Raw genomic sequence first — 72,089 nt, 5'->3', positions numbered from 1 at the left:
AAACAATGCTACTTAGCTCATTTCTCCATTAAACTGCTTGGAGCAATAATATCTAATCACCAGTTCTTAAAAAGTTAAGAAATAAAAGAGGATTCTTCAGTAATTTCTACCTCACCCGTCATGGAAATGAGGTGCCTTTGAAATAAATAAATAAATAAATAAATAAATAACCCTCAACCCTCTGCATCAATACCAAATAAGACCAATCTGCTTGAACAACGATATGCTTTAGCCTCTTCATTATTTATTCATTCATGTTTTAATTCACTTTCTTAGGAGTCTGCCACTAATGGGCACACAGACCCTTTCAAGCAGTCCCAGTGAGTCTTTGTAGGCAGTTATAATTAAAGCTAAGCACAGGGGGGTGACTGGTTTTATTACTGCTCAAAGTACACAGCTGATGGTGTGCCACACCCAACCCAACAAGAACCTCACTTAAAAAGATATTCCGCTGATGCCTTTATGCAATGCTGAAGTACCTGCTCTGCGTCTAATTCTCTCACAGATTGTAAAGCATCATCAAGGTGATTAAGAAAGCTTTATGTTCTATCCTTGTCATCTAAAAGATCTGATTAGCCTACAGACCATTTTGATGAGGACGTGTAGCTGTGATGGCAGGTTGTTCAGTGCACAATGGTTCTAGTCATACATAAATATATACCTTTGTTACCGTTCATTACCTAATTAGTCTATTTCAATTCATTTGAGGGTTTACTTGAGAAGCACAGACGAATCATGTACAATGACAGAGTAAGTAAACTGCTTGTTTTCTAAAAATATGTAATGTTCTGTAAAAATATTGTTATACTTGGCTTGTTTTAGAATATGTGTATGTTTGCAGGGCACATAGTTTATGGAAATTCAATTTTAGATGACTGGAAAGCTGGTAGTATATGCTCTTTACTTAAAATAGACTTACTTTAACCATTCAATGCAAGAAATATTGAAAATAGCTGAAAAAACAAACATTTGAAGTAGTTTTGGACACATAATAAATAAATACATTTTTCATTGTTTTGCATCCATCCCCGTATGAGGTCTCCATGCATAAAAGGGTTGAAAGTCTAATGTAGTCCCAATATAACGTCAATTAACATTCCTTTAATTTACCTATGAATGCATGACAGTGCCCAAATTCAATTACATTTTAGCTTAATACGTTATTATTCAGAGGGAAAATCATGCAAATTGGATAAATGTGGTACAGTCATCTTGTGTCCCAACAAAACTAGAAAAATAAATATCCAGTGACAGATGGATCAAAGAACGAATGGCTGGAATATTTTCTATTGATGTTCACATTTGAAAGAGAGACAGAAATTGGCTCAGAAACTGGCATTTAAATCAAACATTATATTAGAACTAATATTACAGACAGGAGTGTTGAAAATTACCTTTAATGATAGTGATATCTTTGGCCAAGAAAAGATGGCCCTTTTGTAAGTTAAGTATTGTGGAGACGGGTGGGGGAACCATGTAGGGAGACACCAGCTTGTTAGCTTGTTAGGGAGACAATAAACTATATGCAAAATGGTGGTGTGAATCGAAAGTTCAGGCTTCTTCGATTTACCTTGGACTTTAACGTCACTGGAAAAAGTCCAGGGGATTGTTAAGGAGGGAGAGTTAACATTGAGCCTGTTTCTCAAACAGTTACACAACAAAGTCCTCTTCATTAGAAGACTCCTGTACTTAATGGTCAAGCTAATGGTCAAGCTATTTAGAAATGATTGAGTGCGAACAGCCAATCAGCTTCCAGATCTAGTGGGCTTCTATTTTGCATAGATGCCCACTGGAACATTGAAGTTCTTAACTGTGAATTATATTTTAAAATCAATCCGTGCACAAATACCGACTTTTCCCCTTAACATTCTTTCTACAACTAATCTGATAATTTAAAAAACAACTTAAACAACAAATTTTGAGTCCGACTCAATACTACATGGACTATTTAACAATTATACATGTCCAGATAAATTATAATAAGAAAGAGTAAGACCCCAATAAATAAATATGTTAGCAAATAATAATAATAATAATAATAATAATAATAATAATAATAATAATAATAATAATAATAATAATAATAACACATTCTCTACTTGTATGTCAATTTTCTATTCTAATTATGTTAGGAACTATTCCTCAGCGGAATGTTAATTGGTGAAATATCAAAAGTTCAAGGTAAATATAGGTTTTAAAGATTTTTTTTTAAAAAGAGAAAATAAAGAAATAAATTATTTTCGAATAGCGATAGAGCCCTCTCGATGTGGGCTCTATTGTGTGGTAGATGACCTTGACTTTCGTTAGGGCTCTTGCCTTCGGTTCGGGACTCCAGTAGCGGTCATCTACCACACGGTAGAGCCCACATCGACAGACTATATCACTTAAATAATACAGAGGGCGGCACCCTGCCACAAGGTCTTATTGACATTCTGAGTGCAAGATCTACACTGTCAGCTAAATTAAACTAGATGCTGCTAATCGGTTCCAATGGGGATCTGACTTACTGTATAGTGCTAACCAAAAGCAAACCCCAATTATCTAAATCAGAAATGTATTTATTTATACAATATCGTTTATTGTCTACTGTAGAAAAAAAAAATCATATATAGAAATCAACTGATCAACAAATGTTTTTTTTTTAGACCAGGAAAGGTATGATTCCTGCTCAGGGATTACCCTTGCTAAATGCAAACTAATGTGTAGTAAAGCATAGTAAAAGAAAAGTGAAAACAAAATGAAACAAAGTGTAGTAAAAAAATAATAATAAAAAAAGAAATGGTAGAGCGCAATAAATAATACAATAAGTTTTGAGGGGGCGAAATAGACTAAGTTAAAGAATTTAGAAAATAGACACCAGGGAATATTTTATATCATGGGCCACTGCAGCTTTAAGGATCAGTGGTACTGTCCTCATACTTCCCCCAAGGATTCTGAAAATTCTCAGCCTCTCAGAGGATTTAATTTTAGCAACCAATCAGAGTTGTCTACATAGCTTCCAAAACTGTGTGCAGATAGATAAGGCTCAGTGTGTCATCCTTGGTAACTCTGAATATGTAGACCTGCGATGAATGAACTGGTGGATGTGCTTCTTTTACTCATTCATGGTTTCTGAAGCATCAACACAAACTGTTTAAAGTACCTGCTCTGTGAGCATCCATGTGTCTCAATACATCTACAGTGCTCCTGCTCATACACTCATCACAACCTCCAATAACACAGCTTCCCTAGTATATCCATTTAACCAATACTATTCTAACACATTTTTCTCTAAGTTTAATGCCAACTAAATATGAACTTTTTGTTTAAAATTCATTCACCACATGCACCAACCGCAGGCTTGCAGCAACAATGAAACATCAACTTAAAGCCAGAACCCTTTCTCATGCAAAGTTTATATGTAAATGCTCCAAGAGTCATGGATGTTCCCTGAGATTTTTAAATAGAAAATGGCATCAGAGGCAAGTCTTTTTCAAGCTCTGGGCGACAGTGTTTCATGCACGTCCCTACAAAAGGGGTTTGGGCTGTATTGGGACACCTTTCAAGAAGCGTTAGGAGTTTTGCTGTAGTTGCGGTAGAGTATGCATGCAGTGTTCACTGATAAAGGGATTGGACATTTATGTTTGAAGTTATGAATGATAGTGTATATTTTGAGATTGTAGGGTTCTACTGAGATTTTCTCAGAACAGGATTTTTCTAATTCCGGGAAGGAATGATTTGGTTTTGCTATAGCTGCTGCTGGGAACTCCTTAAATCAGCTTAACCTAACAGCGGTAGTTTGATAATTAGAGAACAAACAAAAAAATAATAATAATCATGCTTCAGTATAATCTTTGTTAAGCAAATTTTCACAAATTATGGTAAAGTAAGTTCACTCAAAACCTAAAAAACTAAATGTAATAATAACAATTAGGGACCATAAAAACCACGTGTGGATGAAAGGTGCTGTGTTAATGCAAGTTCCATTTCACTCCATTTGAGGCTTCAGGTAACATGGCGAACCAAATCTAGATGTACTATGGTGCTGTGACGGGTACACCCTGGCCCTGTGTGTATATTTATTATTTTGTATTGGTGTTGTGTTATTATTATTTTAATGTAGGGTTTGGTGTGTTAAAAATGCAATGTTTTGTTATTGTTGTTTTGCATCATGGATGGAGTTAAAATTCCCCATCCATGCTAAACTTGTGTAGAATGTGACCAGCTTTGGCTGAATGGCGTTAGAGTGTTCAGAAGCACAACGAGACAAGTCTTGAGATAAAGAAACACTTGCTCCTCGTGCTGGTTTTACACCAGAATGATACTTGTTTGTTCTGTGTCTGTTCCGTTTGTTTTGGCCACTGTATCATTTTGTTTGTTGAAGTGTTGTGTGTTTGTTTAAATCTTTGTTTTATTTATAATAAACTTGCGCATTAGTGCTTCTTTACCCCAGTCCTTTGTATCTCCTTTCTGGTCTGACATCACCCACAAGCCACCTGGGTCACAGGTGCTTAAATACATCACTGGTTTCAAACTAAAGGCTATTTGTTAAATTGATACGTTCTGCATTTGCCCATCAAAAAGACAATATGAACTAGGATTCAACAAGTTAAGATTACAACATCTAGTGTAGAACAAAAATTAATTTAACTGACACGTACTTTGTGCCTTGCACAACATGCCTGTAATTGTTGTACAAGAGTGATGTACACAGTTTTCTGAAGTACAGTAAAGTATATAAAGTATATTCTAGTAAAGTATGGGCCTACCTGCTACTAGAAAAAAGATCACCAGAAAACTAAGCTTATTCTCATTATTAACCAATCGAAACATGAAGAGTAAAGTGTTAGACAGTAATAATAACAACTTTGTAGAGCTACTACTACCAAAGTAAAATACTTAGTAAAGAGCTTAATATAAGGACACATTTCTGTAAAGTTCATAGAGTGTATCATATTATATTATAATACAATGCAGTTTACAGTTACATATGTGGACACTTAGCATGTATTATATCCCTGTTTCTTTTTGCTCCTACAGATCTGAGTGAGCAGAATGCAGAGTGCTTCATTGGACTATTCGGGCCCCACTTTCCCATTTAACGATGAGCAGCCTCTGCCACCAGTGAGCAGGACAGCCACCAATGTGACCAAGTCCACCCCGGCCAAGAAAGTCACCTTCTTCAAGAGCGGAGACCCTCAGTTCAGTGGGGTCAGGATGGCCATCCACAAGCGCAGCTTCAAGTGCTTTGACGCTCTGCTTGATGACCTCTCCCACAAAGTGCCGCTTCCGTTTGGGGTGCGCACCATCACCACCCCCCACGGCACCCATTGCATCAACAGGCTGGAGCAGCTGGAGGAGGGAGGCTGCTACATCTGCTCAGACCGCCAGCAGGTCAAGCCCATTAATGTGGAGGCTGCTGGGAGGAAGCTGGCTCCCTGGCAAAGTAGCCGCCCAGCCAGCAGCAGCAGACGTCCCTCAAGGTCGGAGGAGCTCCCAGGGAAGCAGGTGTCTCACAGGCCCCTGAAGAGGATTACACTGCTGAAGAACAATGACCCAGCAGTGAAGAAGACCATCATCCTCAACAGGCTAACTCTGCGCAGCATGAAGGTCTTCCTGGAGGAGATATCTGAACTCCTGCAGTGCACCGTTAGGAGGCTCTACACTCTGGATGGAAGGAGGGTGAGAATTTAAACAAGTTACTTTTATAACGATTTTTCAAAACCTGAGTTATACAGTGTAGAAAATTACTAGCATTAGCCTCTCTGCATGGCAAAACTTGGGATTTGAGTATGTGGGGTAAGTTTGTTATGCTGCAATGAATTACTGTACTGTAGAGTCAATATCAACTCTTGATAGATTTGAAATTACATCTTCAGTGGAAATTATACATAAAAATGTGTAATTCCATAGAAAACATGTACCGTATTTGCACACCAAGCAAATTAACTAATTAAAATACTAAGAGATATTTTTTATAGCGCTATAGCACCAACTGAAGTGAACAGTGAAACACAATCAATGTTTTTGAAGAATATGGGTTCAGGGAGTTACACTTTGACACTTTGGTTTAGGGATCTATATAAGTTGTATATGAATCATATAACATTCATTGAGCTTGTTGACTCAAAAAGAAAATTCAAATGTGTTTTTGCCAGTCAGCGTTATTATTTCTATCCATAATAAATAACTGTTAATATCATACTTAAAATGTTTAGTGTGATTTATATGATCAATTATTATGTAGTCCTAAACTAGAGTGTTAATTTTGTTTGGCACAGGTGGATAGTCTGACAGACTTTCTGCTTCTTTAAAAGTTTTGCATGGATCTCTTATTACTGTTGTATGTGATAGCTTATAGGTATGCTGAGTGATGCATGAGCTCTATTGCATGAATGCAGATATCTGCTTCACCTTGTTTGGGGTTAAGCAGCTAACATGCTTCACGTGGCCCTTCATGTATGTATAATATATTTAACATATGTGTTGTGAATTTAACATACAACCATAAACCTTGTAACATACAAGGAAAAATTCAATATATGAGGCAGACATGTTGGATTTTATATGTTGACTCATATATGACTGCTTTATGTTAGTGTCTTACCTGGACATCGTATGAAGTTTGCATGGTTGTCATATATACACTGCTGTGCAAAAGTCTTAGACTTGTTGCATTTTTCTAATGTGATGCATCAACAATTTACTCAAAGCCTCCACTAGTGTTTTCTACTATTATAACAACCTTGACTCGCATCACTCGAATTTCAAGGTGTGGTATCAGAAACATAATTGACAAGTACAGAGAAACATCATCTGTAATTGACAAACTCAGGACTGGAAGACCCAAAAAGCTGTCTAACAAGGATGAGTCGGAGGGGGGGGGGGGGGGTTATAAATGGGAGCAGAGACCGGTGGAGGTATGCTTGTGTAAATATGGGGGGACTCTGGGTGGCGGTGGTTTGGGGACGAAGGGCGGTGGTCACTGTGAGAGGGGGGCTGCCGCTCCTCTGTTCTGACCCTCCCTGCTTTTACAGTGTTTAAATGGAGACCCTTCAGGCTCTGTAATAATAAAGTGTCTGAAGGGTCTGTGATTGAGCATGTCAGTCTGTCTTTTCTTTCTCTGCTGTCAATCACATCAGTGTGAGTGCTTCTGGGAAATCCTTGTAAAGGCTATCCATATATCTTTGTCTCGTCACAATGCTTCTATGGTTCACATGAGTTTGCATATTTGAGGCACATATGCAAACAGTACTGTCTTGTATAAGTGAAATTATAAGAAACTGGCCTTATTTGCACTACAGTGCGTATGTTATATGAAACATATACGTAAAGTATGTGCTTTTTAACGTTTTCTAATAAGTGGAAATATTTGTATCATAATGCATATATGGTTCATATGAGTTTGCTTGTCTGAGGGACATATGAGTACAATACTGTCTTGTATAGGACAAATGATAAGAAACTGTGCATATATGATTTTTACAAGTTTGCTTATATAAAGTGTGTGTTTTTTAAAAGCGTGGTCTCAGAAGAAAGTGGCCATCACTGTTCCGCAATACTTATATGGTTCATACAATAAAAACTTATATAGAAACTTATATAGAACCTACTATATACTACACATATATGAATTATGTAATTTTTCCATATGGGATTCCAGCCTACAATATATTGATCTACTGGGAATGGAATATCCCCTTGCCTTCAGAGTGGTTATAGATTAGTTTAAAAGTGGCAATTCATTTTACAAGACAAGTATAGAGGTCCAAAGGTAAGCTACAATTGAAGCATTTCTACTCTTAGGCACTGAGGCAAAGCCTATTACTTTAGAATGTGAAGTGTGGACAAAGTATTTGCAGCTCTGGAAAAACTCCATGGGTTTCCTGTTTATCTGAACCGGTCTCCCTGAGGTCTCTATCAGTTCACAGCAAACACACATCTCCCTTGGAAGAAGGCTTATCCCATTATCTTACAGCTGCCTCCCCTGTTCCCCCCAGAGATGAACAGACAACAAGGTTGAAGCCTAATGCAAGCCTATGGGTCTCTTTGATAAAGAGTGAAATTTATGGGTGAACATAGTATATGCTTTAATCATTTGGGAAGTATGGAGAGTAAGACAGACAAAAGGTATTTGAGATAATGCTTAAGTAGGGTTACAGGATTAGATAGTTTAAATAATTTAATGTGAGGCATTAGCTAAACATAGCAACATAAGCACATATGTGTACATACAGACCTCGATAACTATGGATATGCATGAATAATACATCTTCAACTGGGGGATTAGTATTGTTTAAATACCACCTCCTCTAAAGAATGTGCTATCCTCCCTCAGTATGCAGTCGGCAGGCATAAGGACTTGTCTATGAATGTCACAATAAACTGTTTTGCATACATTTATCTAGAGCAGGGGTTCGCAAACTTTTTCAGTCCGGGGCTCCTTTTGTTCTGAGGGTGAACAACTCGTGACCCCCAATTTCCATGTAAGTACAATTTAAATATGCACAGCTATATAAATTCATGACTTTTAAATCAGACACTTAAAAAGGTACATTTAAATCAGGCACTTTAAAAGGTACATTGGAAGTCAAAGACTAATTTAGTAATCTACACAAATTCAACTTCAAAAAACATTAAAATGCAAAAACATAATATATCCTACCTTTTCAGTGTGATGGGTGCACCTGCTTTTAATACACACCTGCTGGTAATACGCATTCGCAGATTATCATCAACATTGAGATGGGTACGGTATTTGCTTTTGATTGCAACCAGATTCGAACATGATGACTCTCTAAGGCATGTCGATGCAAAAGGCACAAGCTCTTCCATGGCTTACTAGTTTTGAATAGTCCATGCATAGAGATAATCAAGAATCACAAAGTAATTGTTTTGGAAAAGTGAGCTTCAGGGTATTATCGCATGATAAATACACAAACTTGACCTGTAATCTACTGCTGGGGGCAAGGCTGCATTTTCAACAGCATCTTCTTCAAATGGGTTTCTTATCCAGGCTACCTGTTGCTGTAACTTGAGGAAAATAATGCCACAGCTGGTATTGTAGGCCTTGCAATTGGAACAGGATGATGTCCTTTATCTTCAACTCACAAAATTAATTTTCTCTAATGAAATCTGCCATCGGAGAGGACTTTTCAAAACTACCATCCTGCACATGTGAACACCAGCTTTTGAAGCTTTTGAATGAACGCTTTGATCGTGTCATTCATAAAAAGGTTTGTATCACGTCCTTGCACACTTTTGTTGAACTCACTGAGTTGATCAAACACATCTGCGTGATTAGCAAGCATCGCAAGCCACTGTGAATCTTGGAGAAGCCCAGCATAAGGAAATCATTGTTTCTCCAGAAAAAACATTGCTTCTCATCTCTGCTAAACAAACGTGTCAAAACCTTCCCACAGGAAGCCCATCATGCTTTAATGTTAAACAGCATGCTGATGTTCAGAACCCATTTCTTCACAAAGCACAGAAAACAAACGTGCGTAGGTGCATTAGTTGGTCGACCTTTGATGAAGTTCACCACTTCTACAGTTCAAGCACCTTGTGAAGATCAGCAGGCACGTTCTTAGCTGCTAAAGCTTCATGATGTATTGAACAATAAATCCAAGCAGAATTGCGTGCAGCATGCTGAATTCGAGTCTCCAGACCGCTGTTCTGTTCTTTTCCGTCATAGCTCTGGCATCATCGATACATACACCAATAACAACAATAACAACAAAACAATACATCCTCCTGCACGGATCCATCATAAATGTATCTTAAGAGCCCCTGACACATCAGTCAATTCATCGAGTTGGATAGCAAAAAAGTCACACTTTTTCACTTTCATGGAAAGCTGTTTATGATAGTCACCAGCCATTTCATGAATGTGCCGTGAACTGAATTGTTTGAAAGGAGTATATAAGTTTTAATTAACTTGTGGAATCAGGTCCCAGCATAATGGTTGCGCAGCACATGGCACTATAGTGATTCAGCAATGGTGTGGGGCTTGCCTTTTGCAAGCCTTAATGCCACCATGTAGGACCCACGGAGAGCTTTCATATTCACACTGCTTGCTTGAAAATGACATCCTGCTGTTTTTTCAGATTTGCTAACTTCCTCTTAAAAAATCAATTGGTTTGTCCTTCAGGGAAGGATGCTTGGTTTCTAAATGACGACACATTTTTTAAGGCTTCATACTTTCATGTACATCTATTAAACCACAAAAAACACACTGTGGTGGCGGGTTAGTCACGGATCCAGTATATGTAAACCCCCTGCTCAATATATTTTTTAAAACATTATTTCAATCCTCACATTCATCACTGGCTGTTTTACAAGCAGGCTTTTTCAAAAAAACGATCCATATTATTACACAATGTAGTTTGCTATTACTGAAACTCATATAAATAAAAGCTTGTACTTGTAAAATGGTTGCTCAGTTTATTACATTTTCATATGAGATTAACTCTTTGCTTCATTGATTGACTCCTCTCTTTTATGTTTACCAGAATGATAATATCCATAATTATCATACCCAATTCTAAAGACACTCATCATTCACCCTTCACTGTTTAGCGTGTAAGAAAAACAACAGTGTATCTGTAAGTAAGTAACTTCTGGTTATTGTAAGATGTAGGCGGGACCCGCAGATATGAAGGAAGGAGGAGAAAGTACTAATTAATAGTAATATAGGGAGGATGTGCTGTTTTTGTAAGTCGATGTGCATAAAGGTAATAAAATAAAAAACAATTACAAAGTAATCTGCTAAATCCTTTGCGGCTCCCTTAGACCTCCCCGCGACCCCCAGTTTGAGAAGCTCTGATCTAGAACAAGCATTTGACCTATTATGATGAAACCTGCTAAGACACTTCAAATACAAATTATTTAGTGTATCATAAACTTAGGATACAGTATATGGAGGCTCGTTGTCTTTTCCGTCCAAATGCCTGTGTAGTACACTTTCTAAAAACTATATATATAGTATTATATATATATATATTATATATATATATATATATATATATATATATATATATAGATAGATAGATAGATAGATAGACAGACAGACAGGCAACACACAACACCAAAGTGTTTACAATAGACTGGTAGTTTTTCATTCATTTTAAATTTTATGTTTATATGCTGTAGAGATATCTTACATTGTATTGGCATTTGAAAAAAATAAAGTTTATATGAAAGTTTCCCGTACATTATTTCTTTGTGTATAATGACAGTACTGTCCCTTTCACTTACTTGTCATTTGTTAATTTCAGATCGACAGCATACAGGCTCTTATGCAGTGCCCCAATGTTGTGGTTTGTGTTGGTCTGGAAAAAATTAGACCATTTCTGGCAGAAAGCTTTAAAAAAAATTCTGAGGAGAAACTTCCAGGATTGGGGTCAAGATCCAGGACAAGCATTTGCAGAGAATCTCACGAAAGCAGGAAGAATGGTTGGTATTTCTTCTTTCTTATCTTTATAAACGGTACCATTACAATCGGGAGCTGCAGCCGAGATGTCCTAGAGTCATTCTGTTAGACTTCTATCCTACTCAAATGAGCGATCAGCCATCATTTTGTTAAGATTTTACAGCGCAGGAAAATATTTTGGATTGCTCAAGTAATCATCCTTGGTTATCCCTTATTCCTAGCAAAGGGGGAAAAGGTCGGCTAACCCCAAAATTTTATCAACATCTCTGCTCTTGGATACATGCAGACTTTATACTCATTATCTGAAAAAAGGTTCTGGGACAGAACTCGAGGTAAATGTAGCACAATGTGTATGTGCACTTGATGTAACAAGTGCGGCACTGCTATGTTTAGAATCATGTAGCAATAATCATACAGTCTGTGATGTTAAACTGGGGAATCCTATAGAGCATAGTGTTGATTTCAACATATAGTAAAAATGTCTTATTGTTTCCTGAACAGCCCCAGGATTAAGAGGCCTATATATCTGAATATATAAAATGCTCTGATCTCTGTAGACTTTAAAACCTGTTCCGTATAAACAGGTAATGCCAGACTCACATAAATGGTTTAATTATTTGCCCAGCACCAGAGTTGAGTATGTTTCTGTTCAGATCATTGCAGCTATGAATGACAAATTAATTTTGTTAATTACACTACATGAATATATGGGTTGCTGTAATTAAACAAGTTAAAATATACAGTATAGTGAGTAGCACTAAAGTTGTTTAAGCCTCCTTACACTAAATAAATAAAATAAGTTACATTTACATGTTAGCCTTTCAGCGAGATTTGGGGGGCGGGAGCTAGGGCTGCCTAATTAATGTCTATCATTACTAACTGTCTATTTAAGCCACATTCTTCCCACCCTGTCTAGTGTTTTTGCTTTTTATCAAATGCTCAGACTCTGTCAAAAAACATGCTTAAACTTTTTCTCTTTACTAATGTCTAAACTTCACCTTTCTCGTCTGATTCAGATGATTTTTAGAGAACATTTTCCTACCCGCTCTGAAGAGTCTTCTCGTCCTCTTTTCTTTCTTTCTTTCTTTCTTTCTTTCTTTCTTTCTTTCTTTCTTTCTCTTGCTGCAGCTGTTAACACTAGAAGCCCCGTGGCGGTCATTTTGGCGGTTTTTGGTTTTAAAATGTAATTTTCTCCAGTTGTGTAACACATATGGGATTGCAGGTTCATGTACCTTTCTGTCCATATGTATTAAATATTCTCACAAAGCATGATACGTGCGAGTGCAGAAATAATGGCGATATATTACATTATACCTAAAACCCCAGGGAGCAGTCACATTGCTGGCCACACAGAAAACAATTGTATTTTAATTATACAGAACTGTATTCTCCTTTATTACTTTTATTTACCAGTCCGCAATGTGTTTAGCTGTAATCATATTAGTCTATTCTGCCTGAGTGAATGACTGACAGTCTATTGTTTTCAATCAGACTTTTGAAGGCTGGCTCCCTTGCCAGCTGCATTGCTTTGGTCAGTCGATTAGCATTGGGACTACTGAAAATAAATACCAGAGACCGTGGAGTTTTACTAAAGAAAATATGGAGTTGATGTTTTGGATCAGATGGCACGGAAGTATTCCATGAAAGCTGGTTCCCGACTGTAGTCGTTTCAGGTGTTTTACAATGTATTGGACCTAGCAGCCATACTTTACAAAGAATGCAAGGAGAAGGATTTACCAAGGAGAGAATATATTTTACAGTTAGCACAGGAACTTTGCAAGAAGCATTTGGAACAGAGGGACACTGCCAAGCTTGTACCCACAGCTGAAGCTGGCAACCCTGTTGAGAGCCGCAAGAGGTGCCAATGCCAGGTTGGCAAGTGCAACAAAAATAAAACTTTGGACAGCTGTGCCCTGTGCAGAAAGGTGGTGTGGAGAAGCGCATTATCTGTGTTGACTGTGAACAGCCTTAGACTCAATAAAGGAATACACTTTTGTCGAAAAAATGAAATATAAATAAAACTTTTTTTATAACCTCCTTTAGATCAACTCTCAAATAAAACAACTCAGCAGTATGCCCCTACTTATCCATGTCAACCTTTCTTCCATTTGTATTGTTTGTCCTTTACTTTCTCATTTTTTCTGGTATGCCTTTCTTTTATGTTATGCACTGTTGCATCTCCTGTTGTTTGTCTCATGGTGGGGTTTCTGCGGGGAGCCAGGGGTCCATTTTTTGGGGGGTAGGTCTGCTTCAATCCCTTTTTCTTTTGGGTGCAGGTTTGCTTCAACCCCTTTTCTATATCTTCTTTCAAGTCCTGACTCATCAGACCGTTCCTTTGCCTTTGAGAAGCCCCTCTGCGAAGTCAGAGCCCTTTTATGTGTTTTCAGATCCTCGAGGCTTCAGCGTTCGACCAAGCCCGGTTCAACGTAAAGGCGACTCATTGGTTGGGGATCTCTTTTTATCCTAAATAACGTCCCTCCAAGCCCGCCTCTATATCCAGGCCATCAGCTCACCTTCTATCCTATTCTAAGTCTGGGCTCTCTTTGCCTGCCTCTGTTCCACTAACAAGCTTGTTTCTGCTTCCTCTGCTCTATCCTTAAAGCCTCAGCAAACGCCCCGTGAAATTGTTTTTATTTTTTTGATTTTACTGTAGACTACATAATTTCTATTAAACATTCATTTTTGCGAACTAATTGTTTTTCTTTTTCTTATACTTTGCAGTCAACTTTGGACTAGAAACAAAGAAAAGCATAATTCATCCAAGGTCTGATTCAAGCAACAGGTCTATGAGATTTTCCTTATCATCTGAGAAGTCTTTTCCCAGCATGTCTCCGAGAAACAGCAGATGTGATTCTTATGGGGACACTTGCCCACGTGGAAAGGAGCCCATCATGGATGAGGACATAGAAAAGAGAGTGCTTGTAAACAAAGATGGCAGCCTTTCAGTGGAGATGAAAGTGCGTTTTCGCTTGCTGAACAATGAGACTCTTCAGTGGTCAACCCAGATCAAGAAGTCTTTGTTCACTAACAAAGATTCCTACTTACAGAAAGAGGATGAGATGGGCCCGATACAACAAACCAATTCAGAGGCCTGCTCAGGAGTGCAAGCATTCTGTCCCTATGACACAGAGGACTCTGACATTTCAAAGCTCCACCAGTCTTATTGTCAAAACTGTTGCAATCGTTGCCAGGATTACGATATTTGGAAAAATCCCATGCATGCTGCCCACAACAGACAGGAAGACATTAGTGCAGTAAGGCACATTACATCTTCCAGTTCAAGTGCATCATCTCACAGAAGAATCATCCACAAAAAGTCATCAATGGACAGTTTCCACACCACATCTAGCGAAGAGTACACAGAACATGTGGTAGAGCAGGCCAAGTGCTATGTAGAGACTGTTGAGGAAAGGGACACTAGAGTTGAGTACTCCACTTTAAGCTGTTGCTGCAGCCACAGTGAATCCTGCTCAACTGCCTCATGCACGGCAGCAAGACCAGAAAGCAGGACTTATTCATTAAGCCCTAGTCCTGTCAAAAATTGTAAGACTACTGCTGTCACACAGGTTACAGACAATGAGGAGAAAAGATCCGGTATCATAGCATCAACTTCTTCCAATGGCTCAGGAAATGATACAACTAGTGTCCAAATCACTGAAGTTACAGAGGAGTATGAACGACCCAATTCAACATCAAGTACTTCCTCAAAAGTTTTGGAAGCACTAAAAGAAGAAGATGAGGATGGTAGGCCACCAAGAAGTATTTTCAGAGCTTCTTCACAGTCAAAAAACTGTAAGAAAGTCAAACGTGACCCAAATGACGAGGATCTATCCAGAAGTGTGGCTTCTAGTTGCTCCACTACCAGCTGTAAAAAATCACCTTCCCCTATGCAGCATTTGTCCCCCAGACCAATTAGCAAGGCATCAAGCTCTTGCACTCGCTCTAATAGGTCAATAAAGAAAAAAGAATGCGAAGAGCATTCTGATGATGACAGATGCCTTTCAGTTGTCTCTAGTTTGCTCAACTGCTCCATTAAGGAGCCAACAGAGGAGGAAAATCCATCAACAGAAAGCACATTCGTCTCTTCATCCAAACGATCCAAAGCAAAAAAGTCTTGCAAGATGCATCTCAGTGAATCTGACAGAGTAAGTACACCAGGGTCATCTATATCTGAGTCATCTGCTGGCCATGAGACAGCCCAAGCAGAAGAGGAGAATGACGAAACGCCAATAAGTACTATGTCTGGTAATACCAAAGCTTCTGGAAAATCCAAAAGGTCCAACAAGTTCCTCTGTAGTGAATCTGAAAGAGCGAAAACACCAGGGTCATCTTCTATAGAGGGGCCTGCTGGTCAGGAGATGGCACAAGAAGCAGAAGTTGCAAGCAGACCAGAGAGCAATATATCTGTTAGTACCACAGCTTCTGGTAAATCCAAAAAGTCCAGAAAGTTGCTCTGCAGTGGATCTGAAAGAACAACTACACCAGGGTCACCTGCTTCAGAGGGAGCTGCTTACAAGAAGATGAAGGAAGAGGCAGAAAATGCAAGCTGTGGAAAGCCAGTAAGTGGCATGTCTGTTAGTACAAAAGCTTCTGAAAAAAGCAAAGAATGCAAAATATGTCAGGATGATTGCAGTGAAAAAGCACCATCTGCTATCTCTAGCTCTTCCAAAGGGTCAGCCCATATGAAAAAGGGAACTTCCTCTCATTTTGGAGACGACGTGCAACCATCTAGTAAAGCATCATATTCTTCTTTAAGTTCTTGTGAACATGGAAAAGAGGGCTCAAGCAAGCTATCCAAACTTCATAAATCAGATTCTAATCACAGTGAACCATTTTTTGTTAGTGAAACCAAAGGAGGAGTTACTGTAGACCCTGAAGAAGAGGATGAAAGGCCATTAAGCAATGGTTCCAAAAGCCAATCAAAAGAGAGTAAGCACAGGAAGACAAATGCACCGTCAACATCTAGTTCAAGACCAGTCTTAAGTTTGTCAAGTCAATCAGGCATTTCCAAAGGAAAAATAAATGAGCTTAATGTGGCTGAGGATGATGAAATATCACAAAGTAAGATTTCTAGTGTTTCCTCTTATTTGCAAGTCAAATGTAATGGGATTAAATCAACGGACCCCAAAACTGATGATGAGGGAGTGAACTCTGTCATGTTTAAATCAATAAAGTCAAGTAGGAAAGGATCCAAAAAACACATGGAAGAGGAAGACTCAAGTAGAATCACAGCTCCTTTGTCTGTTTTGTCGCAAAGTTTGCATTCTCCTTGCCCACCAAAAGGGAAACCTTCTAACAAAAATGTGAGGACAAAAATATTACTGGGTTCCTCAGAAGGAAGTGTTGCCACAGAATCAATCTCAGCTGCTGAGCTATTGAAAGAAAATGCTGGAAACTCTCAACCAGCAACAACAGAATCAGTTTCAGAGAACTTAGAATGCAGCAGAAATATCAAAGGGTGTAAAAACATAAAAAGCAACAGCATTTTAAGAAAGAAGAAAGATGCTAAAGAATTAGAGCCCTCTGCATTGCCAAATGCAACTCCAACAGAGCTTGTCCATGAATGGCTGAAAAATATTCCAGGCAACACTTGCATATATGAGTTGGGTGATGAGTTCCAGGAAGAGTGTGAAGAACCGATAATAAAACAACATAAAAGTCAAATTAGTTCAGAGCCAACTTTGGAAGTAGAAACAATGGCAAAATCAGCTGCCAAAGAAGTGGTCCCTGAAAAAGAGGAACTAAAGAAAGAACTAGAAGAGAATGGAGAAGAATCAGAAGTAAAGAATGCCCAAGATGGTAATGTTGAACAATGTTCTGAAGAACACACAGAGACAGTCCAAGTAACTGTCAATGAATCACTTTCCAGTACAGTTCCAACTTGCCCCAATAAAGAAGCCTTACCAAACAGCTGGCATACTTCAGTCCAGGTAATGAAGGTCTTGTTGCATCACAGTCAAGGAACCAAGCTAGATAGATGCAACAGCTTGCCTGAAGTATCAGCAACTTATGGAAGAAAGCTTAGCAATTCAGCCAAAGAATTATTGAACTGCCTTGCTAGCCTTCAGTTGATTGACGAAGAGCCTGTAGACTCAAAAGCCAAAGCAAGCAGTGCAAGATACAGAGAGCTCATGAACATTCTTCAGTCACTCTGGGTTGGTGATACTTCTGAAGATGATCAGCAGATGAAACTAATAAAGACATTACAACACCATCAATACACAGATGATGAATTCAACCCTAGGTCCTCCTCAGGGGTGGATGTTAGTAGCGGTTCTGCAGGCTCTGGAAAGAGCATAATTAATGGTGGAGTGGATGTTATTCAATCAGAGAGAAAAGCTGAATTACCTGTAACACAAGTCAATGTGGAGGGGAGTGTAACATCAACTAGACATAACCCATTGCATAGACTGCCAGAAAAAAATGAAATTAGTGAAAGTGATCAGCAGTCAAGACACTCCACATCCAGATCAAAGTTAAATGCAAGGTGGGCAGCAGTATTTTCTAACTCTACCACTCCAGACATAGCAAGTCGTGTTCAGTGGAGCCATGGAAGTGAGGGCATAGGCTCTGAAGAAGACAAAGAGCAGAAAAATGCTGGTGAAGAGGACACTGAGAGGGATAAAACAGCTGAAATTATTAAGGAAGAAAATAAAGAACCAAGTAAGAATGAGGATGACAGCAGTAGTGTAAAGTCACCAGAGGAAACAGAAATAGATATCCAAGAAAAAGAGATGAGTATAAGTGAGAAGGGAGCCGCATTAGCAAAAAGAAATTCTCCAGATCCAGATCCAGTTTGGGTGTTAAATTTACTTAAGAAACTAGAGAAACAGTTCATGACACATTATATGAATGCAGTGTCAGACGTCAAGGTCAAGTGGAATTTAGACAGCAGTGAACAGCTTGATATAATGATAAATGACCTGAAAGAAGAGGTTCACATGAGAATCCGAACTACCATTAATAGAGAGCTCAAGAAGATAAAAGGTAGAGCAGACAAAGCACCACACCCTCCTGGAAACACAATTACCCGGGAGTCAACAACGAGAACTGAACAAAGGAGACTGCGTTTGAAGGTCATGAACAGACGATCAGTTGAAGGATCCACTGAAAGAAGTGACAATTACACTTTCAGTGGCACAGAGTTTAGTGAACAATACAGTGAAGATGAATACTGCCCTTGCGACGCCTGTATGAAGAAGAAAATTATTGCCAGGCCAGCACAGCCTGTTGTTCCAACAAGTGCTTACATTCATAAGGATTTTGATCTCAGGCAAATTCTTCATATGAAGAAGGATAAGCCTGTGGAAAAAGAAATGGGTGGAAATATGGAGAGCTGTACTGCCAAGACAGGAGATAATGGGTGTGCAGAGAAGCAAGAACAAAAGGAAAATGCTGATAATGAAGAAAACCAAGAGGTTGCTGAGGGGGAAAACCAGGAGAACAGTGAGGTTGGAAAGGAAGAAGAGGCTGAAGAGTCTGCTGATAATGATGATGAGGAGGCTCAAGTAGAGGAAGATGGTGATGAGGCAGATGTAGAAAAACAAGAGGTTACTGAAGCAGAAAGCCAAGAGGAGAGCAGTGAGGCTGGGAACAAAGGAGAGGCTGAAGAGACTGCTGATAACGATGATGATGTGGCCCAAGCAGAGGAAGAAATTGATCAGGCAGATGCAGAAAAAAAAGAGGTAGTTGATGATGAAAATCAAGAAGAAATAGATGGGGCTCTTGAAGTTGAGGAAGAGACATTTGAAGAAAGTGAGCAAAGGGATAAAGAATCATCAGCAGAGGGACAACTTGATGAAGTAGATGTAGAAAACCAAGAAGAAGAATTAGAAGAAACTGAAATAACAGATACAAAATATAATGAAGAAGCTCTGGCTGAAGAAGAGGAGGATGCAGTAGATGAAGAAAACCAAGATTTGGAAAATAATGTGGGTGGAGATGAAGAAGCAGCAGCTGAAGTAAATGATGAAAAGCATGATGAAGACACAGAAGATTGTGATGCAGAGGTAGAAAATCAAGAGACTGAGAAGGAAATCCAAGAAGGGACTGTTGAAAATGAACAGGAAACTGAAAATGAGAAGTCACAGGAAAATGATGTTCAAGCAGATAAAGATGGTGATGATACAGATGCTGAGGAGTCAGATGAGACTGATTTTCAAAATGATAAAAATGAGGAGGCTGTAGACAAGGATGAAGAAGGTGAGAAAGAAGAGCAGCAGGAAGAGGAAGATGAGGAAGAGAAAGTCGAAGCCACTGATCAAGCAGAACCTGGTAAGCAAGCAGGCAGTCAAGATGAGGAAAATGGAGCTTTAGAAGAAGACAATGTTGAAACAAAGGAATATGACCAGCAGCACAAAGAAGATGAGCCTGAAGCCACTGGAGAAGAAAATGACATTGAAGACAATCCACAAAATGATAATAAAAAATGTCTGAAGAGTGAGGAAGAGGAGGCTGTTGAAAAAAACCTCAGCAAAGTTCCTAACAGTAGTGTTGAAAATGAAGACAACAGCGAAAAAGAGGAAGCCGAGAACACAAACACAGAAGGAAATGAGACAAGTCAGGATAAAGAAACTGTTGTGGAAAATAGTCTATTTAATCAGCTGACAAAATCATCTATTGAATCGCAACAAGGATCTATGGAGAAATCCATAGACAAAGGAATAGTGAGGGATAATAAGAACAAAAATATTCAAATGTATGCTGAGTCATCCTCAGAAGAGGAGGAAATAGAATCTGGATGTGACAGCCTTGAAGGGACCCAAAATAATGCTGCTTCTGATGGTGAAAAAGATGAGAAGACAGTGACTTCCGGTAAAAACAAATCTACCAATGCAGAAAAGCCACAAGAACATGACACTGACCAAGATGAGTTTGACTTTTAAGAAGAAACAGTTAATATTACTGGAAATGGTTACATTAAGCACTTTATATTTTCAATGTTTATGTGAAGTAAATTTGTACATAGAAATGTGGAAAATGTTGTTACACTTGTTACACAGTGTGTGTAGAAAACAAGGGATAATGGCAATGTTAACAGAATACTTTGTTTTTGAATAAGTTGATTTTAAAGAAATTTTATTTTGTTATTTTAATTTCCATAGAGAAATACAATTTTTGGAGTTACTACATTTGATAAGCCTTAGCCGTTGTGAATCAGAGTTGCAGTCAGACAAAGTCCAACATTGTTGGCAACAGTTATAAAACTTTAGTCTGGTATCGCATTTATGTTCTGATGCTGTTTGAGTACTGCCCTGTGTTTGGTACCACTACTATTAAACACAGAGGCTTGTACAGAATAAACATAGCATGGTAGATTTAAAATGTGTAATGTCTGCAGTGAGAACCTTGCTGCATCATTACTGAGGATTTCTCCTCATCATATCTATTGCTCATAAAATAAATAGCAGAAATGCATTTTGGTACGAAACTGATTTAGTTTTTAACATGGCTCTCTTGTCATTTCTTATTATCACAGTCGGCGTCGCTTTATCAGGATGCCTCTGGAGAACTAAAAATAAGCATCTGCCCTAATTAAACGAGAGGCATTTGACACTGCCTTAGTCACACTTTTTTGTTTCTAAATTAAAAAATAAATAAATAAATCACATCACATTATGATCAAATGTTAAATACATACTTCAAAATACGAGTCATTGTTTTTCATGTGCTACGTTAACCTGTCTTGCTATCAAGAGCGATCTCCGTTCATCATTTGAAAATACTGTATCCCAATTAAACAACCTAAATTTCATTGGGAAGAATTGTCTCCCAAAGTTGTATTCCATGTAAGCAGGAATTCCGAGGCTACTATGATGGGCTTGTGTACAGTGAACTTGTTATGTTCAGAATGTGCAATAACGTACAGCTTAATTACACTTGCTTCCACAACATGCTTCTTGCTAGTGTTGACTTACCAGTATGTAATATGCCATGATTGTAAACACTGTATTTATATAACTGTAGGTTTGTATTTTAATAAGATCTGTCCCATACATATATTTTGCAAAATATATTTTATTCTACAATTAGTACTTTAATGACATGAAAAGTATGTGCAATACTGAAAAAAATAATTTACAAATGCTCATTAATGTATTAGTGTATTTATTTGCCAGCATTTAAAAAAAAAAAAAAAAAATTAAAAACATATTTGCTGACTGTCATGTCGTAATTATCATAACTGTCATGTCATGTGTAAATGTGTATTGCTGTAAAAAAAAAAGAAAAGCAAATCCTAAAAACAATTGGCTGTAGAGAAAAATCTAATTCAATGTATAAAACAAATAGTATACTGAAATCCATATAAAAATCCATGGGTTTGCTTCATGCGTCTTTGAAAAACAGTCTATAAAAAGTGGACAACAATATTTGATTCAAGCATTTACTTTTTTTCCCTGTTACTGCAATATTGTTTGGGAATTTGACTGCTTTGGTATAATAAACTCCATAGTGTATTCTAGGTGTAAATTTCATAATGTATCCGATTACCTTACTGTGAGGCTTTTCATAATATGTAAAAGCTATGTCTAGCTACATAGAAACTTGCACCTTTTTAAGATTTAAACAGGGTCTTCTCTATATTGATCTTCAGGACGTATGCTGCATTGTAAGAAACAGCTTCAATATGTCTTGTCAAAACTAATTATAGCATACAGATGTAACTGAGCTTTTAAGTTAGGACAACTTTTAGCGCAAATCCCTTATCATTTTGCTGCATAGACATACTGTTCGAGTGGAAATAAATATATATTTTCCAGTTTCTGTCATTTGACCACTAGCACATTTGTTGCTTGTCACCTACTTTGCACACGCCTGCTGCCTCAATATGCCATGACTCACTTGTGGTAGTTGCCACTCCAGAGACATCACGTTAGTCAATGACATGCAGCCACTGCGCTCCCTCAATCCCATCCTTTGAGAAGAGATCCTTTTGATTTACCATGAATAGTTGCACACAACTAGGATCTGCATTATATACATCTAGTGGATTGAATAAAGCAAAGTTATCCTCAAACTACAGCATTGTTGAAGGAGAAAGTGGAAATAACATCTGGAACATGAAACAGCAACAGGACAATTATAAGGGACTTGTGAGAAAGTTGTAAGCAAATGGCTTTTGGAGTTGATTATTACACCTTCACTGTACATCACAGACAGCTCTATCTTTGGCTTTACAGTATTAAATCACAAAAACAGCCAAACAGTCTTATATGTTTAAGACTGTCTACAGATTCATTTTTTCCAAAATATAATTTCACAAAAGCTATTTATTTTTAATCAAATTGTATCTAATATTGTGAGGGCCTTGTTCCAAAATACTAATGCTAATGTTCTATTTGGAGTTACACACTTATGTCATCTCATCTGCACACAGGACTTTTACTTTGTACCCTCCCCCTATTTCACTTCTGTAACAACCAACAGCCCAACATTGATCCAATAAACTAATACAATTCATATATGCTGAATATATGCTTGATTTCATCATTTTTGTAATTAAACATTAATTAGCCAAAACTTTAATCAATTTTCTTAGATCTTGCTAATATTTAGAAACTTTCATCACTGGTTGTTTTTCATATTTATGGTTCACTTATAGGATGTTATTATTATCATAAAAAACAGGAAATTCGATTTTTCCAGCCCATTTATTATTTTTCATGTTTTGTGGACAAGGTGAAATTGAAGAGTAAATAATGGTTCTGTTACGCCAATACTGAGTAATTATAATGTTCCTCTAAATTCGCCTTTACTAGCTTGTCTGAAGAAATTCCAAGACTGACAATCCCACCTACTCTACATTGATATAGACACAGAGTAACTCAGTCCATCCCACCTACTCTACATTGATATAGACACAGAGTAACTCAGTCCATCCCACCTACTCTACATTGATATAGACACAGAGTAACTCAGTCCATCCCACATACTCTACGTTGATATAGACACAGAGTAACTCAGTCCATTCCACCTACTCTACATTGATATAGACACAGAGTAACTCAATCCATCCCACCTACTCTACATTGATATAGACACAGAGTAACTCAATCCATCCCACCTACTCTACATTGATATAGACACAGAGTAACTCAATCATATAACACAGAAGCACTCAGAATGATAGCAAACACCATAAAGTAATAATGTTACATGTAAAAAAAAAACAAGTATGACATTTTAAGTTACTTACTCTTTAATAAAAAATACATTCATTTACTTAATAAATACAAATTCCAGACAGTAGAAATCAAGGGAAGGCAGCCTCTATACCTCTCAGGTCTTTCTTCTGACCATGTCCTTAGAATTATTTAAGTTTCAATAAGCTGACTGTTGCATTTACTAATAATATAGAAATAAACTCAGCAGTTTACTATGCATAAAGATTATTAGAAACCTTTACGTGTCTGTATACATTAATTTGCATATGACTACACTGGACTGAATACAAACGTAGAGACCATACATAAGTTTGAGAATTGCCTGTGAATGAAATCTGAAACATTTATATTATAGTATTTTAGTTAGTAACATATTTTACAGTAGGAGTTTGAGAATCAAGCTTACCGTGTATTAAAGAATACAATGAATGGTTTATGCAAACACGTCAATGTACTCACAATTGTTTGAATAGTAATGTGTATTTGTTTCAGTCAATGTAATTCACAATGTGTTTTTCCATATTGACTCATAATATTGCAATGATTTTCATTTCCAGGGTGAGGTTCCAGATGGAGATGCATGGTGAAGCAAATCTGCCTGGTACCTTGCAGCTGTCCCACTTATTTTTATTAGGTTTTCTTGCAACCATCCTTCAAGGTCCACCTCCACACCCGAGGGCCGACACTGCGCTTTCTTTACATATGCTGTCACTGATTGGTGCTAAATAGTTCCGATTTTGACAGTTCTTGTGCACAATATGGTTTCTGGCTTTTGTTCTGGACAATTTCCAATAACGGTCGACATTCTTGCCCTAAATTCCCCTTGCATTGACTAATTTCATTTGTGTATCTTCAATACCAAGAATCAACCCAAAAAGGACATCCACTGATGTTACCTCATTGGATATGTCAGGGAAGATTTTCAAAGCACTTGCGTTAATGTAGCAAAACTGGGCCATCTTCTTGAAATATTTTCTAAATAAATGTTAAATGATTTATAATGAATGCTGGATATAATACAGTGTTAGCAATAACATACAAGTACAGTAAATGGATTTTACTATACTGGTGCATTGAGGACAACCTAGTCCATTGAATTCGGTCCTATATTCTTGAGGCTCTTTGTGTCTAACTGGGGCATTAAGAAAAGCATGGTTATTTTTTTTCTACAATGGCTTTAAAAAACAAAATACAACCCCAATAAAACAATAGCTTCTTTTAAAATGTATAAAATATGTAACTTTTACAAAGATGCAGTTGGCGGCCTAATTTCTCTGAACATAAAAACACCTCCAGACATGCCTACTTAAATTCTCATTTTTTCCTACGGGCAGCTGTCTCAGACCTGACCAATCACAGGCGAACATCACGTCCTAATCCCTGCAGCTACATATTTACTGTGTCTCTAGCAGATTTGATTGAGAAGACCCTACTTACATCACCCAGAATCTGAAGCCCTTACTTACATCACATATAATCTGAAGCCCTTACTTACATCACACAGAATCTGAAGCCCTTACTTACATCACACAGACTCTGAAGACCTTACTCACATCACACAGAATCTGAAGACCTTACTTACATCACACAGAATCTGAAGACCTTACTTACATCACACAGAATCTGAAGCCCTTACTTACATCACCCAGAATCTGAAGCCCTTACTTACATCACACAGACTCTGAAGACCTTACTCACATCACACAGACTCTGAAGACCTTACTCACATCACACAGAATCTGAAGACCTTACTTACATCACACAGACTCTGAAGACCTTACTCACATCACACAGAATCTGAAGCCCTTACTTTACATCACACAGACTCTGAAGACCTTACTTACATCACACAGACTCTGAAGCCCTTATTTACATCACATAGAATCTGGACCTTACTCACATCATACAGAATCTGAAGCCCTTACTTACATCACACAGACTCTGAAGACCTTACTCACATCATACAGAATCTGAAGCCCTTACTTACATCACACATAATCTGAAACCCTTACTTACATCACTCAGAATCTGATGCCCTTACTTACATCACACAGAATCTGAAACCCTTACTTACATCACACAGACTCTGAAGACCTTACTCACATCATACAGAATCTGAAGCCCTTATTTACATCACATAGACTCTGATGCCCTTACTTACGTCACACAGAATCTGAAGACCTTACTCACAATTAAGTTCTACTTTATTTTAGCTTTAACAAAGTCCAGAATCCCACCACTCCCCACACCCATGTATTAATAGAGAATAAGATTGACTGAACTGCTAAATAGAAATGCAGCAGAATTTTATGTTGCTGGCACTATATGAGGTACCCTGACGTTAGAATCTAGCGCCATGGTGCCAAATCTGCACCCCTGCAAAATTGTCATGCACACCGTCAGGTTAATCAATGGGAGTGTTCCTTTGCTAAATTGCTAAATTAAGTTTCAGACTTTACTTCTGGTCCATGTCAGTGGTGAAAATACCAGAGACATCCTTGGTTATGATCTCACACAATTGGAACTATATGCTATACCAAATTCTTTCACTTACACATCTAACTGTTTAAGCATAGTTTGAATGTCCAGAAATGCCTCTTCTCAGTTGTAGAAGCACTTATCTCCCACATTCTTTACATGTTATCAGAATCTAAAACCAAAGCAGACCTGCTATAAACATCTACGAAATCTGTTATCTTTTGTTGGGCTGTTTCTGCTTCGCAAAAGTTAAATACATGAGGCTGGTACTTTGCTGCCCCAAGCTGATCTTCATTTAGATCCTGCAGATTAGGAGCAAGGAGAACCTGTCTGATTATCCGATCAGGTGATGGCTATTTCAGCCTATCTCAGCACTTTAGCAGGGTGAGCTTTCCAACCTTGGCAGTAATTAACCTGTATTAAACCGTTTATACCAGGCAACATACCTGGCTTTATTTATAGGCAGCATTAAGGAAATTACAGAAAATTTTAAATACACAACCAGAATTGTGTTGAGCTAAAAGGGATGTACGATTGGGGTATTTGAATCAAATACAATCAATGCAGAAGGGCATTCTTCCAGTATAGTTAAATAATTTAATTAAATGCTCATTCTAAAGATAGCATCAGCAACAGTACTGTAATTCCAGGACATCGGTTAAATCTTGTCCTATGAGGGCAACTGAATGTTCAATTTCTTAATCTCATGGGGCTGGTTTTTCCAAACTTTTAATCTGGGTAACAGATTTTTTTTTATTTTGATGATATAGCCTAATTTAACAAAACAAATAACATTGTAGTATTGATGAGTAATACACAACTTTATTTATGTTGTTTTATATTTTTTTTTTACAATCAAAAATCACACAAATCACATCTTCATTGTCTTCCTCGTCGGTCGAGAATCCAGCATCTCTCATAAACAGCTTAATGAACTGCAAAAAACACGTAAACTTTGGCATGGCGCATTAGGATGCAAAGAAAGTGGGATAGCATTTTATTTTGCATGCCATAACTAGGTATTTCATATTCAATTCATATTTATAGAAGTTCCATTATATGTTAATAAGTAAACAATAGAATGCTATAGGTAAACTGTATGAAAATGATAATATACTTGACAGGATAACATCACGGCCCAGGCTGGCTGCCAGCAGGAATTAGAACCAGAGACAGAAATCTGTAGTTTAAGCGCGTTATGTGCATGTTTATTAAACACAAAAACAAACAGGAGCAAACAAAATACGGCATGACAGCTAAAATAAAAGAACAGCACACAGGCTGTGCATTAGCCTTCACTACTACAATGTAAAACAATCTGGAAATCACAGCACCTCACACACACCCCCACCCCCCCACTCACTCACTCACTCACTCACACACACACACCCACACACACCCCCCCCCCCCCCCCCCCACCCACCCCCCCCCCCCCCCCCCCACACCCCCCCACTCACCCCTTGTGGGGGGTGTGTGCATCCCCACAACACATCGCCCCCCCACACCCCACACACCCACACCCCACCCACACACACACACACCCACTCACCACCCCCCCACACACACCCCACACCCCCCCCACCCACCCCACACACACCCACACCCCCCCCCCACCCCACACCCCCCCACCCCCCCACACACCCCCCCCCCACCCACACACACACCACACACCCCCACACCACACCCCCCCACCCCCCCCCCCCCCCACACCCCCCCCCCCACCCACACACACCCACCCACACACACACCACACACACACACCCCCCACCCCCCCCCCCACACCACCCACACCCCCCCACCCCCCCCCCACACACACCCACCCCCACACACACCCCCACACACACCACCACACCCCCCCCCCACCCCCCCCCACCCCCACCCCCCCCACCCCCCCCCACCCACCCCCACACACACCCACACACCCACCCCCCCCCCCCCCCCCCCCCCCACACACCCCCCCCCACCCCCCCCCCCCCACCCACCCCCACCACCCACACACACCCCCACCCCCCCCCCCCCCCCCCCCACCCACCCCCCCCCCCCCCCCCCCCCCCCACCCCCCCCCCCCCCCCCCCCACCCACCCCCCACCCCCCCACCCCCCCCCCCCCCCACCAACACACCCCCCCCCCCCCCCCCCCACCACACACCCCCACACACACACAAACAAACACCCACCCCCCCACACACCCACCACCCACACCCCCCCCCCCCCACCCCCCCACCCCCCACCCCACCCCCCCCCCCACCCCCCCACCCACACCCACCCCCCCACACCCCCCCCCCCCCCACCCCCCCACCCCCCCCCCCCCCCCCCACCCCCCCACCCCCCACACCCCCCCCCCCCACACCCACACACCCCCCCCCCACACCCCCCCCCCCCCCCCACCCACCCACACCCACCCCCCACCCCCCCACACCACACCCACCCACCCCCACCCACCCCCACCCCCACCCCCCACCCCACCACCCACCCACCCCCCCACACCCCCCCACCACCCCCCCCCCCACCCACCCCCCACACCCACCCCCCCCCACCCACCCACCACACACCCCACACCCCCACACCCACACACACACCCCCACCCCCCCCCCCCACCCCCCCACACACCACACCCCCCCACCCACACCCCCCCCCCCCCCACACACCCCCACCACACCACCCCCCCCACACACCCACCCACCCACACACCCCACACACCCCACCACCACACCCCCACACACACCCACACACACCCCACACACCCCCCCCCACACACACACCCCACCCCACACACACACACACACCCACTCCCCCTCACACCACACCCCAACCCAAACACACACACACCCCACCCCCCCCCCCCCACACACACACACCACCCCCCCACCACAATGAGTGTAGTGTAGTGTTTTACCACCCCCCCACCCCACCCCCCCCACTCAGTGTCACCACCCCCACACACACACCCACCCACACCCACACCCCACACACTCACACACCCACCCCCACACCCCCACACCACCCCCCACTCACCACCCCACCCACACCCACCCCCACACACACCCCCACCCCCACTCACTCACACCATCACAAACACCCACCCACCCGGTGGGTGGGGGGGGGTGACTGAGTGTTTGTGTGGGGGTGGGTGGTGGGGGTGTGTGGGGGGGGTGGGGTAGTGAGTGAGTGACAACACCCACTTGGGGGTGGTGGGGGGTCACAACCCCCCCCCCCCACACCACACCCCCCCCCACCACCCACACACCCCCCCCCCCACACACACCCCCCACACACACACCCACACACCCCCACACACTCACTCACACTCACAAACACCCTCACTAACACCCACACACACACTCACTGACACACACCCTCCCACACACCCTTCAAGGCCCCTGATGAAAGATTAATAGCTTATCATAGCAAATATTTTTGTTTAGAAATGTAATGTTAGCTGAGATGCAGACAGCTGCTTGTGTACAGTAGTGATAAACAATAAAACTTAAAAAAAACCCAGTTTTTAAATGATTCTAATTATTAAACATGTAGATTTATTTTAAGGCTTTAGAACTAATCCAGTCAAATAAAATCGACATATTTATGTTCACCTACTTTTTATTTTTTATCCTTTTTTTCTCTTTTTTTTTTATTCTGGGTGTCCATGTCTAGCCAAACTTTACCTTTTGTATAAAAAGTTAATTAAATTCTTTGGAGGTAAATGAGTGGAGCTCACAACAAAGATTATTGTACCTTTCATAGATCATAGCAGTCCTCTGTTGACATAATAAATAATACACCCTCAAATTTTAAAGGTAAAAATCAGCAAACCATTAATAACAGTTTTGGTATCATATATCAAGTTGAAACCTCCTAGTTAGAGCCAATTCCCAGTTATTCCAATGCCCCGAACCTGCATTTTGTGTTATTTTGTTTGCTATATATCTTAAAAAATGTTACTGGTTCATTCAGCTAAGGGTAGACAAAAGTGCCAACTGCAGAAAACCTTCCCAACAAACTGAACCAAAACTGTTAAATGTCTAAGACAGCAAAAATATGATTCACTGATATCATTAGACATATGAATATGTTTCACTTGAACTAAGCATCATGTATCGATGCATTGATATTAGAGGATAATACAGTGTGAGGGACAGTGTGTGATTTATAAAGCTGTTTGTAAGGTATTGATACAACACATCAGATCTATATAACATTCAATTAAAAAAACAAAACAAAATCAAAAAAACCGTTACATCAGAAAAAGACTTGCAAATGTAATATATTATGTTACACAGAATATCAGCAGTATTGGACTACTCAAAGATAAATGCAGGGTGAATACTGTCCTGAAGAGCGATAGTGAAACTTGCAGCAGATTAGCAATGGGGATATCTGCTTGTTGGTACTCGGAAAGCAACACAACACATTTTCTTTTTATACACATCCTACTAAAGTGTTTGAAAGTGGGACATTTTGACTAGATGCTTTTGACTAGATGACTAGACCCTATGACAATTTGCATCTGCATTAAACTACTGAGAAAGCCATGCAACAAATCCCAGTGTACTGGTAATTCAAATGCAATTACACAGGGACCTCTGTAAATGTTAAATTCATACGGGTCTGAAGTTAACATTAGCCTGTGATTGATTCTACAATTATTTATATTAAACACAGAAATTAATATTAATTTATCATGAACAGGATCCAATGCTCCTTTCCCCTGGGTCTGTTGACTCTACCTGTCGTCATGAAGTCCACAATTAGACACGTCATTTCACGTCATTTTAGTTACAAGCAATCATAGAATAACAACTTATAGAATAAAAAAATAAAAAAAAACTTTGGAGTAAAGACCTTGATAAATACTCTATGGCCCAAAGTGTGAATGTTAATTCAAGAACTTCCATTGAAAGTTGTTTCTATACAATATATCTATATTATATATATATTATATCTATATCATATATATATATATATATATATATATATAACACACGATTGCGGTGATCTTGGGGTTGGGAGCATTACAGGCTGTCCAGAGAGACACCCTGTTCACTCAATATTGTGTCAAAGCCATGGGCCCAAATTCCCATTGCAAGGGACTGATGAATGGTTTTCCAACAAGATTTCATATATCTCCCTCTTCCAGGGGGGACGTGACACAAATAATTGGTGTCACTTCTATTGATCATGTGCCAAACAGCAGCACAGCCAAACAGCTGACAAAACACTTCATAATAACGAGGCTCCAACTCCATACCCGGCTGCAGCTGGCTGCCTTTAGCAGGAGCCCGGGCATGCATTGCAGAATTTTAATCAAAATTTGGCATTTGACTGTGAAAAAATAATCTCATTGCAAAATGTATGTATTTAGGGTGGGCATTATGGTTATGTTGGAATCCGAGTATATAGTCAGTTGTTAGGAACAGATTAAGGTAATATTTGAGTAGATCAGTAATTACTTTACTGTTTCTGAACCCTTCTCACACCCTCATGTAAGTTTGCATTATTAAAATGTAGGTATAAATACAGTATATGTAGGAATTAATTCAATCATTTGGCTTGAGGAAAAAGCTGAGGAAAAGTATTAACTTATACAATAAATTGATTACATTTGGAGACTTAATCACTGTTAAAGAATTGAGATCTAATAAGTATTGCTTTAGACCCAGAGCAGAATTCTGTTAACAGAGCACTTCCTGAGGTGTAATTATTGCATCATTATTACATAATCGCATCATTTTATAAAACATCAGTTATTAACAAAATTAAATAGACAGTTAATCGTTAATGAAAGTTAGTTGTAAGCAGTTAATAGAAAATTCAAACAATGCAATACTAAAGTGCTGGTGTACAGGTAGCCTACTAGCTGTAGTAATGTATATCATTTTAATTTTCTTTAGAAAACTCTATATAGAATACCAGCATATATTATTTTCCAAAACTGAAAAGCTACCACTGCTTCCTGGTGCTTAATCACTTCCTGTGCTGTAGTTCATATTAACTGCAATGGAGTCAGACCATGTGACAGACAATAAAGGTGCCAGGATACAGCAGCAGCAGTATGTATAAAATATTTGCATATCCTAAAGTTGCATATAAAAAATAGGAATTAACTGGAACATGAACATGCAGTGGCTCCAAAACGTCTTCATACTCTACCACTACTGACCATTACATGCGTTTATTTCCTTTGGTTTTCAGAAACAACATGTAATTCAACAAAACGATTTGACTGTTAAGCATTTGTGTCATAATATTTATTAATGCACCAAAAAGTACATTTTTCTTCTGTCCCAAATATTTAGTGTCTTTGTTGCGGCTCAAAAAGTGTTCATACCCTCAGAGAATCATCACATTTAATGTTGCGGTAGTCCTTGGTTGAGCCTCTTTTAGCTTTCTGACAGCTTCTACATGATTAGGCATGGGATGGACCAGCTTGGTTGTTACTAATCTGTCACACCTCTTGTACCTTGGATCTGAGAGCTTCTTTGTTAGAAAGATGGAAGTGACACAACTGTTGTTTGAGGGAACCCCACAAATGAGACACCACACAATACCCTGAGGTAGCATTGTACCCCAGTCTCTCTCATTCATTTTATGTCATGAGAGTATTCCTCACGTCTACTACAGAACAGGTAAAAACAAAAATAGTTTCATGTGCAGGTGGATTCTCACAGGTCAAACATAAACGTAATACAACTCACCCGACACATTGCAAAGAGCAGAAGAAAATGTAGGTAAGGACACAGATTTAACAGCAACATGTATTAAAGAGTAAATAGCAGGGTTCCTAAAGATATAGCATACGATAAAAAAAAAAAAAAGCATAACAACAAGTGCTCTGGCTTTTCAGTTCTGTACCACATCATGGATCGTTATTGCTGTTTTACCTGTTTGACAATGTGGGCAATAATCCTTACACTACCTGTACACTAGAGCAGACATTTTGAAAAGAGCTTTGAAACAGACTTTAAAGTGTAAAAAGTTGTCAGGATGTTAACAAAGAACAAAAATGGCTGGTACATTATTTAAATAGCAACAAGTGGAGTCATGTAACACTATATTTTTTGGAACCCTGCTCCTTACTCTTTACGTCTTTCATCTTCACTATCAGTGAAACATCATTTATTGTTATATGTAAACGTCAGACAATGTTGTTACAATTTATTATTATGCTGCCTAATAAAAACTATATTAATACAACATTTTCTCATCTTATTCATGGTTCTACTAAATGCAATACAGTCAGTTCATTTTAATTTAGTGTGGACTGATTATTGTATTTTGATAATGGTTTTGGATGAAACTGTCAGCAACACAGAATACTTTTAATATCTCGTGAAACATTGTGTGTGGGTGAAGAAATCTTTTTTGTACACTCTAAATATGTTATAATAATTTGTAATAACATTGGAAGCTTACTTGTGCAATCAGGGCCGTGCGAAAGGGGGTTCCAACAATTCCAGTGGAACAGGCCTGGGTCTGGAAAAAAAACAAACTTGTTTCTTTTTTTCTTTTTACTTCTCACTCTTTTCTTCCACTGTGGGGCCCTAGACTCCTGCTAATTGTTTCTGTAACATTGCTTTTCCCCCCTGAATAACCAATACACACAGATCATTTTGTATCTGTATGCAGATGCCTTCTGACTAAATCTATAGAGATCTCAGAAGCAAGACAGATAGAATGCAATAAGCTCATTAATGACATTGCTTCGGAGAAGGCAAGGAAGGTCCCTTTTTTTAAACACTTAGTGTTAATAGTATCTTTTTTGGTGTGTATGGGGCGGGCGAATCACCCTTGACACAATTTTGCTATATGTATTTGTGCCCTGTGCCACGAACAAAGGCAATTGTAAAGATGGTGCATTTAAACACTGTGTTCAGTCTCAAATGCTCAACAGGGTAACAGTATGGTCTCTGTGAAGCCCATTCCATGACTTTTATCTGCTTCTTTATTAGGAATGCACTAGTTTTCCTAAACTTATAATTAGGGTTTTGGTAAATGATGCCACCAATAAAGAATAATTGATATGGGCCACTAGATGCCATGCACCTCCATATCATAATGCTGTCACCACCTTGCTTTACAGTAGGTTTCTTGGTAGTCACTCTTTTTAGGTATGATAATAAACATTAGAAAGTTTCCAAGGCAGGAAAAAACATTTGCACATTTATAAATATTAAGACAGTGTTTAAAAATGAAGTTACACATTACGGTATATTTTACTAAAAACAAAAGGATATAACCCTATGTAATGGTGTTGTTTGTCATTATTCTGTAGCCTTATCAATGGGAATTGCCTATTAGCAAGTTGTGGCACCCTGACCTGGTTATATGCTAACAATTCTATAGGATGAATCAGCATGAGTGGTGTTTGTTAGATGGGACAAACAAAGAGTGGGGCACTACTCCCCCTGCTGGACAAAAATGTGTGGTACCATACTTACAGCTGTGTCTAACTACACTCATCCAGATGCAGATCATAATGCATCTGAGGTTCAGTAATGTCTGTGCAGGTTGTGAAGGGATACAATTATATAGGCATTTACTATGTCTCTGAAAATTGTCAGTATAACCAAAGGACTAAAATTGGGCAGTGTATGTATTTACTGGCATGGCTGATCTTTATAAAATCAGGCCTAAAAACATTAACAAGCTATTTTGTCCAATAGTTTATGTAGCTGGGGCATATAGTAATACAATAAAAAATAAACATTCAGATTGGCGCCTTTGCGTTCGTGAACTCCCTCTTAGGAGGGAATATTTCAAAACAACTCCATGACAATAAGAGCTGAAGGTAGTATATCTTTTTAGTATATGTTTTTATTGTATTAACCCAAAACCCAACACCAACCCTAACCCTAGCTCCAACCTACACACTGCACCAATCGTAACCCTAACTACAAACCTAACACTAGCTCCAACCCAAATGTTAACTTCAACCCTAAACGTAGCTCCAACCCAAACCAAAAGCCCTAACCCTAAACCTAACCCTACCACCCACCCTAACCCTAACCCCAACCCTAACCTAGCTCCAACCTTAACCTTACCTCCAATCCTAATTGTAGCTCTAATATGGTGTATTTTTTTATGGTAATAGTTAGGGTTAGGGTAGGGATAGGGTTAGGGTTAGGGTTGGTGTTGGAGCTTGGGATAGGGGTAGGGTTAGGGTTAGGGTTGGTGTTGGAGCTTGGGATAGGGTTAGGGTTAGGGTTGGTGTTGGAGTTTGGGATAGGGGTAGGCTTAGGGTTGGCGTTGGAGTTTGGGATAGGGGTAGGGTTAGGGTTGGTGTTGGGGTTACGGTTAGTGTCTGTGTAACAGAGTTGCAGTGAAGCGGAGTGAAACAGGAACAGAGCCACAGCAGCAGCAAGGGGATGCGGCTCTGGTATTGTGGAATTATGTAAATAGTTTCAATTGGTTGTTCTGTGTGTCTGTGTGTATTGTTCCATGTTGTATTTGATTAACATAAATGTGTTAATTAGTTTATGATTTTGTGTCTGGTTGTCTTCAATCAGGTCTGCAAAAACTGTATAAAAACAGTGCTGTGGCCTGGTTAAGTTCGTCTGTCATTAGTTGAGGTCTTAAAGACATATATATATTATATATATATATATATATATTATATATTATATAATATATATATATATATATATATATATATATATATACAGCTCTGGAAAAAATTAAGAGACCACTGCAAAATTATCAGTTTCTCTGGTTTTACTATTTATAGGTATGTGTTTGGGTAAAATAAACATTTTTGTTTTATTCTATAAACTACTGACAACATTTCTCTCAAATTCCAAATAAAAATATTGTTATTTAGAGCATTTATTTGCAGAAAATGACAATTGGTCAAAATAACAAAAAAGATTTTATCAGACCTCGAATATTGCAAAGAAAATAAGTTCATATTCATTTTTAAACAACATAATACTAATGTTTTAACTTAGGAAGAGTTCAGAAATCAATATTTTGTGGAATAACCCTGATTTTCAAGTACAGTTTTCATGCGTCTTGGCATGCTCTCCACCAGTCTTTCACATTGATGTTGGGTAACTTTATGCCACTCCTGGCACAGAGCAGAAGGAAGCAAGTTTTCTTCCAGGACAACCTTGTACTTGGCTTGATTCATGCCAAAGCTGCCCGATTCCAGCCTTGCTGAAGCACCCCCAGATCATCACCGATCCTCCACCACATTTCACAGTGGGTGTGAGACATTGTGGCTTGTAGCCCTCTCCAGGTCTCCGTCTAACCATTAGACGACCAGGTGTTGGGCAAAGCTAAAAATTGGACTCATCTGGGGGTGCTTCAGCCAGGCTGGAATCAGGCAGATTTGTCTTTGTGAAGGGCTCATGAATCAAGCCAAGTACAAGGTTGTCCTGGAAGAAAACTTTCTTCCTTCTGCTCTGACAATGTTCCCCAACTCTGAGGATTGGTTTTTCTAGCAGGACAATGCTCCATGCCACACAGCCAGGTCAATCAAGGTGTGGATGGAGGACCACCAGATCAAGACCCTGTCATGGCCAGCCCAATCTCCAGACCTGAACCCCATTGAAAACCTCTGGAATGTGATCAAGAGGAAGATGGATGTTCACAAGCCATCAAACAAAGCCGAGCTGCTTGAATTTTTGCGCCAGGAGTGTCATAAAGTCACCCAACATCAATGTGAAAGACTGGTGGAGAGCATGCCAAGACGCATGAAAGCTGTGATTGAAAATCAGGGTTATTCCACCAAATATTGATTTCTGAATTCTTCCTAAGTTAAAACATTAGTATTGTGTTGTTTAAAAATTAATACGAACTTATTTTCTTTGCAATATTTGAGGTCTGACAAAACTGCATCTTTTTTGTTATTTTGACCAGTTGTCATTTTCTGCAAATAAATGCTCTAAATGACAATATTTTTATTTGGAATTTGGGAGAAATGTTGTCAGTAGTTTATAGAATAAAACAAAAATGTTCATTTTACCCAAACACATACCAATAAATAGTAAAACCAGAGAAACTGATAATTTTGCAGTGGTCTCTTAATTTTTTCCAGAGCTGTGTATATATATATATATATATATATATATATATATATATATATATATATATATATATATATATATATATATAGTCGTAAGTTATGCGTATATATGGTGCAACTATATACTACACATGCATTTATTATACTAATACATGCCCATACAACAAGAACATGGTAACAGCACAGTGAAAGGTGGTAAATCCCTTTTTTTCTTGGAGGACATATAGTAAGCTATTTGTCATTAACTTTTCTTGTTTGTTGTTTAAATTATATATGAAATTGCGGTGGATGACTTAATTGTACAAAATGAGCAACAAAATAATTATATACCTGTAGCAAGGGGAGATCTGTGCTGACTCTGCTGGCGTGTTCATAGTGCTGCAGGAAGAGGGCAGCAGTTGTCCAATACCCGCCTGTGAGTCATGGCAGTGACATGGGGAGGTCGGAAAGGGTGTGAGTGGACTTGCCCTCTCTCTGAGTGGCTGGGAGGCGGGTCTTAGGGAGATTGTTAGCCCTATAAGATAACACTCTACTGTTTCCTCAGGTCTGCCCTTTTAGGAATTACCGGGAAGGACGGAAGCCGAGACAGAGAGAGACCGGGACCGAAACCCAAAAGATGAATAAAAAGAAAAGAAGTGTAGTAATAGCCGGGAAACCATGGGCAGACCCCCTGTGTATTTTTAATAGAAGGCCGAGGAACGGTCAGGGTAGGACCGAGACCCGGGCCATGAGGGTAGCGACGGCTGGGGTAACACTGCTGAAGTGCAGCACCTTTTATTTATAGTTTTGAGTACTGTGTTTTATCACAAGAGTGTGAGGGGGAAGAGCACCAAGTCCAATATTTAAGTAGGAAACTACTTCCTTTTCAGCAAAATTATGCCATCATAGAAAGAGTGTTTAGCTGTGAAACGGGCAGTAGAGGCCCTATGATACTATCTATGAGGTATACAATTTACAGATCATGCACCATTACAGAGGCTGTACCAACAAAAAGATAGAAACGCAAGGATAGCAAGGTGGCTTTTGGTGTTATAACCATAGTGTTTTAATCTGACACATAGAAAGAGGAAGGAGTGTGTGAATAATGATTATTTTATCCAGGTTCCCACAAGCAGAACCTATATTGTATGCCTGTACCCACAAGGTTGTGCAGACGGGAAGGATATGTGTTGGAGTGTATGTCTCAGAGAGGACTATAAGGGCTTTAGGACCCTGCACAGGAGGGATAAGACACTCCATCTTTGGAAAGGGCAAAGTGAAGCTAGACCTGATTATTATTGTGGGTTAATCAGGTAATCGGTAAATGCCAATCAGCTCGGACTGATCAGTTTGGGGGGGGGGGGGGGGGGGGGGGGGGGGGGGGGGGGGGGATTTTTGTTTTGGGGAAGGGGTTGCTGGTGATGGATTGAGATTAGCCAACATTTTTTTTGTCACAAGTAATATATACTGAGGATCAAAAAAAACTTACCACTGTTATACACATTTATCGAAAAAATATAAGGTATATAAATGATGGACATTGACAAAATGTTTTGGTTTCTTTTTAATCACTCTATCATTCATCCTTGACTGTGACACGCTTGAGTGACTATGACTGAAGCACATGCACTTAATCATCTAATTAGTGAGACAATTGATATGGATATGGAGTGATTTCAACTGTTGACTTGCAAGCTTGAATAAAAGCAATACAGAAAATCATTAAAAAAAAAAACAACAATATACCACGTCTGTCAAGAGAGCAGCATCTTCGTGCAATTGGCATGTTAGAGGCTGGACTAGGGCAGCATACTGTGACTCGCAGTCTTGGGTTCTCAGAGCCAGCAATTTCAAACCTGGCGAGAATTGGGGGAGTCACAACACCTGCACAAGATAAGTTCATTTTCCTTGATATAATTGATTTACTTTTACTTTCTTTTCACTTTTGAAATTGTGAGGAGGCACTGCCCCCCTGCCTCCTCTGGTAGATTTACAATTTACACACTAATACAAATTGTGCCTGTTTTGTTCCCTGCCATATTGAATCCATTAATCCATCAATTTTGTTCCAGCTGACACACTTAAAAATCCATTCTATGTAATGCTTACGTGCCCCAAATGGCCACTAAGGACATATAGGTAAATCAAATGACATGACTCCTTGGTTATCTGAATAACTACATTTAACAACATTGTAATTGGTGCCAGTCTATTTAGATGAAGTTTTCTGATTGTATGTCTACAGAGCACTTATCCGATTGACACTTGGTTGACATTCTTTACCACAGGTTATTGAGAGTATCAGAATCTATATATACTATATACGGAGGAGAATGGCTCCCACATATAAACACAACTGAAGCCTTAACAGAGTGAGAAACGCCTGTGAGAGCAAAGTATGTGTGGATAAAACCAGTTATACATGTTGCATTTGTAAATTAAAATGTATGATATTCAGCATTACTTTCAAATGTACTGTATTTTTAAATGGTGTTTGACAGGTGCTTCACAGCTGAATCCTTGAAAAAGCTGATGAACATCTCAATTGTACAATTAGGATAGAAAATAAGAAAGCCGACTATCAGCTCATCAATAATTGTGCAAAAAAAGCATAAAAGTATTAAAAAATGAATGTTGATCAACAAATAGCCTAAGCCCTTTTGCATCAGAACTTGAAATATACTAGCCTAGTAGACATATTCAGTTTATTCATTACAATAGTGTTTAGCAATCCAATTTCCACTTTTCTTCATAGTATGTGTATAATTTGAATAATATTGAATAATAACATATGCTATTTAAAAAGTTGTGTATCTTTAATGTAATGCTTTTATCCCCCAAAGTCATATTAGGTGTGGTGCAATTCAGGTGTCTGACTGATAGATGTGATTCACATTACACAGTAACCACAAATTATCAGGCGCTGGTCCTCATTGACTCCAATAGTGTTCTGGCATTTTATTCTAGCTCATTAAGAATGACGACAATAACATGACATGGAGTTTGATTATTTTGCCTTTCTCGTTTAGAATAGTAAGCCAAATAGTTAAAAGGACACACAAAACATAGCCCGTTGTTATGCTAAGACTTGTAATGAGCCTTACCGCTACCCCCTTTTCTTTATTGTCATTGCTAAACTGTCATTTATTACACAAGGAGCTTTGTATTATCAAATACTCAACTGATACCGTAGTGACTGTCCTTTTAATTGAACTGAATAAAAAAAAAAAAACGCATCTTCCAGTTAATTTTATTCTGCTCAGGTATTGCTGCAGATCCAAACTGCATTTTCAAATCAAAGTCTGCACTTACTTGACTCCTCTGACGTCAATTGCAATCCAAGGGATAATGAAGAAGCAGCTACAGTCATGACAACCATAGAAGTCTTACTAAAATTATGTTGCAGAATAGAAGGTTATAGTAAACAAATGGCATGTACAATAACACATTATTTTATTTGTATTTGTTTATTAACAGTTTTGTGTATCATTTTAGTTTGAGGTGTACAATGTTTTTTAATATAGTACTTTATTCATTTATGTTAATAAAGTCTAAGATGATGCCAGTTATTGTATCTTCTTGCAGGATTGATCACTGATGCATTTCATTTGTTTGTTTTTTTTACAGCCTGCTATTTCATACGATAACAATAATGCTTTAAGGGAATAATCGATGTTTGCCAGTGCAGAACTCAAGATAGCGATTGTCTTTAATTGTCCAGCCATTGAGGTCAATAGTTAGAAAGTCACATCAACAAATCAAACTTGAAGTAGAAAACCATGAATATTTATTAGTGTTTATGTATTCTTCCAGTATAAAATATACACCATGTAACACAACATAATACAAAACAGTCCATCACTAGTTACAGTTAAATACATAAATAAAGTGCTTTTTTTTAAAGAGAATTTTAAATATTTCCACATTACACAAGACAAAAGATTTATCAAACCACTTTGGGTCATGCTAATCAGGCAAAAATATACATAAATTATTAAATAATAATTCTCATTTTCTGTATCTGTATTTACCTCTGTTTCTCTATAATAACTATCTTATGTACTGTTTTTTTTTTTTTTTTTTTTTTAGAATATTTGAGAATATAATTTGGACACACAAAAAGAATGTTACCAATGTATGCATTACAGTGTTAAGCATACTAAACACTAAAATGTGTTCTAGAACATGTTGTTTACAGTGTTATGAAGCCAGCTTTGGGGTAACAAAATGACACAATACAATGTGCTTATTATCTTTAATAATAGTTTTCAGTGGTAAACACTGCCTGATTAACAGCGTTAGTCATCTCTGTTCACACTGGGTGTATTAAGTAACTGAGTGGCTCAGAGCGAGAATTGCATGGCTCACTCAATCAGATCACAGAAGAAATCTGCTTCGTTGCGCTTTGAGCTGCTCAGTAGGCGCGGAGCTGAACATGTTCTTAAGTAAGCTGCTCACTTACTCAACGCGCCCCGTCAATTTATTTCACTCTTTAGTTCTTACAGAGCTACAAATAGATAATGGTAATACGCTACACATTTTCAAACAATCAATTCAAAAGCAGATTGTCACTTTGCAAAAGTTACAAGTCAACATCAATCACTTAAACTTCACTTGGAGATCTTGAACGATAAGAAGTGTTTGTCTGGAAACAGCCACAAAATAAGATGAAAATCGACCTTTGAATCTCCTGGTTCCTGAAAGCATAAATGACTGGATTGATCATGGAGTTATAGGTCGCTGGCAAAAGAGTGGCGTAAGTGTACACCGACGGAGAGTCGTGATCGCCAACTAAGCAGTAGATGGCAAAGGGTAGCCAACTCGCCCCAAAGGTCCCGAGGATTATGGCAAGAGTCGAGATGCCCTTCTTGGTGGCCACATAGTGCGACGTTGTGAAGAAGTGTTGCTGGAGAGCAATCTGATGGGCGTGCCTGCATACTATCTTGCAGATCTTGAAATATAGGTTTAACATGACCATAAATATCACAAAAAAAGATATAGCCAATAAGGTCATGTTGCTTCTGGTCAAGGGTTTGACAATACTGCAAGCTGACAGATCATTCAGGCAGTTCCAACCAAATATAGGCAAAAGACCCAAGCAAATGGAGACACCCCATATAATGACCAACAACATGTGGATACAGAATATGGTCCTTTCTGAGAAGTAAGTCAGGGCATTGTAAAGTGAAAGATACCGGTCAACAGTAATGGCTAGCAGGCTGCTAATTGAAGCAGTGAATGAGGCAACCAGAAACCCCACAGTGACAAGGCTGATAGTCTCAGATGGAATTAAATATTGGAATACAAAGTTCAGTATTAATCCCATGCCAGCCAGGAGATCTGCTGTTGCAAGGCTACCAATCAACACAAACATAGGTGCTCTCAAGGATGGTGTGTAAAATATGATGGCCACAACAATCACGTTCTCACAGGCAATAATAGTCCCAGATATACATAGCATGATGTCCCAGGGGTTGATGGCAAACGCCACAGGTTCAGAAAAAAGCTCCAAGGATGTATTTCCATTGCTGGCTTCAATCCAGGGGGCTGGAACTGTCGTTTCATTCACAAGGAGGGTTTCATTCATCTCTTCTAAATTAGATTACTCTGGAAAAAGAAAAAAGGGAAAATGAGTTTGAATACGAGAAGACATGCTGGGTAATTCAATGTGCATCTACATTATTCAATGGGCATAATATTATTATTATTATTATTATTATTATTATTATTTATTATTATTATTATTATTATTATTAATAATAATAATAATAATAATATAATAATAATAATAATAATAATAAATAATAACTTTTCATTACCTATCGATTGAAGCCGTCTAGAAAAATTATTGAACTGTACTAGACGCGATGGTGAAACGACAATAAGAGAGAGAGAGAGAGAGAGAGAGAGAGAGAGAGAGAGAGAGAGAGAGAGAGAGAGAGAGAGAGAGAGAGAGAGAGAGAGAGAGAGAGAGAGAGAGAGATTAGGAAGGGAAGATTTATTTCAGGGACGTTTCGATATAGATAGATGCAATATTTTAAGAAATGGTTTCTTGTCAGCGCTCCTAAAACATTTTGATATAATATTCTTACCCGGTATTGCTAGTGGAAATGAAGAATTTCATAGGCGGTCGTCTCCTTTTGATCCTTTTGGCACTGATGGTTTTTCTTAGGCTCTGCGGTGAAGTCTCTTTTTGGATGAATAAAGCTTGCAAGAGTCACAGTGTAGCCCCTTGCATGAGATAAGGCAGTGCGGAACTACAAGACGAGGAACAGTTCGACTGAACACGCGAGAGAATTAAATGCAACTGCTGATGGTGGCTCTGCTCGGCTTGCTAATAAAGCCCAGTGACGTCAGATGGAATACTTAGGAAGCACCATGCGGTCACATTACTCTCCAAAATAACAGGAAAACATACCTGTGGCATTCTAAAAATCGGTCCTCCTCTTCAAAAATGTGAAGTATTTAAACTCTAAGAGGCTTTCATAAGAAGGTTTGTGTACAATGCATTTATAACATGCAGAGACCACTTAACCACTGTTAAGAACGGCGAAACCATATAACACAAATAACAGCAAATGAACCACATTGATTAATACTATAAAGACATATGCTAAAACAAGTAATAACTCAAACATAAAATAAAAACCCTCGTAGAAATCCAACATTTATTCTATTATTATTTGAAAAATGAAAATGCTGCCGTGTCCTACATTCCTGTTCAATTGTACACTTTTGTTTTAATGTTTAATGCAAGTTCAGTATATATATATATATATATATATATATATATATATATATATATATATATATATATATATTATATCTAGTATATAAGATAATATACCATAATTCAAGGTAAGATGGCAAATTATATGGTTTTAATTCATCCTAAAATTAAGGGCAAACAAATTTTAATCACTTTTTAATACATCAACAAAATACACAATTTCTAGTAAGACAAATAATCTTTATATTAAAAAAATACTTATTTCTTTATATTGGTTCAAGATAAATGCATTGGCACCCCTGCTTTAATATTTCGTGTGGCTCTTGCTTTTATTACGGTTTTCAGACGTTTATAATCATTCGTAACCAGGATGTTACATCTTGTTGGTGAAATCTGGGTCCATTCTGTCTTGTATATTTCCTTCAGCTCAGACTGATTGGATACACAATGCTTGGCTACAACCTTTTTTTTTTTTTTTTTTTTTTTAAGATCAGTCCAAAGCATTTTTAATGTTGACTGGAGATCTGGAACCCGTTTCTGTATATAAATCGTGTGGTATCCGGAGAATGTATAATAGAAGTATAGCGTTTCTATAACGTTGCTCACACTACTTTGTCGTATTATCACCGATACCAATTTACTTGGTGAATAAATACGACAGGAGAACCACAGGCATTGCGTTGAAACAATTGCAAAACTAACAAATAAACAGGAGTCCACCATAAATACCCAACTACCAATAAGCTGGGATGACTTCATGGATTATTTTAACAATGCAATTATTAATATAAGAAATCAGATATCAAATAGCACACTCAACCTCGATGAAACATTCTGCTATACTGGTAAAACTAGTTACCCAGACCATGCTAAAGCAGATCAAACCTTTGCAGCTTTTGCTCTTATTAACCAACCTATAGCATCAAAAATCAATTAAACCATACAAATTCAGATGTTTTTGCAGTTGACAGCTTTCTATTCAAGCTGAGGTCTGAAATGAGAAATCCTGGTGTAATCTTTGACCCATATCTCTCATTTGAACCTTATATTAGAAAGATAACCAAATGATCCTTTTTTCATTTAAGAAATATTTCTAAGCTAAGGTACTTTCTCTCCATGCAAGATGCAGAGAGGTTGATGCATGCTTTTATAACATCCAGACAAGATTACTGCAATGCTCTGTTCTCTGGTATTCCCAGATCAATCTCATCTCGACTGCAGGGTTGATTTTAAGGTTATGCTTATTACATACAAAGCATTAAATGGTTTATCTCCCTCATATTTAAATGATATTTTAATCCCATACACAACTATACGACCACTGTGATCCCAGGATGCAGGACTGCTTACTGTCCCTAAGATTATTAAAAAGAACACAGGAGGTAGAGCATTTGGCTTTAGGGCTCCCGAACTATGGCATCAACTGCTAGTTTCTGTAAGGGAGGTACCAACTGTAGCGATTTTTAAAACCCGATTGAAGACATATTTTTATAATTTGTCGTTTATATTTAAAATGTTATTACCTTGTATTGTACTGCATTTTACCTGTATAGTTTTGCATTTTTATATTTATTGTTGATTGTTTTTTGTGAAGCGCGCTGTGACAATTTATTGTGAAGGGTGCTATATTAAATAAAGATTGATATATATATATATATATATATATATATATATATATATACACACACACACACATATACACACACACACACACACACACACACACACACATACACACGTTCAGTATGTTTATTTACTTGGCCGTTATAATCTATTAGTCAATTATAATTATTAAATGTTCGTGTAATATTTAAAATGTTTGTGAAAGCACTTCTTGTTTACATCCAGTCACCCAGAGTTGGCTTAACTGACGATCCTGTCTGGAACATAACATTCAAAAGACATCACCAATTATTTTACATTCCTGCTGCATAGATCCATGAAAACATCAACAAGGCATTTCTGCAACCATAGTAACCCCAGGGAAGCCCAATTCAGTTGATAGGTGTTAAATATGAAGGCTCTAGTAAATCAGTGTTCAATTTGTATTTATTCAGGCAGGACATGACCCACCAGTTATAATGATAACGTTTAAAGAGCAAAATGACTCTGATATATCAGCTATCGTAACTAATGCAATGTTCTTGTTGTTTAGATTCATATTGTTTATTAGTTTGTGTTTAAGTCATCACTTCCTGTGACATTTTAAAAGCCTGAAGGATAATAATTAACCTACACCCTCTGCAACATTCATCAGCCAGTAGATTCAATTAATACCGCTTTTGTTCAATGGTGCATTCCTAACATCCACTGGGGTGTTGGAGGTGGACAGGTTAATGGTTATTGTGTACCAACTGTACTTGGTACACAATAACCATGTTTAAGTGAAAGACTTAGTAGATGTTAGCAGTCTGACAATAGCTATGATCAGTTAAAAAGCAGATGTAATGATTTTTAATTTTCATTTGTGGAGTAACGAGAACATTTGAAGTTTGCCAGGAGCTGGTGTCCCTTGCATCTCTGCACAGCAGAACCACTGGCTGTGACATTTTTAATGCATTTAAACTAGCAGTAGAACAATTACGGTTGCTCTGGGATAAACTGGTGGGGGTGACTAGACTACCAATGGTTCATCGGCTATGACCGGTGGAAGACCTGAGCTGTGAAGCAGTATCATTGCATAATACACCAGGAGGCCTTATATGGGAAATACTTGTGTCGACAGTTAACTTAGTTTGTGAACGTTCTTCAGATCACTGTGAATTTCAGTCAATTTTGGAAAATATAAGTGCCATTTACCATGACGTTGTGCATCACACAGATGTCAGATGACTTAGACGTGGCAATATCGCAAAGCAGTTCTTTGCGCTGAGAAATGAAAGAAAAACATTTCTGCAAAAGAAAGGATGGGACACCTCCTTTATGGAACACAGTGACTGGATTGGTGATCTTGCTTTTTTAAGTAATGTTACAGGTCATCTTAATGACTTAAGCCTGAAGTTACAAGTCAGTCAGCATCTTATTAAACCAGCTTGAGAAAGGGCAGCTGACACACTTTGAAGCATGTCAAGAAGCCTTTCCACAGGACACAACATGCAAACAGTGGTTAAAGTGGGGCAGTATACCCAGTAAGCATACCGGTAAGAAAAAAACTGACGATATACCGATATACTGGCAAAAGAAAAAAAAAATCTGGTGGAAAAACATTATATCAACATTCTACTGCTGCAAACACCCTACCCAGACCTTTTTTGAACAAAAGAAAAAAAAAACTTTTGACTCTAGTGTCTCTACATATCACAGGAATGTTTCACTGCAGGTCACGGCTTTATTCTTCGGAAGCACTTCCCGTGTAGGTCACTGTAGCCGCAAACTGTATGTGTGTTGGAAATGATTTTCATGTTGAATTTTGTCTGTTTTATTTCTGTGTAATAGTCTTATGACATTAAATACAAGGCTAGGATGTGAGTTCTAAATATTGTGGTTGCATGTGTCAGACAGAATCATACAAATAACAGGGAGTGAAAAGCCTGAAATAGCAATTTAGACAACAGCTAACAACAGATATCAGGCTTAAAGAGCATTGAAAGCAAGAGAGAACAAGTGGGTCTTGAGAGCTGATCTGAAGTGAGCGAATGTGGGGGCTGCTCTCACTAAAGCTGGGAGACAGTTCCAAAGAGTCGGGGCCATGAAGCTAAAAGAGTGCTCTCCATGTGTGGTGCACTTTTGCTTGGTTATAACCAGCAAGCCAGTCAGAGGACCTCAGCTTGCATGCAGGGACATAGCATGTCAGCAGGTTGGAGAGATGCTCTAGACTTGTGTGATGAAGGGCCTTGTAGGCAAACAGGAAGATTTTGAAAGTAATCCTGAACTTTACAGGTAGCCAGTGCAGCTGGGCAAGAGAGGGGGTAATGTGATCATGTTTTTTCTCATCTGGTAAGGATCCTAGGAGCGGCATTTTAAACCAGCTGCAATCAGTTTATAGCGCGTGACGGAAGACCACCATAGAGAGAGTTGCACTAGTAGAGTTGAGAGGAGATGAATGCATGACAGAATATCTCTGCATCTGGGAGAGAAAGGTAGGGACGGACCTTTGAGATGTTTTGGAAGTAGTAGAAGCAGGATTTGATTACAGAGGAGATTTGGGCATCAAAGGAGAGGTTATTATCCAGAAGTACGCCAAGGCTTTGTACAGTGGGGGAAGGCAGCAGCATCTGAGAGCTGGACCACGGCAGAGGGACGTCCAGGGTTTAGTTTTAGGAAGAGCTGGGTGTCATCTGCATAGGAGTGAAACATGAGGCTGTGTTGGCGGATGAGGTGACCCAAGGGAAGCATGTAGATGTTGAAGAGAAGAGGCCCAAGAACAGACCCTTGAAGGACACAGCAAGTGACCGAGTTTGCGTCAGCACTGCTTCCATCATAGAAAACAGTCTGCATGCATCCAGATAGGTAAGAGGACAGCCTGGAGAGACAGGTTCCAGAGATCCCAGCATACTTCTGAAGGCAGTCAAGAAGAATGCTATTATCTAAGGCTTCAAAAAGAGCAGTTAGGTCAAGGAGGAGCAGCAGCATCAGTATTAAACTGAAGATCATTTACAAGCCGGAGTAGAGTGGTTTCGGTACTGGTTCTGGAAGCCAGTCTGCAGAGATTCAAGCAGATTTTTATCTGTGAGATGTTTTATCAGCTGGCTGGCTACAGTCCTTTCAAGAGTTTTGGAGAGAAAAGGAAGATTGGATGTGGGATGGAAGTTAGATAAAACAGCCGGGTCAAAGGAGGGTTTTTTGAGGAACCAGGCCTGCAACTGGGGACAAGTTGAGAGTGTGCATAATGGAAGGAGCAAGATTAGAGGCACAGAGACGGACAAGATTTGTTGGCCAGGGGTCTAAGGGGCATGTGACAGTAGTTGATTTAAACAATAGGCTGGAGACATCTGTAATGGAGAGAGGAGAGAAGGAAGATAGAGCAGGAGGGGCAATCGGAGGGGAGTCAATGTGGTCAAGTACTGTACTGGGTTTGTGGCAGGAGAGCGTAGAATAAATGGTGTCGATTTTTGTTCTGAAAGAAAGAGGAGAAATCATGGCAGGTAAGAGAGGAGGATGAATGGGAGATGGATTTATCAGTGGCTGGATGCAGGATTTGATCAATGGTTTTAAAGAGAATATTTGGTTTACTGTGTCCCATAGATATGATTTTTGAGAATTACTTCACCCTGGCAGCAGCGAGTGCACGCCTGTAGCTAGTGAGGTGATCGGTCCAAATATCTGTTACTGTTAGTCCAGACGACCTCTATTTGCGCTCAAACATGTGGCAGGCAGACTTAAGCAGTCAAAGTTCAAGGGTATACCATGGGCAGTTTCGATGTTTCTTCACTGTTCTTGTTGTAAGCAGGGCAACTGTGTCGATGATCTGAGTAAGAGTGGCGTTGTAGAGGGACACCGCATTATCGACTGAAGACAGAAGAGTGCCAGTGAGAGGGGAAGAAGAGACACATTCAGAGAGTATTACAGGATTTAGCAGATTTTTGGGACTGAAGGAAATAACATCAGTAGCAGCTGAAGGTGCAGGAAGATTAATATTGGCAGTGATTAAGAAATGGTCAGATATCTGAGACAGAGATTGGAGATATCAAGACCCCTGGCGATGAGCAGATCCAGGGTGTGTCCACTGGTGTGAGTGGGGACGTTGACAGATTGAAGAGTCCACGACAGTCCAGGTGCATGACAAAATCAGTCACTAGAGGGAAGAAGGCAAATGGACATGAATGTTAAAATCACCTAGGAGTAAGTTTGTCAGTGCAGTCAGTGAAGTGCAGATTAGGGAAAGGAATTGCACGAACTCAGCAATAAAAGCAGTTATTCTTTGGTGGATGATAGATACCAGCAATGATTAGGGACGTGGGAGAGGGGAGCTTGATAGCGAGATGCTCAAACGAAGCGAAGGCTGGCATAGAAGCGTTGAGGCGGAAAGCTCAGAGTTAGCAATAACAGCAATGCCCCCACCTCTACCAGTGAGGCGTGGCTTGTCAAAGAGTGAGTAGCAATTTGGGGTGGATAAATGTAGTGAGTGCTTATCATTTACAGAGTGCCAGGTTTCTGTTAGACAGAGAAGATCAAGATTAGTACAGTTATAAGTTTGTTGAGAAGCAGATATTTGTTAGTCAGAGAATAGCAATTCAGAAAGGAGAATTTACAGTTTGCAGCAGACAGTACAGAGTAGAATAACAGTCCAGCACTGCACCTATACCTTCACCTTCACCATTCTAAACTAACACCCATGATCACCCTTTTTATATACCTGTGGCTGGAGCCTAATAATCATTTATTCAATTCCCAGCTCTAGCCACATTCCCACATGTTTCTGTAGGGAGGAAATTAACCCCCTCCCTGCCACCCAATATTATCCACACACCTGTGCACTGGCAGGGTTTTCACCCTGCCACACAGATGAACAGAAGTTCAATGACAAGATAATTCCACAACCTAACATTCATTGAGTCCTTTTTACATGATATGAAACATGAGTTCAGCAAAACATGATTAACACACACATGGTTGAATTTCCTGCTATATTATCTTTTTCAATGTCATTTAGAAAGCAACAAGAATACCAACAATCAATAAAGTGGACAATCAGCTAATTGCTCAAATGTCCAAAAAAGTGGTATGGTTCCAGACTTCATCTTCAATTTCCAGAAGATGTTAAAATTATACTGTCAAACTAATCTCCTACTGCAAAGATACAGACAGTGTGTGGAGCCACTGACATGGAGCCAGGGCACTGAATGAGGACCTGCTGAATCGACTGCCATCTAAAGCATAATAACACTTTTCACATCTGTTGGGTCCCAAAATGAACAACAGCTATTGGGTGTCTGATGTACTGAAGTTCATTAGATCTGCCGACAGGCCATGGTAATTAGACTGTAAAGCTATCTTTCTAAAAACATTCAAAAAAATTGCCATTGTACTGATTAAACATTGAAGAGTGCCTCGTTTAGATATTACCTGACATAAAAAAAAAAAAAAAAGCCTGCATTCATTTTTACTCATTTATTTAGCTGATGCACCGGTTGATATTGCATATTCATTGTTTCTCTTATCTGGGCAGAGAGAAGAAAATGATTACAATCGACACATTCATTTTCAAACAGGAATGTCAACTGACAAAACAAAACTATATATAATTATTTTTTAATACACTGTGAGTCAACCTATTGTTGAAAAAATGAAAATATAGACATAAGATGTATAAAAGGTTGTATTCTAGTAATTGAAATTGTCGGTGCTGAAGGACTGAGATGAGCAGACATTGTCAAATGGAGTCAAGGTTACGGACAGTTTGTTCTTCTACATGTTCCAGATGTACTCCCTGTCCCTCAGAATGTCATCCTTGCAAAGTGACTGCACCAGGCCTCTTCCAACGTGGCTTTCAAACATGGCCACGGATTTCCTGTCCACTTTCGGCTCCCAAGTTTCGTATATACTGTCGTTTGGGAAATATGATACATGGTTCCTGTAATAGAAATAAATATATATGTTAAACCTCAAGGGGTAACCTTCTGTTTATCCCAATGAGATAGGCTTGCTAGGTCACATGTTTGTGTAAACATTTCCTTGATGGATTGTAGTGCTCCTGCTAGGGATCATGTTCCTGAAACAGATTTTTTTGGACTGATGCAAATCCCTAACCTGTCACTAGGCGTGTCTCAGAACTGTTGTTTTTTTTTTCTTTCCTTTTTGTATAAGGTCCGCCTGTATATTTGCGCCTGTGTGTGATACCATGTTTTAAAATAAGAATGTGGTTTCTACTGAAGCAATCCCACACGAGGCATACCATTGCTAGTACACAAGTGGCGAACAACCGTAACCATATGAAAAGCCTATGCAGCATTTTCAACTGCAGCCAACCTCAGCAGATCAGCACATCCCTATTACAGTTACTAACTGTTGTTGGTGCTCAATTAAGTGTGCCAAGCTAATGGTTTTTAACATTAAGAAAGAAAAATTAAGTGAGCATTGACTCTGTTTACATGGCTCGATGAACATTAATTGATTAATTACAACTGATCAGAACTGAGCAGATATTTCTAAAAGTGTGGTACCCAAAGATGGATGTCTGTTGCCAGGGATTTTCATTTTAAATAATAGCTTGATTTGAATAGATCTGTTTGAGTGAAGATAAGTTTGCTAGTAAGTTGGCTTCAGAATGATTCACACAGGCATGGTCTTGTCAGTATCAGAGCATTGGAATCACGAAAGATAAAGGCTCAATATGTTGCCAAACAAATCCTGAAACACAGCACTGCACTAAAGACTTGTTTAACAAAATTAAAACAGTTCATATTATAAAATGCACGAATGTGCAACTGTACTTATCTTTTGAGCTCCAGGTTTAATAACCAGATACAAATTAAAGATAATTAGATGTCATTAATTACAGATTCAAAATCCCTTTTCCTTAACCTTTCTGAAGTATTTATAAACCTAATTACTCTCATTTTATTTATTAGCTTCTTCTTAAAGTCATGAATATACAGTGAAGCAGCATATGAGCTATGAACATTTATTTTCATTAACATGCTGTACCAAACTCATTAAGACTATAAATAAGGATTTTAAACATGATTACGTGGAACAAGACATGATTCCTAGATGATTTAACTACTGTATTTACTTACTTTTACGTTTTTCTTTGTCCAATGATGAACGCTTGAGTGGGTAACTGTAATATTAATGCACTTCACTGATATAAGGTGCTCTGTCTACCCCACACACAAACAACAGACACAGACCCATACAAAAAAAGATCAAACTAAAATATTATCATCATGAAAATGATTCATGAAATGACGTGCAAGCACGCAGCTATTTTCAAATATTTCTCAACATTGGTAAACTTGAAGGGGATCTAGTGTGGTGGCGCTTAATGTATATTGTGTGTATGAGTGAATAAACACGCTAGTTTCAATTTGGTATTTCAATAAATTATCAAAACCGCTACTGGGTACATGATTTGCTAGTACCTCAAGAGTATCCAAGGTTGACAATTGGGTAAGCTATTCATTCGACCAATATATATATATATATATATATATATATATATATATATATATATATATATATATATATATATATATATATATATATATAGAGAGAGAGAGAGAGAGAGAGAGAGAGAGAGAGAGAGAGAGAGAGAGAGAGAGAGAGAGAGCAGAGAGAGAGAGTGGCAGTCCAATCATAAGTGAGTGCAGGCGGGACATAAACAGTTGAAGTTATTCTCTGCCTTGGCTGAAGGTCTTCAGTAAATTTAACCAATGGGAAAGTCAAAGATCTACCCTGGTTTTGCAGCTGTTCAATCATTAGTGAGCAGAGGAGGGACATACATATGATAGGGAAAGCCGTGTAAGAATAGCTGAATTTCACGCGATATTGTTTATTAAAGAGACCATTATTGAGAAATACATAGTGAACTTCAAACTAATATTTTCAATTGCTTTTTACAAATTAAAAAAAATGTCAACAGGCAACAGAGACATCGTAGTCGATTTGGTTATGAATCAATTTTCAAGAAGAACTTTCTCAGAAATATTGGAGATTGTTAGAAAACGGGAGGTATACACCACAAATGCAGTATTCTCGGGTACCTCTAACAAGATTTAGAACCTTAATCTCTTCGGTGTCTCAGGTTCTGTTAGATGCAATAAAAGCAGAAGTACAGAAAGCTAAGTACGTAGTTGTAATGGTAGATGAAACAACCGATGTTAAAATATGATCACTTAAAATATGAGTCAGTTTTATTTATTTTTTATTCCTAAACAAAATGAATTGCTGTTTTTAATTTCAACATTAAACTAAAAACAATTAAATCACATCTTATCACAAGGCAAGGCACCAGCGATGTTCACACACCAACTTTCTTTGCAATAGCAACCTCAGAAACTACAGGAGACGACTCCTTCTTCAAGCGTTCAACGTGGTTTTGTCAATTTATGCAAGTCACAGTGTAACCATGTACTCACTACACTGTGCTGCGTGACCTGCCTTGCTCTGAAAAGCGATCTCGGTTCATCATTTGAAAATACTATATCCCAATTAACCCTTTGTAGACAGCCCATTCCAATTTCGAATTCGATTGATGACGTAAATGCTTACTACGTGGTGACAAGTGTGTTGTTTTTTTTTTCCAAATGAACCTAAAACCCTTTGTCAAACTTCAGACAGTAAAGCAAACAGCAGTTAGTCTGGTCTGTAGTTCAACATTTTATATATATATATATATATATTGGTTTTCGCCCATGGACATTCATCCTTTTAAGGTATCGTTGAATTGTTTGCTTGTGAATTTCTTGACCACCTTCTCTCAATTCTTGATTAAATAACAGCTCAGTACTGTAATACAGTAAATGAAAATCAGCAGGAGAAAAACACAGGAACTCAGATGAAAAAGACCTGACTTATGTAGTAATTGACCGGATTGCATACAAAATTTGAATTTGAAATGCTGAATGCACAAAAAGCAATACAGACTGATTTTATTGTGCATATACATACCATACATTTAGTCTGTCACAGGGGTTGACTTCTATATTCAAGAAAGTCATATAATCCCTTTCATAACAGCCATATTACAGTATATACAGTCGCAGACAAAAGTATTTGGGCAGTTAAAAAAAAAGAGAAAAAACAAAGTGATCTATTTCTAATTGTTCTTTTGAAAGATACATTAGAGATTCAGCTTTATAATAAAACAGCAAATTATTAAATAACATGCATAAAATGAAAAACAACATGCAAAAACTAATTTAACAAAGTATTTGGGAAATCAGCTATTTTATATGAAACCCATTCGTTGCTAATTATTGACAGTTATCATGATTGAAAACCAACACCTGATGACAATTAGTATAAATAAATACAAAATCATCAAGTGCTGACAAATAAATTGGAAATTTGTGATAAAAAAAGCAACAAAAATGGTTAAAACTAAAGAGTTTAAGAACAATCTCAAAATTGCAGCGACACACCTAAACCAAAATGGAGAAAGTACCGGAAAAATAGCAGAAAGACTGTTTACCGAAAATCACTGTGTGGGCTATTATTGACAAACACAGGAGAACAGGAACTACTGCAACTAGCTCCAGGTGTGGAAGACTAAGAAAGATTTCTGCAAAATCTGGAAGAAGAATCGTTCGAGCAGTCCTTCAAAATCCTTGGATTACTGCAAAAGATTTGACACAAGAATTGAGAGAAGATGGTCAAGAAATTCTTGAGTGAACAGTTCAACGATACCTTAACAAGATGAATGTCCATGGGTGAAAACCAAGATGAAAACCTTTGTTAAAAACAAAACACAAAAGAAAGTGATTGGAGTTTTCCCTTGAATACATAAAGAGGCCTGATGATTTCTTCAACCAAATTTTATGGTCAGACGAGTCCAAAATATAACTTTTTTCACCAAGAAAGCAACAATATGTTTGGAGAAGAGAAGAATTTAAAGAAAAGTTAACTATGTCCAGTGGTGTGATGGTATGGGCTTGTTTTTCTTCCTCAGGCACTGGCTACCTTTGTACTGCAGAAGGGTCATTTAGAAGCGAGGAGTCGCCATTATCTACCACCAGTGTCATACACTAATAGACACATGATTAAAACGCTGTCATTATTATTATTATCATTATTATTATTAATCCTACACAACACTCCCTCACTCCCACTTCTCAAATACTGAATGGTTTGGTCCGGAATCAGATCATCTCAGTGTCCTACTGCAGCCGCTTAAAGCGAATGAGACTGAGGTTTTGAAACAGAAGTGCATCCGTTTGCAAAAAAAGATGTGTAAGGCCACAGATACCCTTTATTTAATTGTTGCGATTCAGTTTTATCTTTTAAATAAATGTTTAGCTTAATTTATCTACATTTTGTCTTATATATGGGTCTAAAAATAAGAACTGTTCCAATTAATTGTAAAACACTGACATCTCAGCACAGAGTTAATACAGGTTCACCTCTCCACATTATTTACATCTGTTGTCCCAGACCAGGCACGCTATATTCAAACTTTAATTACTTATCTCTCAAGGGTTGCTTATGGTTATTGTATTCTTTGCTTATTTGTACGGGTTATACACATGTATATCTCCATATATTAATAGGAGCAAAACAGTTCAATATGCTACATGTGAAGTACTGTAGCAGTGCTCTCCCTGCCCAAGAGAAGTGGGGGAGCTATGCTCCCCCGCGACCCCCCCAGACCTAGACCCCTGAGAAGGATCAATGAATGCTGCAAAATAAAGACATTTTGCACTCTCATTTTTTACCCGGTGCTAGAAGGAATTTCTGAAAAAAGGAAGATTACAGTTATGGATTGGCGCGCTCAGTCTTCTTTTATCAAAGTGTGAAATTAATTTTACATATATAATTAGTTTTTGCGTATTATCCAATTTGGTGTTATTATAAAGCTGCATCTCTATTTTACTTTATATCTTTCAACAGATATTATAGAAATCACTTTCTTGTGGTTCTCTTTTTTTTTTTTTTAATTGTCCAAATACTTTTGTCTGTGACTGTACATATCATAGGTCAAGGTCACTGTAAATTTCACCTGAAATTATGAAGTATGTGTATGTGGTGTTGACATTGCAGCTGTGCTAGAGGATGCTTAATAACAGCAACAGAAACAACAAGGTACAGCTTGATGAGTATCCTCAAGGACAGCATTGGATATTTTAAGATTAAAAAATTGGTATGAAGAATTCCATAGCGAGACCTGATTACAATAAAAAGAGCAACATGAACAAAAAGCTGTTTGTTTTATAGCCCCATAATGGAAGCCATCTTATTATTCTATTGGCTGGTTGGATTTCTTAATTTAACACCATTATTTTTTTTTCCCCATTTTAACTGATTGCTGCAAACAGATAAAGGATTAGTTCTTGTTAAGCAAGCCAGGCACAAAGTGTCACTGCTGCCATAGTGCCTGTGTTTGTGAGCTACTCTCCTGTACAAGACAACCAAACACATGCCTAACAGAAGAAGTCAAGTACACAGTTAATGGTAAGTCGCTGTTTACTTAGCATGTGACAAAATCTGGGGCTGGCTAATGTTTAAAGGGGAATCAATGATCCCGAACACAAACATGAAAAGACTGTTGCAGGCCAGTACCCATTTCACTTTCATGAACCCTACAAAAGAGTGGTTAAAATGATGTCACGGTTTAAATGCTGTTTTGTCTGGAAGCAAATATGAAGAAAGCCCTGATATTTACACATAGAACATGTTTTATTTATTCTGCACAGTAGAGTTAGTGAAAACTACACACTGTGCTCTTCGTGCAGCTGACCCATCTGCTGATCACTAACCGGTATACAAAGGTAAGAACGCTTCAGTGTGTCTGTGCTTACTGTCATGCTGGTCGTGTGGTGTTGAGTTGATTACTATATGACAGTGTTTTTTGCGTATGACCCCCGCAGGGAACGAGCGTCCCGCTGAACAGTTTCCAAATGTTGGCAAGAAAGATATCATCATAAAGAACAACCAGTTGCAAGCCAGTGTTAAGCAAATTTATCTCCATAGAATTCTGTACCCCTGCATGATTCTATGCCTGTGCAGATGTAGTTTTTCAAAGCTGGACATGGATGCGCAATATTCCTGTGCCCGAGTCCCGCTGTGTTCTCAAGCACTGCATTTATAGTGATCTTGACCTACGCAGGAGTCAAATCTAAGGGGATAGAGAATTCTATGGGGATACAGAAATCTAGATCAAAACCCTGGCCTTTGAGAATGTGTTAAGGCTGCGAGTTTAATTGTATTGTAGCTATAACAGAATTCCGTTTAGACAATGCAAACAGACAAAGGAACACTTACTCAGCTTAGTCCAAGGCAAACACTGTCAGCTAATGTGAGAGAATTATTGGATTTGCGTAGACTATAAAGGTTAGAGTATTTTACCTTTCAGACCTTGGGTTGGGACTTCTATAGTGAAAATACAAAAATCATCCCATTAAGAGGTGCCATCCTGCCTTTTTCAGTTAAGGATTTTACTCGTAGCTATGAAGACCATAACAACATTACAACTATCAAATTCAATCGAGAACAGGTTTTTTTTTTTAAATTGATGAAGAAAGTCAACAGGTATAATTGTAAATAAAAAAAGGTTAAAAAATATCCTTTTGCATTGCAGTGTGAACGTCTAAATTCTATTATCGTCTAATGTTTATTCAAGTTGTACTGTACCATCAATATCAGTGCAAAACAAACAATAAATGTCAGTAGTAAATGACAGAAAAAGATGATTATACTAACCGTATTTCATGTTCACATATTACACTATATTATTGTAGAAATTGCTATCAAGTTCAAAACTCTTTTGCAAACTGATGTCACACCATGGTAGTCACTGTTTTGCCATTATCACATCACATGATTGCCACCTCATGTGATTGACAGTTTCACAGTATTCCATATTTTCAAGCAACTTTGTATAATGCAGCACTATGTGTGTTTCATCGTATTGCAGCACTACAAGTTGCATTTTTGGATTCTTTCTGTGGCATGAGATGCACTATTTTATTATTATTTCTACAGTATTGTAGGTGTAATCATGGACATATAACAATTACAGTAGGCACACTATTTCTTTGCATCTGCTGTATAATGCATGAAAGATCAGACTCCTGGAAAAAAAAGTTGTATTTTGTCTTGCTAAGAGATTTAGGTCCATCACTAATAAGAAGCAACAGACCAAACAAGCCTAACCTAGTACTGTGAAAGCTCTTTTGTGTTTCCTATAAAACAGTTGTTAAACTGTTGGACAGAGCATCATACTTTTCATTATCTGATTACTCTGAATTGCCACCAAAATGTTAGATTTGCTGAGGCAATTAATCTATTTTATTATGTTTGTTCACATAAACATTGGCAACACTTATAAATGTAACTAAGCACAGTTGCACAATTTAACCAGACCCTTTCCTGAGTGTGATGGCCCAAGGAAAACACCCTGGGCCAAAGTAAAGACTATAGAAAACTCATTTTAATATCAGCTGTCTTGGTAAACAACAGTTATGATAGGTATACAGTAGTGAAAACAACAATATGATTGAAGCAAATAATACAGTGAATATTAATAAAGTAAAACACCTAATTAGACACTATAGTCAACAAAAAGAAGGCAGTTTTTTTTTTGTCTGTGGTCTTCAAATGTTATTTTTGGAGCCCTAACTACATTAACAGCAATTATTTCACCTGCATGACTTCCAAATGCTTTCTGAAAAGCTAACTGGTGAAAGTCACATGACACACATGCATGGGAGTGGTAACTGTTAGCATGTATCAATAGCAAATATTTTCAATTTCTGTACAGTGAAACCCATATAAAAATTCAATTGCATGTTTTTGCATGGACCTAAATCTATTATCATAGCAAAAATATCATGTTGCATTAAAGCAAATCACACTGCGTCTGTTGTGTAGTGTCCTCTATTTTCCTATACTGATGAGAAAACTTCTGTATCAGGAAATTTAAATGTCAAGCAATCAGTCTTTAGCAGGGGAGTCAGTTCATGTCTACCTACAGTAGGTATCAGAGGTCATGTATAAGTTCTACATAGTTCAAACAAACTCCATTCCAAAGTTAATCATACTCAGTGTCCACAATCATTGGGAATATAATATTCCTGTAGACTTTGACCCTAGACCCCCCCCCCCAAGAGTTTAGTTATATATATAGCAAAGTAGGTCACAGTATTCTATCCTGTCTAACTTACCCAGCATTTTGCTTACATGAAGCATTGCTGTGACCACCGCTCAGCTGCAGTTAAATGTTCTTTCTTTATGCAATCAAAAGCACAGATCAAAACAAGACATAGAATACGTTTTCAGAAGTGATCCAAAAAGTCAAAAAAAAAAAAAAAAAAAAAAAAAAAGTCTAGTAAAATAGGTCTTCCAGATTTTAAATTAATATTGTATTTGTTTTTCAGAACATTGTGTCCTATTCATAAAATGTTTAATCATGGTTTATTTGAACCCTATTCTATTGATATAAACAGACCAATTGGTTAAAATCAACAGCACATGCTTGGATCTTTTATGTATTCTGGTTGGGTTGTTTTGTTTTCTGTTTAAATTGAAGAAGATTTGGCATTCATAAATGTGCCATGTGAATGTCAGTGGTACTGACGGAAAAGCTATTTGTACACGTGCACCTGTGGTGGAGTATAGAGCATTTACAAACACTGTACTCATATATATATATATATATATATATATCCTATATATTACATGTATATATAATATTATATATATATATATATATATTATATATATATATATATATATAGTGCTCCCCCTTTATAAGGCAGCCCTTTATACTGCGGAACAGGTTATAAAGGTGGTATGGTCATGGCTCCCATTTGCCCCATAATGCCATTACAATAGCACTAGTAGTTTCGTTATAAAGCAGAACACAAATAGCACAGTCTCTTAACTATGGCTTATATATATATATATATAACTAACCTCAATACAGTCAACAGCAATATATTTTTATTGATTGTATGGAGGTTAGTTATAAATGCTAATTTGAAAAATATAAGGAGGAAAAATAAATAATTCCATATACACATTCGCAATAAATTTCATTGCAGGTTTTGAGATGTGGCCATTTTCATAGTGGCTGTGTTCTTTTCCTTTTGTTTATAGAAATCAAACATTTTTACGTGTATCCGCTTTAGCGACGATACTGAATCATACGGATCTTTTAAGAATGTTATAGCATCAAAGAGATATTAGGAATCAGACAAGCACTGATGGCCGAATGGCCTCCTCTCACTCACAACTTTTTTATACAAGTAAGTTGGCTATTTGTATTTGTTCAAAAGCTTCAGAGCATGGTAGTTGAATCTACAAAGGCAACGCTACAAACACCTCCCAAAAAGGTAGACAAACAGAAATCATTGCTTAATTTAAGTTTTTTCAATCACAATCAGTTTCCAAGAAATGCTATGAAACACACCCACACATTTTGAAGCAAGGCTTCAAAGGCAAAGTGTTTTATAGGGAACTTTCATCTTTTTCGGCACTACTTTGTTTTTTTATGTAACAGGGTTTTGGTACTTTTTTATTGTAACGGGTTCTTTACAGACGCTAACCTGAGGTCAGGAAAATAATGGCAATCCTAATCCTCTTATAATTAAACTTTCATTAAAATGTGATAGTAGGTTGACATTCAGAGGTGGAAGTGTATTTATAATTATCGCTTGCATAATAAAGGAAGTTAGTCATCTGGTGATGGTTGGTATAACTGCAACACTGTTTAAGAATATGTAATAAAACACCTCTTACTTGCTTTTGCTGCTCAGGTAGCAAGTTTCCCAGCTACCAGATGGTGTATTATGGTTTAGGAAAAATAGACAGATATCCATAATTTTGAAAAACATTTGCTTATTATAAACGGCTAGACTGAGAATAACATGGCAACCTTTAAAACAGGATTCAGTCAAGAACTATAGAAATACTGTGGGATGCCACAAACAAAAGAGCACCTTCTTCAGCAGGGTACATCCACTATTTTCAGAGGGATAATAATCTTATCTTATACACTGTCTTTTTAAAAGAGGGATTTACACTGGTAGTGACAAATATACTGCACACTTCTCAAAGTGTTAAACATATTATATTTAATACCTAAACGATATTGATTTGAATATACAAGTATTTCTAAATCCAGCTGGAAAGCATCCAGTCCATTACCATAGCATCAAATAAAGAAGCTTCCATGACAACCTGCTGCTAAGACCTCCAAGGATTTTTATATGAAGCTTTCAAAATACGTAACACAAGGAGGCAAAGAATCAGCCAAGTATAATCTCAAAACACTAAATTGATTATTGTCTGACAACAGAACAAGCATGTTTTTAATCCTGGCGGAGTTAACATAACAAAAGTCCATTATAAGATAGAATTACACAAATAAAATGTATTGCAGCTTTTAAAAAACTCCCAAGAAACTTGAAAGTGGATTGCATAAAATATGTTTAGGAGAAATAGTTTCAACATTTAATATCTACATTAGCCCCACAATCCGATAAGGCTTTGTTTAACCTGGTAAACGTACTGCAGTACACTCTACAGAAGTTACTATGGAATGGCACAGACATACCTGTAAGAATAGTTTACATGAAGCCTCCAGACTTACATATTTATTTTACAGGTGCAACAATGTGGAATAGTCTCAAAGTGTGTGGTCTGTATCACTGATACAGCCTGAAGTTAAAATTACATGGCAGTACATTTTCACTCAACTCAAATTGTACAGTCACCACACGGTGAAAATTAATATATCAGTAACTAAATAGTTTCTGAAAATATAACCAATCTATCTTCATTTTAATCTTGCTATTTCTATTCCAGCCTCTTGCTGTCAGGTTGACTATTGGAAATGCTGTAGAACTACATTATCTCATTCTCATAACACTCAAACACTGATATAGGAGCTCTGCGTTTCTCTTTTATTTGGCCTTCTGTTATTTTTCAGCACTTTGCACCATACAACAAAATTGGTTTGACTTTGTTATGGACATGTTTGACTTTCACAGTGCCTTCAGGTAAAGTAAGGCTTGCCTAGTCTTACTGATTCTGGAAATTATATTATTGTGCTCTCTTGAAACTGACACCATTGACATAGTTTGTGAATGTTTCTACTTAGTTATTGGTCAGATGTGTGGATAAGATAAAGTCCCTGGCATCATTTTTCATGACCGTTTTTCCTCTGGCAATTACTGTCTTTAACTGATGAATGTTGTTTTTATTACTGTACTATTATTATTATTAAGACAGACAGAAGGAAGAATAGACAAACACGCTCAATAAATAAGGGTCAACGTTTAGAATGAGGACCACCATTTTGTGTGTGTGTATTTTCATTTACCTTCAACTGGTAAAGTATTTAATGTTGAATGACCTACATTTGTAATTTCCCAAACATGATTTGTTAGCATTATTTTGTTGATACAACAGGGGAGGATTCCTTAAAAATTCATCTAGGAGAAAACATTTTCAAATTCAGTATTGGAGCAACAACCCCTTCGAATGAATTAAACATTATGAAAAGATAACATTTTAAGAAAATTAGTTTGCATAAACAAAGGATAGAGATTTGTAATTCACTTGAATCCTGTCCTAACAATAGCACTTTTAGATTTGCAATAAAACCAACTACCAGCATTGTAACAATTTTGGAAGAATTGGGTACAAACTCTTGTTGTTTGGGAAAAGGTGTGAAATTCCAGGATCCCCACAAATATAACCAAGGGGGAATCCACCACTTTTGGTTAGAGTCGATTTTGAGATTTTCCCTCACAGTTTTTTTTTACTTGAGTGCAGTAGAAAGTAAACAACATGTGAAAGAAGAAAAGAGTCTATATCTTGAGAGGTCAAACTGAGTATCGCAAGCTGATACTTCTATGCGGCTGTCTATCTGACTATTCAATACTTTAATTATAAATATACAAGACAGCTTGCGTGTATCCTAATAGCACAGAGGCTTATTGACAACCCTGCGGAAATGTGAGGAAGGTGGGCAATGCAGAACACTGAATGGGTTAAAAAACAAATGCAAAATCCAAACATGCCATAAAATAACAAAAAACAAAACAAGAACCAAAACACAGAATTACAGATGATGTTTATAGTACTTTAGAGATAAAGCTCTAGAGCTAAAGCTATGTGGAATATTTATAAGAGTAAAACCAAAATGAAACCAATGTCTTTCAATCCAAGAAGGCCATTCTTATCCCCCGCAGACCCTCAGGAGGATGAAATCCCCACTTGACAGGGAAGCAGTCATACACTTAAAATTTCTCCATATGTGTGGAAAAAGGCTCATCCAATTGTGATGAAATGTGGGGTCATATGGCGGTCTCTGTCTGTCAATACATTGTTATATGGCAAGCCAAATGATCATTTAGAGATATCTTAAATTCATTTATAGATATCTCTAAATATTTGAAGATATCTCTAAATCATTTCCAGATTTCAGAAAATATTTCAAGATATCTTTAAATTATTTTAAGAATACATTTAGAGATATCTTTAAATTGAGCTTTAAATGAAATATCTAAAATGCAGTTTTAGATATCTTTAAATGGAGCATGAAATGATATATCTAACATGCATCTTTAAATATCTTTAAATCGTTTTAAGATATCTCTAAATGTATTTGAGATCTCTAAATAGCGTCCTGTCCATTTAAATATATCTCTAAATCATTTAAAGACGCCTCTAAATCATTTGAAGATATCTTCAAATGAACAGGAAGCCATTTCGAGTTATCTCGGAATGACTTCCTGTGAAAATGCTCTATGTTTTCAAAGGACTTCCTGTCCATTTAAAGATATCTTCAAATGAACAGGAAGTTATTTAGAACTCTCTCTAAATGAACAGGAAGTTATTTGAAGATAGCTTCAAATGATTTACAGATATATTTAAATGAACAGGAAGTTATCTGAAGATATCTTCAAATGATTTAGAGATATCTTTAAAACCCACATGGCCCAAATTAATAACCCACAAAGTAGAATCTGACTCATATTTAAGTTGTAATATTAAGTCGAGTAATGGATTTCAGCCAGGTCACTGGATATATTAGCATTGCTTTTGCTTCCAAGCTTTTTAGATTTATATTTTGTGTTATGCTTATCATACATAAGAACATAAAAAAGTTTATAAACGAGAGGAGGCCATTCGGCCCGTCTTGCTTGTTAGGGTATTAGTAGCTTATTGATCCCAGAATCTCATTAAGCAGTTTCTTGAAGGATCCCATGGTTTCAGCTTCAACAACATTACTGGGGAATTGGTTCTAGACTCCCACAATTCTCTGTGTAAAAAAGTGCCTCCTATTTTCTGTTCTGAATGCCCTTTTGTCTAATCTCCATTTGTGATACCTGATCTTACTTTACAGGTGTATAATACACCTAATAATTAAAATTGTAAAATGCACACAGTTCATTTCACTATTTACAGTTACTGTGATCGTTGATTTCCACAGGTTAATTTGCTAATTTACTACACTCAAATAAGGCACTGACCTTAAATGTTCATGTGCAACTTTCCAGAATGGACCTTGTACTGTATTTCACAGTACTGTATTCTGCAACAACAACAGAACAAATTGTGATGGCATTCAGCTGCAGGTGGTCAGAAAATGGTAAAGATTGAGCTAGAGTTACTGAGACAGATGTTTTGTAACAGCATTCTGGCCACCTGAGAGTAAAGAAATGAACAGTTACTAAATATAGGCTTTTCATTCTGTCTGGCTAATTGTCAGTTTCATATTTCATGCTGGGAACAAAAATAATATTACTCCAAATGATTGAAAGAATATCATTGAACTGTCTACATAATAAAAAAAGGACATTACACTACAGCAGGGCAAACACACAGCCTGCTATGTGCACAGTAACATATACCGAGCATCAAAACAAATGTGTAACTACTATAACACATTTATTTTTGGAAAAAAAAGTAAGATATATAAAAGGTTTCTTTTTAATCACTCGATCATTCATCCTTGACCATGACAAGCTTGAGTGACTGTGACTGAAGCATATGCACTTAATCACCTAGTTAGTGAGACAGCTGATTGGACACTGGGTATGGGGTGATTTCAGCTGTTGAATTGCAAGCTTGAATAAAAGCAATAAAGAAAAACAGAAAAAAAATAAATAAATATGCCACATCTGTCAAGAGAGCAGCGTCTTCGTGCGATCGGCATGTTGGAGGCTGGACCAGGGTAGCTTACTGTGGCTCGCCGTCTTGGGTGCTCACAGCCAGCAATTTCAAACCTGGCGAGACGGTATAACCAGACACACTCTGTCAATGACAGGTCACGAAGCGGGAGACCATGAGTGACAACACCTGCCCAAGATCGACAGATCATTTTTCAGCATCTTCGTGATGTCAATTGTTAATCAACGCAAGTCACTACACCTGCTCTAAAACAGTTTGTCATTTTTCGATCACATCTAGTGAATTTTATCCAAAAGTGATATGTTTCTTTTGATGCTCAGTATATTCTTTAAATTGTTCATAAACTCTTTCCTATATTAAAAGGTCTATTTCAGGGGTGCACAAATCCAGGCTTCGAGGTCCATAGTTCTCCAGGTTTGACAGATATCATTAAATAACTGATTGAAATCTGAAGAGAGGTTATTGGTTCAATAGTGATTTAGGGTGTAGGCCTTAAAAGAGCAGGGATTGTGCACCCATGGTAATTTGCTACCATATTAAATCTGATGTGAAAAGTAATCTGTTAATAAGCACAGATTATTTGTAATTTTGAAATGTTTTTTATTTTATTCTATTTTTGTAAATAAGAAACCTAACTTCATTTAGGTACAGCATGCCACGCCATAGAGTTCTAAAGATGTTGGCAACTGTAGCTGCTGCTGACCACGTTAACAGATTGCATACCTCCTGCATTCTGGTGCTGTCTGCAGCCTCTGCGAGTTTGACTGGAGTGGATCACTGGGACGCAGCTCCCTCCTCAGTCCCAGAGTTGGCCTCCTCGCTGGGCGGGGCACTGGCTGCTGTCTTACACTGCAAAACCATTTCCTCCTTGTTGCTCTTATTACTGCAACAGCAGAGAGCACAATAGTGAACGTATGCAAGGTTTAGCGGACTGCAATAACAACAACTTCAATTTATAAATAGCACCTTATCATGTGCAGACCTGTACATCTCAAGGTGCTTTATGCAATGTATTTCTATTATTAGAGTGGAAGTCTCTAAATGAGATTGCATGCTATTTACAATACTGTAACGTGTCTTTTTTTTATCATTGATCAATTTCCATATAACATAATTCGTGGAATTACCAATATTGATCCCCATCTCAGAACTTTCACAATTCCTAGTATGGAAATTCATCAATCATCCTTTTTTATGATTCTCACATTCAAACCTACGTCAAAGATACCCTAGCAGCTTGGGTTTTCCCTTTTAATTCAGCCAACCTTACCAATGTACAGCAAGGTGTATGCAATCATAATAATTCTATATTTTTTGGACCCTATATTAAGTGTATTGATTTGGTCCATTATATTTGCCTTGGCAAATAAAAACCGAAATGGTGTTTCTATAACACGAAAACACAAGAGACTGCAAAAAAATGTTTTTTTTTTTATGGGTTTGTGACAGGCTGGCAAGTGGAAAGAGGCCCAGAGACGGACTGCTGTTCAAAAAAATAATACTTTTATTAACAAATAAGCACAAAATAAAAGGGCACAAGGGCCAAAACAAAGGTATTCAAACACATATAACAAAGCAAAACTTACAAAATAAAGGTTTCCTGGCTGGGCAATACCTTCACTGGATCAGAAAATTCAAAAACCACAAAACAGCAACCCAAAAACAGCAAGCACAACCATCTGCTTGCTTCCTCAGCTCCCTTCTCTCCCTAATGGGCAGCTGAGGCCTCCTTTTATGTCAGGTGGCTGGGTGCTGATTGATCGTTAATTACTCCAATCAACCCCAGCCACCTGAACACAATAAACCCAGGCAGCTAGGGAAATTTAACCCCATCCCTGCCAATCTATACAGAGCAGAGCTCTGCTCTGCTCTGCCACAGGGTTATATTTCTCACTTATAAAAGCAGCATCCCTTGAGGGTTACTGCAAAATTATAGATCTCAGGCAGATAAGTCAGGGAATTAATAGAACAGTGCCTCCAATTCTTTCCTCTCTTTTAGCAATATAGGGTTTACGAGTTTGCATGAGAACATTGAGAGCTCTTGAATGTGCCACAGGAAACCCATCTGAAGTCAGAGACACCTGCTGCCATTGTCAGGTAGACTATTGATCATGTCTCAGTTGACCAAACTCTGGCATATGCAGGAAGCTCAAATGTGCACAGTATAAACAGCTCCCACACATGTCCCACTATAAACAGAATTATAAATAGATGGCAACAGAAATAAAAATAAAGGCGAGTGAAGAAAAAGTTAAAGGATTTAAAAATAAGACAAGTGTCAAAGAAAGAAAGAGCCAGTTCAAGTATAGTTTTTAAATAACATTTGATACAATATGTACCTTTGCTTTGTATTTCCTGTCTGTAATTATCTCAAATTAAAAACATTAAATAAAAATAACCAAATCATTGCACTTTCCTGGCATAAAAAGCCCACTGTAACCCTTTGTTTTTAAATCTAAAAGTACGTAAGGCATTCTGAATATTGAATCTGAAACAAAAACACATTGGAAATGTTAAAAAATGTTGAGTTATCAAAAGTGCCCAGCCATTTAAAGTGGAGATATCAAAAACACAAGACAAGTTTCATGAAACCATTGGGGCAACCTTGCCCAGCACAAAGCAAATAGGCACAACTGTTAAACCGATGGGGGCCAAGGTTGCCCCAGTTGTTTCTACTAACTTCTGTGAGTGGCCTTTGCATTCTAAGAATTGTTTTTACCACACATACAATCCAGAGTATTATTTATTCCTTTCTAATTATTAGGTGGAATCTCATTCACCGCTCCTTTTTGATGCACTTGCAGAAGCCATTCACAGCACAATTGGAATAAAAAGTTATGACAGGAAACATAACTCAATCTGATAATTTCAGCATATGCTATTCTTCTGAGCCCCAGAATTCAATTAGCTTACAGTTGATCTCTTCAACACATTATCTAGATTCAACTCCTGCAGTATACTCCATATAAAAACTTCAAAAAGTAAACAGTTTCAACTGGTCACTGACGACTGACTTCTACATCTTTCACTTCTTTATTAAAGGATTGAATTTGTTTTAAATGTATTATTCCCTTTATATACTAAATTAACTTTCAAATAAAAAATCATGTATTATTGTCTCAGAACAGGATTTTTCAAATTGTGCAATCAATTGGCCTAATCAATTACCACAAATTCTTGCTTAACTAGACCCCATTATGTAATTGCTACAGTACAGTGCACTGCAGCTGGTGTTTTGCAGGAAATGTTATGAAAGTCTGTCAAAACATTACAAAAATAATAATAATACCTGCTTCATAGGCTAATGGAAGATATAATAATATCCCTGCTGTCCACCAGTAAGTGCAACTACAAAATAAAAAAAACAGAATTAAAATCCAAAGCAGACGTTACATAAACATACATCAGAATATGAACTCCGGGCAAAAAACTGAACTTTAATCTTCAAATAGATAATTCAGGCTATGTAACACTGCTGAAGTGACCTGGGAAATGAAACAGTAACACACTTCCTGAAGGTAAACTGAAAAGTGATATTAACCTATTAATGTACCAGTATCAAAATGAAAAACAGCATGTGGTTCTTTAAATATGGCATATTTGAGATCTACCGTATACAGTGAATGGAGGTGCATGACAGGTAAAATGGATTATTTCTTTTTGTTAGCTGCAATCACTTTACAGTTGTAATTGAAACATGCTCAGATCATGACATGATTCTCATGAACTGTGGAGCCACAAGCGACGTACCTTCGTCTCAAGAGGAAACGCCGTGGTGTTATGTGATGCGGATTGAAATTAGTGGGGAGTGCTCAGAGGTGAGGATTGGATCCAGAAGGCTGAAACACTTGCAGGAAAAGATTGGTGGCATCTTGTCTGTCAGCATCCGTTTACAAAAACAGGAACATGGAGAAGTTGTTATAAAATGCTGCTGCGTTTGGTTCTGGTTTCAAGTAAAAAGGTTTTTAATGTGACATCAGTGTAATGCTAACTCAAGATAAATTAGGCCACCATGACAGAGATGCCCTACCCAACTTGGAGAGCAAATTATTATACATATTTACTTATACTGTACAAATTCTGATTCATTTTTTATCACTATAAAAACATTTTTTTGTGACACATCCTCTAAATTCTAAATTAGAGCCATCAGTAATATGAAGCATTGATCACCATGTCCTGTATCCACTGTATTCAAATGTAAAAATGCGTGATATTTCCATTTATAGGCTTCCTTATTTATGTACTTTATTGTATATTACAGGATGCAACAAGCTTAAATAAGAGATCAAGATATCTCTCAACAACTGCAGTAGTATTTTCCTTTTGCAGCTTTTATTTTTTATCCCCTTGGTTTTGTTGCTATGACTACTTACAACTGTATTCATACAGTTTAAACCAGATTTCAAACGAGACAGTCCTTGGAGAAAGTTTTAAATGTGGATTATTCCAATGTGGAGTATGAAAAGATTCATGCTAATTCTTTAAATGCATCAGTGATAAGTTAAGTTTCATTCCTTCAAGAAACATTGAACAAGTACTGTTGGAATTTTTAACATAGCACTGTAAATGTTACAGAAGATGAGAGATGGGAAACACGCAATTTGACGAACGTATTGATGTTTCCATGTTGTTCCTCACCCTACTCCACCCCTTTGCTCTCGAAACTCAGCTAATTATTTCATGGGCACATTGTTTCAGTTGTCTGCCACAGACATATTTTATGTAGTCTAGATCCAAGTACATTAAGAATACAGAAGAAATAAATGCTTGATGATTACTCGTTAAAAACTTAAATGTTTATTTATGTAATAATCCAGAAAAATTAGTCTTCTTATTAAATGATCCTGAGGGTGCAGTTTCTCATTTTTACTTGAAGAAAACATGAGCGCAGGATTGCCTTACTGTACAAGTAGGAATCTCATGTTTCATTAACAGCAAGATATCCTACTTTCTTATAAGATATGCATGGCCTCACAGTAAATGAGAAGGCAGCTACAAGGATCTTTTGATCTAGAGCCCTTCTCTCCTCCACATGCACTCACCAGGCAGTAAAGGAGATGATACAAAAAAAGGTTGTAAATCACCAATTCACTTTTAACCCAGACTTTTCCCAGCACCTACAAAAACCACTGCTGGTCATGTTGGAGGCTACACTGGAATAATCTGGATTTGGCCAGTACACATTGCAGAGGAGTTCCCAGGATACTTAAATCATTGATTTTACAATCAACCATAGCAGCCTTTTAGACTTTGACCTTATTGTCAAAGCATTCCAAGACCATCGAAGCACTGGTTTACATATTAAATTAATCACACAGGCAGATTCAGTTAATGCAGGTAGTGTGCACGACATATATAACTACATCTACTTTAGTTATGTGTCAGTAGGCCAGGCCAAATTCTCAAAGCTATTATTTACTCCAAATTTGGAGTTTTTTTTTTTTTTTTTTTTTTAATGAAAAAACACCAGTTGCTATTCTAAAACAAATAAGAAACAAGTTACAAGCCCCTCAATGAAATATCAGAGTTGTTAATTTGTAGTTTGGTATCTTGCCAATATTTTTTTGCTGATGATTATATAGAGTAAAACGTTTTAAGGATGTAGAGTTAAGGGCCTTACTTACAAAACGTTAAGCACAGTTTTCAAGAAATGTTAATTTGCATTTTGGCTTATTTAATTAAATAAGATGTACTATTATTGTTTTACAGTTCTCTTACCTCATTCTTATATTAGTAAGCACCAGCACAATCTAATACATAGCAGTGTATTGCCAACAAACAAAAGGAAGCATGAACTAAAGTGGCAGATCACCAGATGGTTCTGATTCATATTTCTATAAAAGACAATGGCTTACATGGTTTACGTAGAGTTTCGAAACTCAAAATTCTCTCTCCACTGCCTTGAGAATACGACGTGTGACGCACTGTGCACTTCCGGCTGGACAGTCAATGTTTGCTAAGCCCCTGGAGGCTTCCATAACTGGCCGCCATCTTGGCTCAAACATATCCACCGGGGAAGCACCTGGAGCCAAGATGACTGCCAATCAGCCGGGCTGTAGAGCGCAGGTGACGCAAATTACTTCTAACATGGGAACGGAAAAAAGGGAGGTCTGATATATTGTTGGGTGGAAGGGTTATGGAGGAGAAAAACGTCGTTTGTTAAAGGTTTGCTTTACTTTGCTGTGCTTTATAATACTGACCAACCATGTTACAAACTGTATTTTGGACTGTGTTTATGTTTTCAGACTGTGACTTTGTTGTTTTGTTTGAACTGGTGGATAAAAGGCTTATCCTTTCCCTAGACAGTTAGGGGTTCAATAATAAGTTCCGTCAGAGCTCCGAGGGAGCTGGATTTTATTTTCTGTTTTCTGTTTTGTTTTCCGTTACTGTCAAACATAAAACGTACAACTGTCTGTGACTTTCAGTGCAGTAGTACTGTCCATTCTGACGATTTTGCCACTTTACCACAGTGTAGCACACATACGGTCTGCTTTTTTAAATAGGATCAAGCAACACAACATGAATGAGGCAAGCACAGAAATCACATTGCACACACATACAG

At 38.1% G+C, this 72,089-nt stretch overlaps 1 protein-coding gene and 1 long non-coding RNA gene across 4 annotated transcripts; both read right to left on the bottom strand.

The window, feature by feature from the left end:
• Positions 1-41,271: 41,271 nt before the first annotated feature.
• On the bottom strand, positions 41,272-42,650 carry LOC121316579 (G-protein coupled receptor 6-like). The gene has a single exon (XM_041251620.1). The coding sequence runs from the start codon at positions 42,638-42,640 to the stop codon at positions 41,657-41,659; it is 984 nt and encodes a 327-aa protein (XP_041107554.1). The 5' UTR covers positions 42,641-42,650; the 3' UTR covers positions 41,272-41,656.
• Positions 42,651-50,659: 8,009 nt separating this feature from the next.
• On the bottom strand, positions 50,660-71,496 carry LOC121317422. 3 transcript variants are annotated; one of them, XR_005950502.1, is made up of 5 exons: positions 71,383-71,496; positions 69,275-69,400; positions 68,814-68,872; positions 66,248-66,407; positions 50,660-51,296 (listed from the first exon to the last, which is right to left on the bottom strand). It is a non-coding gene; the product is annotated as an uncharacterized LOC121317422 (long non-coding RNA). The 3 variants fall into 3 exon arrangements; XR_005950503.1 differs by lacking the exon at positions 71,383-71,496 and adding an exon at positions 71,246-71,366; XR_005950501.1 differs by lacking the exon at positions 71,383-71,496 and having other exon boundaries at positions 69,275-70,103.
• Between the last annotated feature and the right edge of the window lie 593 nt (positions 71,497-72,089).

This window comes from Polyodon spathula, chromosome 6, assembly GCF_017654505.1.
Source record: "Polyodon spathula isolate WHYD16114869_AA chromosome 6, ASM1765450v1, whole genome shotgun sequence".
NCBI lineage: Eukaryota > Metazoa > Chordata > Actinopteri > Acipenseriformes > Polyodontidae > Polyodon > Polyodon spathula.
This window is presented reverse-complemented; position numbering and strand designations above follow the sequence as displayed.

Excerpts from the sequence above, each read along its gene's own strand:
- LOC121316579 (XM_041251620.1), bottom strand. The coding sequence starts at position 42,640 with ATGAATGAAACCCTCCTTGTGAATGAAACGACAGTTCCAGCCCCCTGG.